Below are 60,948 nucleotides of genomic sequence, written 5' to 3' on the forward strand. Positions count from 1 at the left end.
TGTGGTTCACAGAGCCATGAATACAAGACAATAGGATGAACAGCCACAGGCCACAGCAACCAGTTCATTAGAAGTCATTTAAATGACATGACACAGGCCTTGTGCAAAGACTGTGCAAGGCGGTCCTGGCAGCTTTTACGAGACAATTAATACACCTAGGGCACTGCGCTTATGAGGTGACAAGCAGACTCCCTGCCAGACTAACCGGTTGCCCCTGACGTTGGTCCCTCGCAATCTGGCGGCCGCGGGTCACTCCGTCAGTCAAGACAGTGACTCAAAGGGCCCTACGGACCGAGGTGAGTCAAGAGCAGGAAGGGCAGAGCCCCGGCCCACGCCAACAGCCCAGGCACGGCTCTCCGCCGCCGGGCCAGGTCTGGGTCCTCGCCGGCCCAAGGTGGACAGACGTGCGGGCTGGGCGGTCAGAGGCTGCAGGCCCCGCGGGAACGCCAAGTCCGCCCGCGGCGACCAGGGGGTCACCTCCCCCGGGGCACAACTACGCGAACTCGCGGCTTAGGCCTCCCCGGGCCTCTGAAACGCCGTCTAGGAAGCGGGGCCCCCACCCCGCTCGCCGCGCTCGCCCCCTCCGGGCCGCCCCCCGCCCCTGGCCCGCCAGGGCTCCCTCAAGCGGGCGCTGGGGCGCAGCGGGCCATGGCCGACCGAGCCCAGCTCCCGAGGGCCCGGGCGGGCCAGGCCCGCGGAGGAGCCCCGAGGGAGGGGCGGCAGGGCGCGGACGCTCACCGGCCGCGGACACTCACCGGCCGCGGGTCAGGTCTGCCGCCCGTCAGCGCCGAGTCCGCGCGTCACTCACCGTCTATCTCTGCGCCGCGGCCGCCGCAGCCAAGCAGGCCGCCCGACGTGCGCACGCAGCGGAGGCGGGGCCTGCGGAGGACACACCCCTGCGGCGGGCAAGTGGCTGCAATCCTAGAACGCTGGTCGGCTGCGGAAGTCGAAAGTGCTTGCGACTGAATGATCCATTCATTAGAGGGGGTGTTTATGAGGACTTCTCGGGGCTACACGCTTTTCTTGCCCTTTGTCACATCTGCTTCAGGCTCATCTAACACTGGGCTCCACCTGTCCCTTCTGTTTCAGCCACACTGGTTTCCCGTCATTTCTTAACCACGCGACTGGCTGCAAATTAAAAGGCTGGTATTGTCCGGTACTGGCAAAGGTGTGGGGAATGAGCGGTATTTGCGGGAGTTATTGGGAAAGGGGGGACAGTTTGGCAAAAGATCTGTTAAAATTCAGAATAGGCATTCTCTTTGATCCAGTACTTCCACTTTTGGGTAGCTGTTCTAGAGAAACACAAGAACCCCAAGAGACACAAACAAGGAAGGTCATTGCAACAGCATTTCGGTGAAAACCTTGAAACAACCTTAACGTCTATCAAAAGACGATGGGGTTGGGGTTGACAGGGGCACATCTATTCAACAGAGTTGTGCCGAATAAAAAGGAAGGGCAGGGAATTCCCTGGCGGTCCAGTAGTTAGGACTCGCCGCTTTCACCCCTGGTCGGAGAACTAGGATTCCGCAAAAAAAAAAAAAAGGAAGGGCAGACATCAAGTAGAAGGGGGAAAAGCAAGTTGTAGGAAAATACAAAAATACATTCGAACCTAGAGATTGTCATAGTGAAGTAAGTCAGACAGAGAAAGACAAATATATGATATCTCTTACGTGTGGAATTTTTTTTTAAATGGTACAAATGAACTGATTTACAAAAGAGGGTCACAGATGTAGAAAACAAACTTACCGTTACCAGGAGGGAAAAGGCTGGGGGGGGGGGGATAAATTGGGAGATTGAGATTGACGTATACACACTATTATATATAAAATAGGTAACTAATAAGGACCTACTGTATAGCACAGGGAACTCTACTCAATACTCTGTAATGACCTATATGGGAAAATAATCTAATAAAAGAGTGGTTATATGTATATGTGTAACTGATTCACTTTACAGTACACCTGAAACTAACAACATTGTAAATCAACTATACTCCAATAAAAAATTTTTAAAATACATTTGATAGTATGTAAATTTAATCTTAAAAACAAATATTGAACTCTAAACAATGTGTGTGCTGAAGTGTTAAAGGGTAAAGAGTACTGATGGGGCTTCCCTGGTGGCGCAGTGGTTGGGAGTCCGCCTAACGATGCAGGGGACACGGGTTCGTGCCCCGGTCCTGGAAGATCCCACATGCCGCGGAGCAGCTGGGCCCGTGAGCCATGGCCGCTGAGCCTGCGCGTCTGGAGCCTGTGCTCCGCAACGGGAGAGGCCACAACAGTGAGAGGCCTGCGTACCGCAAAAAAAAAAGAGTACTGATGTCTGCAGCTCACTCGAAAAAACATAAAAAAATAAGATTCGTTGATGGCTAGATAGATATCTGATAAAGCAAATACAGCAAAATGTTAAGAATGAAAGTGGTGAGATTTCACTGAAGGTCCAGTGGTTAAGACTCTGCCCTTTGGACTTCCTTGGTGGTCCAATGGTTAAGAATCCGCCTGCCAATGCAGAGGACACAGGTTTGATCCCTGGTCCAGGAAGATCCCACATGACACGGAGCAACTAAGCCCAAGAGCCACAACTACTGAAGCCCTCAGGCTTAGAGCCCATGCTCCACAAGACAAGCCACCGCAATGAGAAGCCCTCACACCACAAGGAAGAGTAGCCACCGCTCACCGCAACTAGAGAAAGCCCTCGCGCAGCTACAAAGACCCAGCACAGCCAAAAATAAATAAATAAATTTATTTTAAAAACTAAATAAATTGTTGTTATTTAAAACAATAATTAAAAAATTTTTTAAAGACTCCATGCTTCCACTGCAAGGGGTGCGATTTCCATCCCAGGTCGGAGAATTAAGATCCCACATGCCACATGGCATGGCCAAAAAAAAAAAAAAGAATGAAAGTGGTATTAATATATAGCTGCTTACTATAGAGTTCTTTCAAGTTTTTTTTATGTTCACAAATTTTCATAATAAAATTCAGGGAAAAAATATATTCAATATGATACTGATGAAGTAAAAATTCACATTTTGAGACAAGAAAAATTCTGGGAATTCCTTGGCCGTCCAGTGGTTAGACTCTGCGCTTTCACTGCCGAGGGCCCGGGTTCAGTCCCTGGTCAGGGAACTAAGATCCCACAAGCTTCACAACTTGGTAAAAAAAAAAAAAAATTCTGTTTGGGCCTTCTCCCTCCCCTCTAGTGTGCATTGTGTATCTGCTTTATGCATTAACCAGCCCTCCCTAGTGGCAGAAATACCTGCTCAACCATAAATACCAATTTTTCCCCTTCTGAAGCCAGTCATGAAATTCCTGAGACAATAACATTCCTTTCTCAATCCTGTAAGGGGTCAGGATGCAGATATCTTGGGGAGATACTGGGTTGCACCTAATGGAAGTTCTTAGCTTAAATATTTATTTATGACTTTATTAATGTAACTAGCTGAATTACTTGTATTCTACGTTTACAAGATTAATGTTTCTTGCATTACCAAATGTGTGACTGAGCCTCAGATCAAATTAATGACGATTAAGCAACTTGAAACAATTGACCTTATATATAGTTCTATAAGATCAATGATTGTAATAGTGTAACTCTACATATGGGAAGAAGCAACAAGAGGGAACCATTTCCTTGACCATGACAGACTGTAAGACAGGTGGTCCAGAGGCTTTTGACTACTCTAAACAGGGCCTAGTCCAGTAATAGTACATTAAGTGGCCTATCAATGAAATCCTGACCTGAAAATGAGCATTCCTAGTTCCATGGGACAAACTGGTCACAAAATGCCTCCCAAAACTTGGTTGAAATTAAGACTGAAAAGGAGGAGATTGTAAAATAAAGAATGTTGCCCACCAGCCAGTTCTACAAGAATTGTCATTAGCCACTACAGGCACTGACCTACAACCCACCCTTAAAGAGCAAAGATCAGGATGAGGCACTTTGTGCTCTAGGAAAACTGACAGAAATGGCCCTCAGATATTTTCAGGAGAAATTTTTAAGAACCCAGTTTCCTGTATCTTCCTATACTTAGAAAAGCACTAAAACTATTAACTAAGATATCTGTTCCTCATGAATAGCAGTAGGCTTCTCCCAGGATGTGTGCTTGACTGCATGTAACCCTTCATCAAAATCACATATATTCTGGCCTCCTCCCTTACCTCTTTGGAACAGTTCTCAGAGCTCAGGTTGATGAGAATAAAATTTTCCATTTCTTTCTTAGATTGGCTATTTAATTTTTTTAGTCAACAATCCCTTTTATTTTTTATATTAAAAATTGTTTTCTGTTTTATTTTTTTAACTACAAAATGTTATCTTTCTACATGTTCATGTTTAGGCATGTAAATGCATCCAAAAGAGGGAAGGTTTACACACTAGAATAACAGAGGGATGTCAAGGCTCACTTGTGCTATATATCTGTACCATTTAAATTTTTTATGAGAATGAATAAATGCATTATGCTATCAAAATCAAATTTAAAAGAATGAATCTTGGGACATCCCTGGTGGTCCAGTGGTTAAGACTCCACACTCCCAATGCAGGGGGCCCAGGTTTGATCCCTGGGCAGGGAACTAGATCCCGCATGCTGCAACGAAGATCCCACATGCCAAAACTAAGACCTGGTGCAGCCAAATAAATAAATAATTATTTTTTTAAAACCCAAAAAACACAACAGGATTAACTTAAAAAAATAATAAAAGAATGAATCTTGGGACTTCCCTGACGGTCCAGTGGTTAAGACTCCATGCTTCCACTGCAGGGGGCATGTGTTCCATCTCTGGTCAGGGAACTAAGATCCTGCATGCCCATGCTGAGTGGCCAAAAAAAAAAAAAGAAAAAATATGAATGAATCTTAAAACTGCCCCCTGCCCCAAACACGCACATGTAAAATTGAATTAAATGGAGTGGCACTGATGGAAGGAGGGGTTGCTCTAGAGTTAAAAATGAGATAATGTGGGGCTAAGTCTGTGCCTGACATGTAGGAGAAGCCCAGAGAACGGTTCCCACTGTTATCATCATTAGTACATGTCGCTTGGCTGAGTGAGCTGCTGGCAAGTGCTTTGCTGGAAGTCCTTTGTCAGATATAAAGTCCCACAGGAGGTGCCGAGTCACGGCTGATCATATGCCAGTCAATAGCCAAATCTCTTCCCTCAGGCCTCAGGGAACCGCCTGAGGTGGGTAGCTGGAGCTTCAAGAAACAAGACCTTTGCCCAGGCTGCCTGTCTGCCCACCAACTTCGGGACAGCTCCCTGGCACCAGCACCACTGACCAGAATCCCAGGGCAGAGATGCTGTTCCCTGCCACTCATTGCCTGCAATGATTTCCAAGCTTCAGGTTCAGCAAGGCCAAAGGGCACTGGAGTTGCTCAGACCCCAGCGTGGCCCTGGGCTGCTACTCTCAAACCTAGGGACCAGGGCCAATCAACTTCATGGGCTTATGACTGGAGCAGTCATACTGGGTCCCAGGCTCAGAAGGACCTTGGGTTTGGTTTAATGCTCTGCTATCACTGTTCTTGGTAATTTTAAAACAAGGAGCCCCACATTTTCTTTTTTCACTGGGCCTTGCATATTATGCAGCTGGTCCCACTAGGGATCTCCTTGTTTGGATTTATTTCCTTAAAGTGGAGGCCTCGGAACATCGAGTTTTGTGGTTTAATCCATGCAGTTAAAGAAAAACCACATCTTTTATCAGAATAATATTCACTTGGGTTCCATTTAGTGAGTGTTTATTGAGTTCCTACTAAGTGCTGGACATTGTGCCAGGAGGGAGAGAGATAGAGACAAAAAAGACATGGGGCCAGCTCTTAAGAAGCCCTGGGTCTAATATGGTAAAGACAATGTTGCCAGTGGAATAGAGATGGGAGTGAAATAGTAGTTACCCTAGCCTAGGGGTCAGGGATGGCTTCTTGGAGGAAGTGGTGGTTATGTGGCGCATTAAGGAATGAGTAGGAGTCAGCCCTATCTAAGGTGGTGGGAGGAAGGTATTCCTGGCAAACTTTGCAGTCTGAGCTCAGAGACATACATAACAGGGTGTGGAGACAATGCAAGATTTAAACACTCTATTTAGACACCACCTTCACTTGTAAACACAAACATAAATGAGTATTTATTAAAATAAATGCATCTTACAACACATAAAGACCAATATTTTACATACATAAAATACACATTACCTGATGGATTATCTCCACTATTAGATTCGGGAAAACAGCACCAGTTTTACTTTGATTTCCCTGTGACTCCAGTTCCTAGTAGATGTTTAGACAACCAGTCAGTCAGCAAATATTTATTGAGCGACTACTTTGTGCCAGGTACTATTTTAAGTGCTGGGAACTCAGCAGTGAACACAGAGTGCTTACTGTCAGGAAGCTGACATTCCCTGAGGAGTCAGTACACATTTTGGAATGAATGAAAGGAAAAAAATGAATGCTTTTATCCAGTCAGCAATAAATTTCCGAAGAGGAGTGAGAGGGCCATTTTTGAGTTTTAGTTGAACACAAAGAAATCTCTTTTCTGGGGACTTCCCTGGCGGTCCCCGCTTCCATTGCAGAGGCACGGTTCAATGCCTGGTCGTGGAACTAGGATCCCACATGACGCTGTCTGCGGCCAAAAAAGAAAAAAAAAAAAAAAAAAGAGAGCTCTCTTTCCTGTTAAATAGAATTCAAAACGGGCAAGTAGTAGCAACCTCAAATGTGAGTCAGGCATACAAGAACTCAAACAGAGCCTTGGGTATTAAGACTCACAGATATAGATTTATTTGTCTTTGGGTAACACCCGTATATCAAAGTTCAGATGCTCATGCAAGATAAAATTTTATTTATTTATTATGTGTTTATGTATTTATTTTTGCTTCGCAGTCATCACCCCCAGCATCCGGCTAAGAAGCCCTCGGCGTGTACATTTCTGTTAGATCCGATTTACACAAATTCGGTTTACGCAGGCCTGGGGCTGGCGGGTCCTGACGTGCCGCTGAGTCTAGTCGGAGCTGGGACGAACCATCTGTGTCCGCGGAGGGGGGTGGCGGGTCAGCTCCGCGCAGAGTCAGGGCCCAGACGGCTGGGATTCGGAAGCAGGCCAGCCTGGGGTCCCCTCACGCAGGGTGGCCGGGAAGGGGTGACTTTGCCAGGTTGCAGCTGGAGCTGGGGGCGGGGGGCGGCGCCGCTCGCAGGCTTCCATCCTTCCCCTCGGTGGTGGACTCGGCTGCAAAACCGGGGGTCCGTATTTCCCGGACCGTTTCCCACCTAGGCCGCGGCTAGGAGGTACAGCCGACCTGGGGGACCCGGGCGGCGGGTGCAGGTAGGACCCGGGAGGGTCGGGCCCGAGGGGGCGGGGGTCGCGGGGTCCCGACCTCTCCCGGCCGGACCGCCCCCGTGGTCCTACCCGGCGCGCGCGGGGTCGTTCCGGGCAGGCACCCCTGACCCCTTCACCGACTGTGCACCTCTCACGGCCCTCAGACCTCTCCGGACTGAATTTCCGGCTCCCGGCCTCATGGCAGACAAGAAACTGGTGGTCGTGTTTGGAGCCACAGGTAAGCGAAACCCCAAACGGAGGCCCCGAGGCGCAGGACCCCTCACCAAAGCCAGCCCAGGGCAGGGGTCAGGCCGGTCCGACCCCGCAGAGCCTGGGCGCCCGACCCTCAGCTCCAGAAGACGTTCCCGGCGTCCTGGAGGGAGCGATGAGATGGCTGGGTCCCCTGACTCACGGTGGGGCCGTGGGGCAGGACCTGAGCGCAGATTCCCTTTGAATTTTTTAAAAAAATTCCTTAGCTTTGAATAACAGGTGATTGCACATAATATCAAAATTAAATCTCCCTCCCACCTCTGTCCCCGAAACCCCATCCATCACTGTTGTCAAGTTTCTTGAGTAGGGCTTCCCTGGTGGCGCAGTGGTTGAGGGTCCGCCTGCCGATGTAGGAGACACGGGTTCGTGCCCCGGTTCGGGAAGATCCCACATGCCGCGTGCCCCGGTCTGGGAAGATCCCACATTCCGCGGAGCGGCTGGGCTCGTGAGCCATGGCCGCTGAGCCTGCGCGTCCGGAGCCTGTGCTCCGCAACGGGAGAGGCCACAACAGTGAGAGGCCTGACTACCGCAAAAAAAAAAAAAAAAAAAAAAGTTTCTTGAGTATCCTTCCAAACAAATTAGGTATATAAAGATACTGTTTATTAAATGGGAGTGTTTTATTTTTACCCCACCTGTTTTTTTTACTGTATATATTTTAAAAATATATAACAGCTTTATTGAGGTATAAATCACATACCATACACTTCACGTGTTTAAAGTGTTCAATTCTAGTATATTCACAGAGCTCTGTGACCCTCACCACAATCAGTTTTAGAACATTTCATCACCCCCCCGCAAAAAAACCCATACCCACTAGCATTCACTCCCCATTTCCCCAGCCCCTGGAAACTGGCAGTCTATTGTCTAAAGATTTGCCCATTCTGGACATTTCATATAAATGAAATCATACAGTACATGGCCTTTTGTGTCTGGCGTCTTTCACTGAGCATCGTTTTCCAGGTTCATCCACATTGTAGCATGAATCTGTACTTCATTCCTTTTTATGGCTGAATAATATTCCATTATATGGATATACCACATTGTGTTTATCCATCATCCATTATGGACATTTGATTTGTTTCCACCTTTTGGTTATTGTGAATAATGCTGCTGTGAACCATCACATACAAGTTGTTGTGTGGACATATGTTTTTAATTTTCTTGGGACTATACCTAGGAGTGGAATTGCTGGATTATATGGTGACCGTGTTTAGCATTTTGAGGAACTGCCAGACTTTTTCAAAGCAACTGTACCACTTTACATTCCCACCAGTACTGTATGAGGGTAGTTGTAGTTCTTCAGTTTGCCTTTTCCACTCCAGGACATGTTGTGGTCACATAAGTCATGCATACAGATCTGCTACATTCTTTTTTTTTTTTTTTAATTTTATTTTTATTTTTATTTATTTTTGGCTGCGTTGGGTCTTTGTTGCTGAGTGCGGGCCTTCTCTAGTTGCAGCGGGCTACTCTCTGTTGCAGTGCACAGGCTTCTCATTGCAGTGGCTTCTCTTGTTGTGGAGCATGGGTTCTAGGCACACGGGCTTCAGTAGTTGTGGATCGCGGGCTCTAGAGCACAGGCTCAGTAGTTGTGGCACACGGGCTTAGTTGCTCTGCGGCATGTGGGATCTTCCTGGGCTAGGGCTCGAACCCGTGTCCCCTGCACTGGCAGGCAGATTCTTAGCCACTGTGCCACCAGGGAAGCCCTGCCACATTCTTTTTAATCACTTTTGTATGGATTTATCACTTATTTAGCCAGGTTCTTACCAAAGGACATCTAGGTTGTCTATAAACTTCCACTATGGATAATAATACTGCAGCCAATGTTCTTTTTTTTTTTGGTAAGGAGTGGATTTATTTATTTATTTATTTGCAGCCAATATTCTTATACATATATTTATGGATGATTTTTATTTTCTTTCTTTTGATGATTTTAATAATTTTCTCTCTCTCTTTTTTTTTTTTTTCTTTTTTGGCCGTGCCACGGAGCTTGTGGGATCTTAGTTTCCCGACCAGGGATCGAACCCAGGCCCGCAACAGTGAGAGTGCAGAGCCCTAGCCACTGGACCGCCAGGGAATTCCCCTCAGTCTTTTTTTTTTTTTTTTTAAGGTATAGGTGATACTTTATTTCTTAAGCTAAGTGGTGGGCTCACGGGTGTTAGTATCCCTTTTTTGTATGTGCTAAATATTTCATAATAGGGACTTCCCTGGTGGTCCAGTGGCTAAGACTCCACGCTCCCAATGCAGGGGGCCCGGGTTCGATCCCTGGTCAGGGAACTAGATCCCACATACATGCCACAACTAAAGAACCCGCATGCTGCAACTAAGACCTGGCGCAGCCAAAATAAATAAATATTTAAAAAATATTTCATAATACATTTAAAAATTTTTGTAAAAGGTGTAAGTGTGATGACTGCTAAAACATGGATGAACCTTGAAAACATAAGTGAGAGAAGCCAGACACAAAACACCACATATTGTGTGACTCCATTTATGTGAAGTGTCCAAAATAGGCAAATCTGTAGAGACAGAGAGTAGATTAGTGGTTGCCAAGGGCTGAAGGGGAAGGGAAAATGGGGAGTGACTGCTGATGGGTATGGACTTTCTTTTTTGGGGCAATGAAAATGTTCTAAAATTGACTGCAATGATGGTTGCACACTCTGAATGTACTAAAAGCTGCTGCACTGTACACTTTAAAAGGGTGAACGTGGGCTTCCCTGGTGGCGCAGTGGTTAAGAATCCGCCTGCCAATGCAGGGGACACGGGTTCGAGCCCTGGCCCAGGAAAATCCCACATGCTGCGGAGCAACTAAGCCCGTGTGCCACAACTACTGAGCCTGCACCCTAGAGCTGTGAGCCACAACTACTGAGCCCGTGCGCCACAACTACTGAAGCCCGTGCGCCTAGAGCCCATGCTATGCAACAATAGAAGCCACTGCAATGAGAAGCCCGTGCTCCACAAAAAAGAGTAGCCCCCACTCGCCGCAACTAGAGAAAGCCTGCGTGTAGCAACGAAGACCCAACACAGCCAAAAATAAATAAATAATTTGTTTTAAAATTGTATTAAAAAAAATAAAATTAAAATAAAAGGATGAATGTTACGGTATGTGAATTCTATCTCAATGAAGCTGTTAGTTACAAGATTGTGTGAGGCAAAACAGTGGGAATCACAGGTGAAAAGTGCCAGGTGTGTTGCTGTGGTGGAGGATTCCCTGCAGGGCCTCACCCATGGCAGGCTCCCAGGCTGGTCCCACCCTGCGGGTCTTTCTGACTCTCTGCAGGTGCCCAGGGGGGCTCAGTGGCCCGGACACTCCTGGAAGATGGGACATTCAGGGTCCGAGTGGTGACCCGGGACCCTGGGCAGAGGGCAGCGAAGAAGCTGAGGCTGCAAGGTGCAGAAGTAGTGCAGGGAGACCAGGATGATGAGGCCAGCATGGAGCTGGCCCTGATCGGGGCTCACGCCACCTTCATCGTGACCAACTACTGGGAGAACTGCAGCCAGGAGCAGGAGGTCAAGCAGGTAAGGGCAGGCGGGAGGGCGTGGGGAAGCCAGGGCAGGAGCAGGCCATCTTCAAAGGCGCTCCCAGGTCTCTACTTGCCCTTGCGGGGCAGCTCCAACTTGCCAGAGAAGGGCTGACCCCTGCCTGACCACTGACACTGCAGGCCTTTCCCCTCCTCTTCTATGCAGCCCTCCTAGACTTTGATGAGGGCAGAAGGTGGCCGCTTCCTCATCCGATGACTTCTTTTAGACATCATTCATGTACCATACTGTTCACCCTTTTGATTTTAAAGCTTTTATTTTATTACTATTTTTAAAGTATTTATTTATTTATTTTTGGCTGCGTCAGGTCTTAGTTGTGGCACGCGGCATATTTTGTTGCAGCACGTGGGCTTCTCTAGTTCTGGTTCACCGGCTCAGTAGTTGAGGCACGGGCTTAGTTGCTCCGCGACATGTGGGATCTTAGTTCCCCAACCAGGCATCGAACCCGCATCCCCTGCATTGGAAGGCTCATTCTTAACCACTGGATCACCAGGGAAGTCCCTGTTCCCCCTTTTAAAGTGTACAATTCAGTGGTTTTTAACATATTCACAAAGTTGTGCAGCCATTATCACTACCTAATTCCAGAACATTTCATTACCCCAAAAGAAACACCATACCTGGTAGCAGTCACTCCCCATTCCCCGCTTCCTCAGCCCCAGGCAACCACAATCTGCTTTGTGTCATCCAGTGACTTTTACACTTTCTAAAAAAATCTATTGACCCATAATTTTCTTAAAATCAAATGTAGGGACTTCCCTGGTGGTGCAGTGGTTAAGAATCTGCCTGCCAATGCAGGGAACATGGGTTTGATCCTTGGTCCAGGAAGATCCCACATGCCACAGAGCAACTAAGCCCGTGCACCACGACTACTGAGCCTGCACTCTAGAGCCCCCGAGCACAACTACTGAGCCCGTGTGCCACAATTACTGAAGCCCATGCGCCTAGAGCCCGTGCTCCACAACAAGAGGAGCCACCGCAATGAGAAGCCTGTGCACCACAATGAAGAGTAGCCCCCGCTCTCTGCAACTAGAGAAAGCCCACACACAGCAGCGAAGACCCAGTGCAGCCAAAAATAAATAAATAAAAGTAAACTTTTTAATTGTACAATTTAATGAAATTTGAAAATAAATAAATATACCCATGTAACTACCATTCTAATCAAAATATAATACATCTCCATCATTCCGAAAAGTCCTCCATGTCCCCTTTCAGATGTTTTCTGTTTCTCTTTATTCTGTTTTCCACCCAGCTTCTCTCTGGTTGGGTGGTTATTGAGTCTAGGTGGTGGGGGGAGGGATGTGAGACAAACATGCATCTTTTTAAAGTCTCTTGGAAGGTGGGGACACTTGCTGTGGGCCTGTCACGTAGCAGGCACTCAGGTACTTGTGGGAGGTATGACTGGTGCCACAGCAAAGGCACTGGGCTGAGACCCGTGCCTGTCGGCTTTCAGTCCTGCCTCATCCACAGCTCCCCACCGTTGCGGCTGTAGACATGACTTCCCTGCGCTGGTCTGTCTTTCCTCCTGTGTACAATAAAGGGAGACTGGACCGGACCACTGGTCTCCAAACTTGTTTTTAGCCCTGAGCCTTTCTTCAGTTACAGTCTTACATGGAAGCCCATCTCAGAGAGTGGACAGAGACAGCTTTTCTGGTGCACGCAGATCTCATCAACCTGACCTCCTGAGCCATAACAAATGACCCCAAGCCAGGTGGCTTAAAACAACAGGAATTTATTCTCTCCCCCTTCTGGAGGCCAGGAGTCCAACAGCAAGGTGTTGGCCCTGCCCTGTCTGGAGGCTCCAAGGGAGGTTCCAATTCTTGCCTCTTCCAGCGCCCAGTGGTACCAGCTCTCCGTGAGGCAACATCACTCCGGGCTCTGCCTCTGTTTACACAAGGCCTCTCCTCTTCTCTGTGTCTCCTCTTCCATCTCTCATAAGGACACTCGTCATTGGGTTGAGGGCCCACGAGGATAATCCAGGATGATCTTGTCTCAAGTTCCTTAACAAAAATACCTGCAGAAACTTTTTTCCAAATGATGTGGCATTCACAGGTTCTGGGGTTTGGGACATGGACATATCTTTTGGGAGGCCACCATCCAGCACACTACACAGCCTTGTGCAGCAGGTCGTGTTTCTGTCCCCATTTAACCAACAAGGCCAAAACAGTTAGACCCCTTGTCTTGGATGGCACAGCCAGTGTGCTGCAGAGCTGGTCTGGAGCCCAGGTGGTTTGTGTTGTGTGCTTAACTGCTGAGCCGTAGCACTTCCCTAGGGGATGGTTGGGGCTCTCCCAGGAAGACGGCCCAGCATGGGGACAAGATGCTTTCTGAGAGCAGGCAGAGGCAGAAGCCTCTGTGCGTACCCTCCCACATGGCACACGGTGGGCTGTGGTCCAGCACACTGGAAGGTGGAACGACCCAGATGATCTAGAGAAGGGGCGCTAAGGCTATGCGAGTGGTGAGAAGCTTGTAATCCCGTGGTAGAGCGTGTGGTGCCATGTGAGCCGCACATTGAAGAGGGAGCCTTATCAGAGGGCTCTTGGCACCGGGCACAGTGGCCTCTGGGGTGGGAGAGCCAGTGCCGTGATGGGGACACACATCCTCCCTCTGAGCTTTGTGGTTTCTCCTTCCCTGCCCACCAGGGAAAGCTGCTGGCCGATCTGGCGAAGCGCCTGGGCCTGCACTACGTGGTCTACAGTGGCCTGGAGAACATCAAGAAGCTGACAGCAGGGAGACTGGCAGCGGGACACTTTGACGGCAAAGGGGAGGTGGAGGAATATTTCCGGGACATTGGCGTCCCCATGACCAGTGTGCGGCTGCCCTGTTATTTCGAGAACCTCCTCTCCTGCTTCCTGCCCCAGAAAGCCCCAGATGGAAAGAGCTACTTGCTGAGTGAGTGCCCTCCCCACTTCCTCGGTTGTCTCCTCTCACCTTGTGGAGCCGTGGTGGCCCACTGGACTTGTCCTCAGAGGGCTCTGGGTCCAAGCTCTGGCTCGCTCACGTTAGGCTGTGACTGCGAGCAACGCATGTGACCATGCTGGGCCTCTGCGTCCTGTCCCGTGAGATGGGCATGACTCGGACTTCCCTGGGGCCATGGGAAAATCTGCCGAGTCTGAGGATGCAGTGCTTTGTTTGTCGGAGAGCTTTACGGAGAGAGTGTGCTTATCGTTACTGCCTCATAAATAAGGAGAGGATTTGGACGGTGAGGTCCAATGGTCGATTTCCCGAAATAGGAAAGCACTTTCTTCTCAACATCTGTTTGCAAATCTGTAAACAGCTTCGAGGGAACCATGTTTTCTGTTTCCTGTGTCCTGCCGGCGGGGCAGTGGGTTAATGCAGGTGGCTCAGCAGGCGGAGCAGGAGGGGTCTGAGCCCTCCCAGCCCCTCACCTCTGCGTGAACGCCGCTCACCCTCGCTTGGGTCTCACCTGCTGGTGAGCAGTCTTGTCCTTCTGTTGGCACACCGGTTTGCAAAGCCATAATCAGAGATTTGCAAAGCCATAATCAGATTCACCTGTGTTCTGTCTGTAAGTTGGAACAGGCTCCACCCCGGCAGGCTCCCTGGCCCATCTGAATGGGCAGCCACGGAAATTTTATAGGGCAGGGCCTGAGCGCTCCAGGTGCCTCATCAGGACACAGCTCTGCCTCTCCATCCCCAAGACCACACCTTGGCAGGTGGAGTCACTCGTTAATTTAACATGTTTATCAGCACCCGTCATGCTGCTCTGGGGTCAGCCCTGGCCTCAGCTGATCGAGGATTCCTGCCGGTGGAGATGGTGTTTGGAGCACCCCCCACCACAGGCGTCCCTATCAGGGATTCGGGTCTGACGAAGTGTACGGGGGCCTGAACCCTGGGAGCTCCTGTTCTCAGAGGTGCCTATCAAAGCCTTCCTCTCCTTCCCCTTGTTCCCGTCTCAGGCCTGAGAGGGGCGGCAGGCCCAGGGTTCTCCCCACCTTAGAAAGAGCACAGCCAGGCTCCCAGGGTTTGAATGGCCTGCCAGGTGGCACAGCTCGATCGTGTCCCATTTCCTGACTCATTTGTCCTGCTGACACCGGGGGTGTCTGCCTCGTGCCAGGTGCTGGCTTGTGCACACATCCAGTCGACTGGCCGGTAGGGACCGACCCCTCAGAGACGCGTGCCAGCACGTCCCTCTTTCCCTCCCAGGCTTGCCCATGGGTGACGTGCCCATGGACGGCATGTCTGTGTCCGACCTGGGCCCCGTGGTGCTCAGCCTGCTGAAGATGCCTGAAGACTACGTCGGCCAGAACATCGGGCTCAGCACCTGCAGGCACACGGTGGGGGAGTACGCTGCCCTGCTCTCCAGGCATACCAGGAAGACCGTGCGAGATGCCAAGGTGGAGGGCCCAGGCTCGGGACTTGGCAGCCGCGGTCAGAGGGGCTTTGTGGGCAGAAGGGAAGGGGCATCTAGGGCTGCCCTAGCGCTCTGAGCAGCGTAAAGCCAAATTCATTCTCACTGTGAACGTTTATATTGTGCTGTTCTTAGGAGCCAGGTGTGGCCACTGAGTGAAACTTCTGGTTTTGTCAGTTGATCAAGTGGTAAGGAAGGGTTCCAGGAAGAGGGGACAGTAGGGGCCAAAGCAAGGAGGGAAAACGCAGGGTGTTTTGGGCTCCTCTCGGGGAGGGGAAGGAGGCCGGAGTAGGCCCCATCCTGGTCCCCTTTTCTTGGCCTGGCACAGTCCCCTCCTCCCCTTGCCTACTCTCTCTTCCTGTCCAGAACCCCAGGTGCCTTGTTTCTTGTTTCTCATTATGAAAATCTCGGCTACTCCAAGTCATTAAATGACAAAAACCACCTGTAGAGCGCCCTCAGACCCAAGCAGAGTAATGATGGGGGAGAGGCTAGGGCAGGACGGGCCAGTCAGACCTTGGACTCAGATCTTGCTCCCAGCCCTTAACACCCACCCGTGTGTGACTGGAGGCCCAGCCCCTGACCCCTCTCTGCCTCAGTTTCCTCATCTGTAAAGTGGGTGTGTGGAGAGTATCCCCCTCCTCGGGCTGCTGTGAGGATTGAATGGAACAATTGCTGTAAACGCTCCCTTGGCACAATGAACGCACTAGAAAACATGCACTAAATGGTTGCATATTACTCTCTAAACAAAGAAAGCCTGAGGCAGTCATGGAGGATTTGGAAGCTGAGGAGTTAAGATTCAGTTCGGTCAGGAAAGGGGAACACCTTTGGTTTTTTGAGCAAGAAGTGACGTAAGCATAGTTCTGATTTGGAAAGGACTGAGAAGTTTTCATCTCGTCATCTTGGAAGAACAGGATTTAAATTGCCCTAGAACAGTGGTTTTTGACGTTTCATCTTTCTAATAGACTGGTTTTCAGGTGAACTTAGCGGGGACCAGGGTAGGAACCGAGGTGTCAACAGCGTGGTCAGGGTACTGCAGATGCCGATCGACCCTAAGAGACTCCCCTCTGCTTCCAGATAAGCCCCGAGGACTACGAGAAGCTTGGCTTCCCCGGCGCCCAGGACCTGGCCAATATGTTCCGTTTCTATGCCCTGAAACCTGACCGCAACATCGAACTGAGCCTGAGGCTCAACCCCAAGGCCAGGACGCTGGACCAGTGGCTGGAGCAGCACAAAGGGGACTTTGCAGGACTGTGACCCTGCCCACCTCTCAACCCCATCTGTGGGGACGGGAGGTATAGTCACAGTGATCCTTTCTTGTGTTACAAGAAAGTTTATTTTTTAAATAAAGGCCATTGTTCTCACAGATGGCTTCCAAAAGAAAAGTGGTTTCAGGGACTGGGGTTGGGGCGGCAGCTGCCTGAGGACATGAAAGTTCCAACAGGAAGCATAAAGTGGTGGGGGGCCCAGTCAAGTGGGGGGGGCTGAGAGGACCCCCCTACCCCCGCCGCCAGCCAGGAGCAACATTTGACACCCCTGCACACACGCCGTTCCTCTCCAGAACGTGAGTGCAGCCACCCACGTGTTCCTTCTTTGAGTTTTAGGGCAGGAAGACCGGCCCCTTCTCCCTCTCTATTTTCCTGTCTCCTGGGCCCCCGGGTGCAGAGGCCTCGAGATGTGGGTGATCGCAAAACAGGCTGGAAAGAAACCCTTGAAGGAACGTGGCAGTTCTGTGGACCCCAGGTCATATAAGACTTGGACACTGCTGAGAAAAGGTGACACCACCCGCAGCAAAGGCTGGGAAGGGAAACCAGGGAAATAACCACCCAGCCCTACTTGGTGGGTTGAGCTCCCCAGGCATTTGGACCGTTTCCCTCTCCTGCTCGCTTTAGAGAAGAGAAATGAAGGCCCAGAGGACACAGCCGGCGGACTGACCAGGGTCTCCGTGGACTTGTGAAACCTCCACCAGCATCTGTACTACCCTGCCTCAGCCTCAGGACCCGCAGAGGCATTGAAAGGGGAGCAGGGCAGCCAAACTCATTCGATCTGTTCATTAACTGAGTCACTGAAAAAGCACTTCTTTGACAACCTACCAGTGTAAGCTGGGCCCTAAATACAATGTTCACCAGAAAAGTATGTGCCCTGCCTTGAGCCTGGTTTAGCAAGAGAGCCAGATACAAATCTGCAGAATGACTGCAGATTGACATAGGGCTGCAGAGAGCAGGAGGAATGAGGAACACTGGAGGAGGGGCCCACTTTAGTGGGACAGGGACAGCTTGCAGTCTGAGGGGAGCAGCCTCCCAGGCAGGGTAGGAGGAAAAGGACATGATGACATGGGCTTCCAAGCCCACCCATATCAGCAAGAGAACATGAGAGGTCATCTGTGTCCAGCCCTGTGATGCCCAAGTCCCCCAGGCCCCTGCGTGGGAAACTCACCTGCTGGGGCTGTGACTCACCGTGCCAAGATCCTGGAGCAGCCCTTGGCCAGTACCAAGCCTGGGTAGAGCCCACTGTGCCAGGTCCAGGTCCAGGGCGAACTGCAGGGAGCTGATGCCAGGCTCCAGCTGCTCCTCATCCACAAGCAGGCCATGGACATGTCGCCAAGCCTCTTGGGTCTGTTTGCTCACCCGGTGCCCCCTGGCCAGGCTGTTGTCAAGGCAACGTGAGGGCATTTGTGCAAAGCAGTGTCTGGGCTCACATGGTCAGGCCTGTGAGCCTCCAATGCCTTCCCTTGTCCACACTCCAAACATTTCAGCAAATGCTCACACCATCTACCTCTCCTCCTCTCGATCCCCAGAGGCTCAGGGACCTGGAGATACTCTTTTGTATTTTTAAATACCTCACCTCACACTCCAGCTCCACCTCGGGTTGCAAAGTTGTCTGGAGACACGTCTCAGGATCCAGCTGTGGGAATAAGCCAAATCCAGTCTAGGCCTTGAGTGGGGCTTGATTCTACAGATATTGCCCCGCCACCTTCTGACCATCTGAGGGGAGGACGCCTCAGTACAGCAATGAAGATGTCTCGCTAGAAAGAAAATCCACTTTTCCCTTTCAAAGTCTAGGCTTCTGTTTTCAGAAGACAGGCCACGAGTGGGACTTCGGTTGGCTTCTCCAGGAAGAAAACCTAAGCTATCACGAGAGAAACCATCTAGCTCCCCACCGCCATACCCCGGGGTCTAGGATCCTTCCAGGCCCATACTGAGTCCACAGAAGGCACTTGACAAACTTCTGTTCAATGAAGGACAAGTTTGGAAATCGGCAGGAAGTCACTGAGCCCCTTTCTCACCCAACAGGTATTCCCAGCCTCTTCACCCAACCCAGCAGTGCCCTCACACCTCAACCTGCTCAGCCCAGAACCCAGAGTGGGGCAGAGCTATATGCTCGGGGCCCACTCCAGCCACGACAGCACTTGGGCTTTTGTGAGACAGCCCGGACTAACACTGCAACACAAAAATATACCTTAATATTCCTCTGAAAATAATGGAGGGAAAAAAAAATCTAGTGAGGGAGGTGGTGACCTGTAGGGACCTAAGTAGGCCACACTGCACGTCTCTCAAATAGCAGGCTGCCAAAGAAAAAGCTATATGCCGAACCCTAGAACATTCGTCAGATCAGCACCCTCCCCTCTCTGGGATCTGGGCTGGAGAGGGTCAGCGCCTGTCAGAGCGCCACCCGTCGCTTGGCGCACGTGACTCCAAGGACTAGGACAGCCACCTCCAGCCGCCCCAGGAAGGCCAGCAGAGACGTGGGGTGGCCTGACTGGCAGGTGACCACCAGTAACCCCCTGCTGGGCCACCTGCAGAAAGCTGTCTGAACTCTTTCAAAGAAGAAATGACGACAATTTAGGTTTTAAATATCTCTTTGTAGTAGATAATCTTATTTACATTGATACAGAATCATTTTACATTCCTAGAGCAGACACTAGTAGATGCTTTATTTTAGTAAATTATGAAGGAAAACAAAAAGGGAACTAATCAGAAGTGTTCTCCATTAACCTGTCTTACCACAGCAGGGGGATCTGGAAACACAATGGAACCCACACATCCTACGAGCCAAGGCTGGGGAAACAGTGTTTTGCTCTGGCTGGATGGTGGAGAACCTTCAACTGCTGAGACTGTGCTCTCCTTTTCTAAACAAACGTTTATCAGGAAAAGACGATGATTCTTAGCACTGAATAATTTAAACACACTTCTGAAACAGAGGTCAACTGTGAGTGGTGAGAACCAAGGCCCTGGCAGGCAGCAGGGCAGGGCTCCGGGTTAAGAGGCCGTTAGTCGGCCCCAGGCCACGGCTGGCTGTGGTCCAGCAGAAGGGCAGGAGCTCCACTCACACCCGGCTTAGAACAACAGAACTCAACTGTCAGGGGACAAGGGGCCACCTCAAGTGGGGTGGGAGGAAGGACTATCCATCCTGACAGAGATCATGGCCCATGTGATCAAGAGTAGCATCTCCAGGGACTGTCTTCATATGTGTCACCCCGGGCCCCCAAGGCCCCCATGTTTCAGCTGCTTGGTACCTTTCGGAATTAAAACAAACTCTAGCAGGGGATGCCCCTGCTGAGGGGTGGATGACACAAGTGGGGCGTGCATGCCCCAGGTTCCTGGAAAAGACAACCCTGTCAGGAAAGACTCATTCTGGAACCTCCCAGAGGTTTGCTGAGAGGGAAATTACTCACTTCACAACTCGGTGCAGCTTAAGGCTTCATTTTTAAGCTATAAGCACGGCCTTTAATTCTTTAACCACATTTGATTCCAAATCAGAGTTTTAGCTCTGCAAGAAATGTCCAGCTGTCTGACTCTGCTGGAGCCAGAAGAGGCCAAGTTACCTACCCACAGATAGGAAATTACCAGCCCTGAGACCTGCCATGCCTTACTGCCCAGGGGCTGTCCACCATGACCCTTCCATGGAGAGGTGCATTGTCACATGATTTTGCTGTTTCCAAGGTGGTCCAGAGGGCCTCTGCAGGCAGGGGCTCGGTGCTGCTGTGTGGAATCCTCCTGCATCTGAGATGCCCTGGCCACAAGGAGGGGCTGCTGCTCCCGGCCTAGTTTCCGGTGGACCGTTTTCCTGAGCCAAGACACAAACAGTTACATTTCACTGGCATCGCAGGAAGAACACGCCCTGTTGGTGAGCTTCTGTCATCCCTGAGAAGGAGCTGCACCAGGAGCCCCAGCCACCAGGGACCAGCACAATTAAAAAGTGAGCCCCGAGACACCACAGTGAGCAAGCAGGACTCCTGGCAGTGCCCCCCACCTCAGCCCTAACCAAGGTTGACACCTCCCCGCACCTCCCAGGCACGACAGGGCGGGGACTGGGGAGATCTGAGTTCTAGGCCTGGCTCTGCTATGACTTGCCCTCTGTGACCGTGGGCAACCTGGTCCTCACCACAGCAGGACGCAGAGCCCCCAGGAGCTGGTGGAAGGAGGGCTGGGAGGCAGCAACCTCTCCAGGAAGTGGAGCCGCAGAAGCGGCTACTATCTGTGGTTCGGCCCTGCACTACCGGCTGACTCCCCACGGGCTGAGGCTTGGCTCTGAGGGGAGCCAGACACACCACACCTGAGACTGGAACCTCTTCAACTGGGTGTGGGGGGACGATACTGGTTAAAGTGACAGAAAACAGATTAGTTCACAGAGGGGAACGAAAAGGGGAGGAACCTCAGGGGTTTTCCTACCTCGGCTGGGATATCAGGAGGTAAACATTTTCTTAAGTTTGGAAAGGAGTCCCTCCTTGTCCTCCCCAGCCTCAGGCCTAGCCTTGCCTCCTGCGGAGCTATCCATGGTGCTGCCACCTGGGCACAAACAGCAGAGAGAACTGGGGTCAAGGGCGCACACCTCCATGTGTCCCATCCCAGGTCCCGCCTGGCTACCCAGGGCTCGCCACTGAAGGAGCCACCAAGCGCCACCCGGAGAGGGGGCTGCACCCCGATTGGCCAGGGCTGCCCTGCCTGTCAGATGACTCAGCACTTCGGAGCATCCCAACTGCTCCTCGAGTCACTGGCCCTTGAAAGGAAGACAAGAAATAGAAAGGGACAAAAAGGAGCTGTCTCTACCTTAACAACCGTAATAGAAATAGAGCCAAGTGCCAGATGTCTTCTGGGCCAGGCCACACGGCATCCACATTAGCTCGTTCAATCCTTAGGCTAACCTTACAGGTAAATTCCACAGATGAAAAAACCAAAAACCAGAGGCACAAAGGGGTTAGGTGGCATGCCCAAGGTCACAGAGCCGGTAAGCAGGCAGGAGGCCCGAGATGAGACGCAAGCAGTCAGACGCCAAAGTCCAGGCTCTCACTCACCGGCTCTGAGAAGTGAAGAACATGCACCAAGACCAACCGACCAGCTTCCACAGCCTGTCGGTGCACACAAACCGTCTCTGGGACACCTGGGGATCCCAGGACATGCACACTTCTCATCTGTGACAATGGCAGCCAAGGACCCTGTCTGTCACTGGGCAAGCATCTGGCTCCAAATGATCCAGATAAAGGGAGGCTGACCTGCTGTTTCTTGAGGGCCCACTGAGAGCAGCTCTGCTGCACTAACACATCGTTTTAAAGACCTGCCAGCCACGAGGCAGAGGGCCAACTTGTTATAAGCTGGACTGTACTCAATATTTTTCATTGGGCTAGGAGAATTAGCACATCTCAACATGCTAGGAGATGTACATCAAGTACAGCGCGTAGAGGGTACAAAATGGTCACGTCTCCAAGATCTCAGTCTTTGTTGGTGAGAGGCCCAAAGCTCTGGGCCACAGGCCCCCAGCAGGGGTGGGGCAGGTTGTCCTGGGTACAGCCCCCTGGGCCGTCCTCTGGACCTGATGTGCTCTCCTAAGTCAGGAATGTCCTCAGAGAGATAGCGGTGGCCCCAAACAAGAATGTGCTGACAGAGGTCTGAGCAACCACAAAAGCCCGATGCTCAGGGCTCCCTAGGTGAGGACCCGGGCACTGCACAATCACGGCGGCAGGCCCCTGTGAGAGGCATCCATGGCCGCAGGTTACAAGGCCAGGTGTGCCCTCCTTCAGTCCTTCACGTCCCCTTTTCTTACATAAAGACTTAAGTAACAAAAAAGGACTCTCCTAACACAAAGGAATCCACAAACCAGAAATTTCCTGGGCCTCCTCGGACAAGGCAAGGCAAGGCAAAAGTATTGAATTTTGTTATGTCCTTGGTGAGGGGACAGCAAGTCTGTGTGTGTGTGCACGTGTGTGTGTGTCTCACACTATGAGTTACTGCTGCTGATGGAGTTTTTTTTTTTTTTTTTTTTTGCGGTACACGGGCCTCTCACTGTTGTGGCCTCTCCCACAGGGCCCGGACGCACAGGCCCAGCGGCCATGGCCCACGGGCCCAGCCGCTCCACGGCATGCGGGATCCTCCCGGACCGGGGCACGAACCCGCGTCCCCTGCATCGGCAGGCGGACCCTCAACCACTGCACCACCAGGGAAGCCCTGATGGAGCTTTTAACATGTGCCAGGTATTGTGCCAAATGCTTTATCCACATGATCTTATTTAGTCACAGAAGAACCCTATGAGGTAGATACTACTATTATCCCTAATTTATAGATGAGGCAACTGAGGCTCAGAAGTGAAGAAATTTGCCTAAGGCTTTATAGCTAAAAATGGCAGAGCTGGGACCTGAATCATTTGATAGCAGAACCCAAGCTCTTAACTATTAGTCACAATGGGGCACAGAAACACTCAGTGACCACCATCACCCCCACCCCCACTCTGCTGTCCCTGTAGTCATGCCCCGGGGCCACAGCGTTTGGCCAAAGTCTAGGAGAGCCAGAATAAATACCTAGTTAGCGGGTTAATGATTCAAAACCAAAAAATAAAACAGAACACAGACACACCTGGAAATTCTCACCCCCTGCCACCAGAACACATTCTTATCTCTCTCTATTTTAAATGTGGGCTCCTTCAGGAATAAGGCTTACTGACAGGGACATCAAAGGATTTAAACACTGAATTTAAAATTCTGAACCGCAAGTCAGGGATAAACTGTGAGCCTCTCTGCACACGGATGATGCAGTCTATACCTACATCACTTTTCTGGCCCATGGGAGGAGGGACGTGTCCTTATAGGATGTCCTGAGCACTCAGGTGCCTTCTGGTCTCATTACAGGATACAAGCTGGCACATGATTCCTGCACTTAGGATAAACAGGAAATGCCCACGATCCCTCCAGCTGCACAGGCACTGCATGAGCGTTTCCAGTCCGCACCTTCAGGAGGTGACCAGGGCGGAGGGGCTGCTCAGCCAACCTTAGGCAGAGGTCGGACCCGAGGCACAGGACTCCTCTATCAGACCACACGCAGCTTGCCCGAGCAGGGGTTACATTTCCATCCCTCAGAAGGAAAATGAATTCAGATAAACTCAGCTAACAGGCGCTGTGCACGTGCAGGGGATTCAAAGAGGACACGCTCCCAGCCTACAGGCAGCGATTCCCAGTCATAAGTGTTTGATGGCTCTTTACAAAATGAAGAATAACCAGGTAACATTCATTCTGGGAATGTGTACCACCTTTCTCCACAGTCACGAACCCCTAGTGTTATAAGCAAGGTCTAACACTTATCTGGGGGTTCAGTGCTTGCCCTGTCCTCCCCACTCACACTGTAAGCTGGATGGGGCAGGGACCCTGTCTCTCTGTGCATTGCTTATCACGTGGCAAATGCTCAATGACCATCTGTGAGAAGAAACAGAGAAGCCAACAGGACTCCAGGATGACTTCTGAGGACTGGACCCACCCTACAGGTAGAGGTGCGGGTCTACACTCACAGCCTGACTCCCTGAGCCGTCTACACGCACAGACTGAGCCAGTGGAGCACCCCTTGTTCCACTAAAATGTCTCTTCCCTCATCTTCCTCTTGGCTCCACCCTGCCTAGATAAAGGGGCTCTATAGTCAACTGTCAGCTTGTCAGAGAAGAGAACGCAGTGGGATCCCCAAATAATGAGCTATAGAACAGGCTCCTACACGACAGCTAAGTGTACGTATGTGGGTTGTCACAGGAATTAATGATGATCCAGAAACACAAACAATGAGCCACACTGTCTCTAAACCCAAAAGGCCACGTGGTACCTCAGAGCACCCCAGGCGCCCGAGAGCACTAAGGGTCCCAAGCTCACTACGGTCTTCTGCTTCACAGGCTGGGAATGAAGCCAGGGTCAGACATTAAGGTTTTCAGCAGGGGCTTTAGGGAACAAAAGTAAACAAGGGATACTAAACCCACCAAAAACTTTAGGTCAGTTTCCTACATAACTGTAACTATTCCAAATGCCTTCCCGTAATGAAAGCAACGACACCCAGGAATCCGTTTGTATTTGCAGTGACAGTCTCCGATGACTATCTCACTTAGAGGCTATTAAGAAATGACACTTTAGCCCAAGAACCACTGATGACTGCAAGCAACTGCTTCTAGTAAAACTTTAATAAAAGAGATTCAGGCTCTACTTAAATAAATAGGAATCACCTTAAGGAAGTTGACAGGAGGGGAATTTTGTACACTGGTGTGTTTTCACACGTGGACTGCAAAGGTAACTTTCTTCACAGTGTTAACAAGAGGCTTAACCACACCCAGGTAGCAGACTGACTGACAATGCATTCTTTGAAGCCATTACTAAGATTCTTAAGTGCCTTTTTTTTTTTTTTCTTAAATGCCTTTTAAAGAATTATGTCTGGCAGCCAAATTTCCCACTGGAATACAATTCTGAAATGACAACAGAAGTGGAAAAAATAATAATTCGGCATACTCATTTTACTTTATAAACACTTTTCACAAATGCATCCAATGCCTGTGTTAAAGTTATGCTATACTCAGCAAAATTATGTCAATAAACATTTAAAGGAAGAACTGGCAAAGTGCCTGGCACACAGGAGCGTCCCAATAAATCCTGGCTGAACAAGGGGACAGGGAATGAGCTAACGGGACAAAGAACCATGAAAGTAATGACAGTTCTAAGAACACTCATAAGCTGACTACATGATCAACTCCCAATTTAAGCTCTCAGAAAGAGACTGAAGACAACAACTGGTGACAACTAATACCTGACATTCAAATATAGTGAACAAGGCCCAGGTGGACCTCAAGTTCCCAATGTGGGAGGGGGCACAGCTGAGAACTGGCTGCAGAACAAATCTCACATGCTCCATGACTGCAGAAATATTTGGGACTCAGGAAGAAGCTAGAGGTGCCTAAGTAGAGTGACATGGAACAACTATTCCCACTTCCTTTTAGTTCAAGGGATATTAACAGAAAATATGAAAAAAGTCTATGAACCAAACCACTAAAATAAGTGCCCCCTTGGTGCCTAGTTGGCCATAGACAAGATTTGTGGCAGCTGCTTTTTCACGGAGGACTTGGTCCCCTGGACTTAACAGGAACTCAGGGGACCTCCCTGGCAGTCCAGGGGTTGAGACTCCACGCTTCCAATGCAGGGGGTGCAGGTTCGATCCCTGGTCTGGTAACTCAGAACCCACATGCCACGTGGCACAGCCAAAAAAACACAAAAAAACAAAAAACAGGAGCTCAGCCAAGTCCACGCAAAGGCTATTGCTGCTGGGACCCCCACCCCTATCCCGGGGCTGCAAGACCAAGCCCCCACTCCCCGCTCCGATCACCTGCTCTGAATGACCATACACTGATCTAATGCCATTCAAGCTCTGAGAAGGTGAGAGGCAGATCCAGGACCCAGACAAAAACAAAATGATGCAACGAGGAAGCAACATGTAGGGCAGCTGAAGCCAATTCACCCTTGGCACAGCCTGTCCTGGCCCCAGCAGAGGCCCAACCGACAGAGAACAGCGTTCTCTCAGCAGAGCAGCCCCATCCCATGGGAGGAGGGCTGTGCCTGAGGTTCCCGTGGCCAAAGCTTCTGCCTGTGGGCATTTTGGTATCAAATCACCAATATTTAACTCCACTCTACAGAGGGCCTATGATGTTTAAGCTCAGGGTAAATAAGGTGTTTTGTTTTTCATTGCCCTAGGAATTCAGAATTTAAGCCTGCTATGAACAGGCAGATTTGGGGTAATGTGACCACGGTCCTTCATTGCTGTAGTAGTTGTTTACAGGACACTCTGAAATCCTGGAGAAGCTTTCTGGGAGAGGAATGCATTAAGCCTCCCAACCCATCTTCTCCTTTAGTGGTTACAAGGTGATCTCAGGTAGGGATGTGCCCAAGGTCACAAGGCAAGTGGCAGAACCAAGGATAGAACTCAGGAGAGCAGCCCTCTGAGACACACAGCTGCTACCTGGCAGGAAGCATCGTAGAACTTGCTAACCTCGGCAAGCAGCACAGGTGCAGAGGAAGGGGGAACAGCTTTACTCTGGAGCGCGGCTGCCCCTGCCGTTCCTAGCCCTCAGCTCCCCTCTTTCTACTCTGCTCTGCCCAAGTGGAAACCCCAACACGCTTCTGAACCGTCCACCCTCCGAGGGGCTGGGGGCTCCCACAGGTCGCTGGGCCACCTTACCAGTGCTTGTGTTGGTGACGCCGTTCACTGTCCCCTCCACATCGGTCTCATCCTCAGCGTAGCTCAGAATCAGGCTCTGCTGCCGGCCTGTCAGTCTCCTGTGGACCGAGCACAGTCAGTGTCAGAGTACTTCCTCTGGGCAGCTCTTTAAAGGACGTGGACGCGGCCATGCCCCATGCAGCATGTGGGAAATGCAAGACCCGCAACCCAGGCACAGGACACACCCTGAATCCAAGAGCCCACGCCCTCAAAGCTTCTGTAAAATAAACCTCCTGAACTACCCTAACTTGTTCTAAACAACTGCCGCTGTGGCTATGCTAAATAGTTTACAGAGGGGAACAAAATGGAAATGATCTAATTAAAGAGAGGGCTGGAAACCCAGTCCTCCCAAGTGGAGTCTGGCATGCCCTGCTCCGGATGCCCACAGCTCCCTGCTTGGACTTTTCTCCCAGACACCGCAGACATCACCCACCACTATCTGGTTATAGGTCTCTCCCACCAGATGGCAGGCAACCTGAGAACAATAATAACAAAATCAACAGCAGGAGCAATAGCTAAGCATTCCCTATGGGTTATTCCTTTAATCTTCCAGCAACTCAACGAGGTCGAGCTTTTGTATTACGTCCACTTTCAGAAGAAGCGCCCGGGCAGGACACACTTGACTTAGAGGGAGAAGTAACCTGCCTAAGCCTCAGCGCTTATGGCAGCAGAGTCACACAGGTCGGGCAGTCGGGCTCAGCGCTGAACCACCATGCCGCTCAGCACCAACTCAGCAGGTGAGAAGCCCTCAAGCGGCTCCTGCCCAGTGCTGAAAGCTGCAGAGATTGGGCGGGCCTCGCCACAGCTGAGCAGCGCTTACTTTGGAACTCTGATCTTGATGTGAATGTAGTGATCTCCATAGCCGTAGCTGTTAATCCGGGGGATGCCTTTCCCGCTCATGCGAATCTTCTGGTCTGACTGAGTCCCAGGGGGAATCTATAAAGAAAGAAAGGAATCTCTGGTTTTCCTTGGTTTCCAGTTGCCCAAATGAAAACATTTCACTACGTGAAGACAATCTTATTCCCAAAAAGAACTCCATTCAGGTTTCTAGACCAAACCCACTAGACACCACATGGAAACTGGCTAAGCCAGGTCCATGCCGAGCAGAGCCTGTGACGGCCTTGAGGGCAGGGAGTCTGGGGCGGCGAGCCCAGAGCAGGAGTGAGGGAGCATGGGGAGCGAGACCTGGGAGGAGGCAGAGCCAACTGGGGCACCACTGAGGCTGCTCCCCGGCCCAGCAGCAGTGGACATGGCCTGGGAGCTCCCTTCCCTGCCAAGTCACACCCAAGGCACAGCCAACACTCCTCCTTCCCCCCCACACCCAGCTTGTCTCCTCGAATCCCCGACAGGCTGGCTGTTCCCAGGTTCCAGCCACTTCTCAGCCATTTCCCGTTTCAGAAAAAAAGAACAAGGAAATACAAGGGTGGCGAGGCCACGCTTGTCCTCTTACCATCACGTTGATGGTCTCGTACAGGCCCTGCGCTCTGGCAGTGCCTCCCAGAATGGCCTGAGCTATGGAAATGAAGAGGTCGGAGTGGATGTCTGCACCGTCCCTCCGGAACACGGGGCTTTTCTGCACCTACAGCCAAGCACGAGAGGGGGTTACGCTCAGAGAAGTTGTTCTGGAGAGCGGGCAACAGACGCATCTCAGCAGCTCAGAGCACAGCGTCAGGGAGAGAATGTACTTTCACCAAAGCAACCACGCTCCCAGGCTCTGGGAGTTACAAGGCAGGTTCCTACTTCATTGCAATGCAAGAGTGTCATCTCAGATCAAGCTGTTCAATTGTTGAGGGAAGTAAAAAAGTAAAATCAGCTTCTGAACATTAAAAAAATAAAAATCTTTCTTTATTGGAAAGTATAAAGAAACACAGACTAATACAATCTACAAAGGCGAAAACGGTTTACTTTCCAAAGAGTCATTTGGTACAAACTACCTTCAAGTCAGACTGACAACACTGGAATTATTCTGATTTTATAAGCACTATTTTTTGTGTGTCAAAGACGTTCTTTGCCTTCCAGTGATTTCTTCTTTTTTTCTTCTCTATTATCAGCTGCGAACAATCTGAATTCTCTACCAAGCCTTCCTTATAGATTGGCTTCCAGCCCGCTGCCTTTGTCTTCGATTTCTCAGTCTAGAAGATTCACCCTTTACATTATTTTTTTCTTTGTTTTAAATTATAAAATATTTCACAGATACGTAAACCAGCAAAGTAAATAACACACGGTGTTTCCACAACCCAGCTTAGGTAACAGGACATTAGGACACAGGTGACTTCTCCCCACCTCCAGCTCACCCCTCCAGAGTAACCAGGCCAATTTAGTAGGTATCATTCCTACAAGCATCTGTTTACTTTTCCTACATGTTTACATGTCCCTAAACAATACATAACACCACCTCACATGGTTTAAAGTTTTACACAGATGACCTCCTTCCCTCGCCCTGCAACCTGCTCTCTCCCTGTTCGTAACTGAGAAGTGCCAGGACATCTCATGCTGACATGTGTAGCGCGAGCCTCCTGCTCTGAGGTGCCCTGGGCCCACAGTGCAGACCACTCACCATTCTCCTCTCCAAGGACAGCAGACTGTTGTCACTGTCTCGCTGTTGTTAACGAGGCTGTCACACACCCTGCCTCTGCGAACTGTACCTCCTTGGGTACACGTCTGGTGGAATCGCTGGCAGAAGGCGCCACCTTCTCTCATGTTTCCCTCACCTCAGAAAAGTGGGTTTGCCCTGCACATTGTACGTAAAACTGTAGCTGTGGCACTGTTTGTCCCTATGAACAATTTGATACATAAATAAAAAATACAAGATGTTTTCTGTATTTTTATGAGTCCAACTTGTAAACACCTCGAGGAAACTTTGTTCTCTCCACATTTAGCACAAAAGCTTGATGCAACACACGTTTAATCACCCTGCCAAAGTGGCCACTGCTCATCTTGGAAACTCAGATGGCCAGACACTCTGTGAAGCTCCTACCTCTCCTATGAGAAGCCTGGGCCGTACCCTCTCCAGGAGAGCAAGGGCCTGACAGAAGCTGTGCAAACAGAGAACCTACCCTGAATGTGATGAAAATTTCTCTTTTTCCTACAGGCATCCTCACAGTCTGGCCATCCTCGACTCCTGTAAGTAAAAACAAAAGTTCAAAAGAGAACGATTATTTTGAGACCTCCCAAGGCATTTTCTATGCTAGATCCATTTACAACCCACCAACTCACTCATTTCTGTTTCCTGTTAACAAGGAATAACACAACTACCGAAGATAGCAACAAGTATAACTTAAAACAAGAATAACTTTCCAAAGGTGCAACATACAATAATTGATAACTGAACAAAAGCCCCTTCTATTCATTTCTTCGGTTTACTGCCAGGTCCACCTAGTATCTCAGTGAGTTTAGAGTCTAATCGGGGAGACAGCTATTAGCCAAATAACAATACTAACAAATGTATCACTACAAACAGAGACGTGTTCTTAGAAAGAAAAGATCACAACTCCAGACAAAGGAACATCTAAGGAACAGGGAGGGTTCCAGAAGGCTCCCCTGGGGAAGTGACACTTGAGCTGGGAGCTCCGGGAGAAGAGAGTTAACCTACTGAAAAGAAGGTGGACAGTGAGCTTCAGTCACGGGGAATGGCATATGCAAAGGCTCTGTTCTGGGAGGCAGGGGCTATGTGAAAGTCAGGAAGCTGCAGGGCAGGTAATGAGGGGGAGACTAAAAAGAGCGGAGGCTGAGACCAGCAGGGGCTGGAAGGGGAGGCCATTTCTCGGTCCCTGAGAGTCACTGCAGTGTCTTCAACAGGATGAGAGACATGATCAGACCACACAGTGGAAACACTACCCTAGGAACAGGAGCCAGTTAGGGAGAGCAGGCACAAGCTGGCCCTGGGGGCAGGAGGAGGGGGTGGTGTTGCCTGCTGGGCTGTCAGTGGGGACGACATTGGCCTTGGGACAGAAGATGGAGGAGATGGGGGAGTCCTTCACAGAGAAGCAGAGTGGTCACGTCGGGTTCCATCTCCCCACATGACATGGGTGCAGATTTTAAGGATAACTGGTGCAGTGGAAAACGCAAGGAGGCCCTGGTTCCTCCTCGAGTTTGGGCTCCAGAAACAAGGACACGATGGCCCCGGCTCCCAGCCCCTGTGCGTGGAGGAGCCCCAGACCCACCGGCAGGCACAGGGATCACCACCTTCTTCTTCTGCTTGGCTTCTCCTGCTCCTCTGCACACCACACAAGGAGAGGTGATGATGGAGCCCCGGCCACCACACCTCCGACATGTGGAGCGCATCACGAAAGGGCCTGTATTTATGGTTTCCTGATAAAAAGAAGAAAAATGGGAGCCTTAGACACCGGTAAACCCTGACAGCGAGGTCCTGGGACCACAATGTGCACGAGAAACATTTCACCAAAGATTCACGTGTTGCGTGCACATGCGCTATAACATACTGCCTAAAGACACAGGTGCAGGAGCTCAAACTGTTAATCTGACTTAGAGCGCACCAACTTCTGAATCCCAAACCACAAACCTGATTATATGAGGCTGAAAAATGAGATGCTGCCTCTCTACAGAAGTTCCCGAAACTCCTGGGAGCTGAGCAAATATGCTTTAAAAAGAGTACCCCCCCCCATTACAAAAGGGACAGCTGGGAAAGCAGAGAAAGAAAGAGGAAAGTGACGACTGGATGCAACCCCCACCCAGAGCTGCCATTGCCCACTCCAAGGGAGAAGCAGCACTGGCCTCTCTGTCTCCCAGGGCTCCCCACTGTCCCCAGCCCCCATCACAGGTACCCTGGGAGCAAGGAGGCAAGCAGCTCCTCTCACAGGTACTGGTGCTGCTCATGCTCCCACCCAGGGGGTCTCTTCTTCCCCACCCCCCCAGCCCCTCCCACCCCAATCCTCCAGGAGCCTCCCCGGCTCCCAGCCCCTCGCACAGATGGTGGGGCCTTACAATTTGTGGCCACTCCCATCAGCTCCTCACTGGGCACTGGAAATCGGTTACCTTTTTATTTAACCTAACATCCTTGGGGGGGTTTTTTCTTGGTAAATTATCAAATACCTGTTGTTATAGCAAATCAAAGGATACAAACATATATTAAAAAAATTATTAATCTTCCCCCTCATCGTGATTCCCAAGGTGACCAGCTCTTGGTAGCTCAGTTTGAGGTGTTCTTTCCCACAACTCGCTCACTCACTCTCTCTTTCTCTCCATAAAAAACTTTTTAAGTAAAAATTTTATAATGACAATATATTATACTATCGTTCTGCAACTTGCTTTCCCTTTCATCTTCATGATACATCATGAACATTCCTCCAGACCAATATATATAGATTTCAATTTCCATTTTAATATTTAATTTTTGTTTCGGTGAAGAAAAAAATCTCTTCACATAGATCCTTCTGTTCTGATGTCTTAATTCTTTTTTCTAAGACAGATTCCCAAAGGTGGACTTGCTAGGACAAATATTTATTAAATTTAAAATTTTATGTGCTAGGTACTTCCCTGGTGGTCCAGTGGCTAAGACTCCCAATGCAGGGGGCCCAGGTTCGATCCTTGGTCAGCGAAATAGATCCCGCACGCCGCAACTAAGAGTATGCATACCGCAACTAAAAATCCCGCATGCCACAACTAAGACCCGACGCAGCCAAATAAATAAATAAATAAAAAGAATTTTTAAAAAATACAATTTTATGTGCTATATTTATTTGAAAAGGTCCTATGTGCGTATGGTACAAAATTCTAAAGTAGGGACTTCCCTGGTGGTGCAGGGGTTAAGAATCCCCCTGCCAATGCAGGTTCAAGCCCTGGTCCGGGAAGATCCCACATGCCGCAGAGCAACTAAGCCCGTGCGCCACAACTACTGAAGCCCATGCGCCTACAGCCCATGCTCTGCAACAAGAGAAGCCACTGCAATGAGAAGCCCATGCACCACAAACAGAAATAGCCCCCGCTCACCGCAACTAGAGAAAGCCCATGTGCAGCAACGAAGACCCAACATAGCCAAAAATAAATAAATCTATTTTTTAAAAAATTCTAAAGTAAAAAATGAAGGTACGGTGAAAAGTTAAATGTCCCCCTCACCCCTGGCCCCTAACCATTCCAAGTACCTTCCATAGATGCACAGCTGTAGTGATATACTTGTGTATCCTACTTTTAAGACACACATTTCAAGCCATCCATCTGTGCATTACAAGTTTTCAATAAGCCCAGGTAGCATACCGTGCACACAGTTCTGTGGCTTTTGCTATTTTGTTTTTAACAATTTAATAATCTCAGAGAGCACTCCTCATCAGTGTATTTTTCAGACAACTCACTCCTGGTGGTCACTGAGGCTGTCCAGTCCTTTCTTATTACACACAGGCTCCAAGGGACACCCTGTACATGTGCTATTTTCCAGGTGTGATCTATAGGCTACATCCCCACAGAGAGAGGCATATGTGCAGGTGAACAGCCACTGCAGCTGTGGCCAGGGTGGTTTCCACATCCACCATCAGTGCACATGAGTGCCACGTCCCACAAGCCTGTCAGCAGGGCCTGAACCCATCTCTGAAATGTGTGGCGAACTTCAGGCATCTCCTTGGCTCCACCTGCACTTCCCTGATCGCCAGCAAGAAACATTTGCTGGTCACTTGCATTTCCTCTTCTCACCTTGACCTGTTTTTCTAATGAGCTGTTAGTCTTTTTCTCATTATTCTGAAAGAGCCCTTTACATATTAGGAATACTAATCCTTTAGCTATGTCTTGCAAATTTTTTCCCCCAATCTCAAACATTATATTTTGAGAGAAATACACTTCAGCTTGTCTTATCTCAATGTTCACCTAAGAAATGTGAAAAAAGAAAGTCATAGCAATTCATGGCCTTGGAGAAAGGACCTTAGAAGTGAGAGGGAATTAGGATCAATAAAAAGTATCTGTAGGGAATTCCCTGGCAGTCCAGTGGTTAGGACATGGAGTTTTCACTGCCGAGGGCCCAGGTTCAATCCCTGGTTGGGGAACTAAGATCCCATAAGCTGCCTGGCGTAGCCAAAAATGAAATAAAATAAAAAATAAAATAAAAAGTATCTGTAACAAGTGGCAGCAACTCAACTCACAAAACTGTAACCACAGGAATCCTCATCCTCTCCAAGAGCGCCCTCTAGAGGAATGTAAGTACAACTTCACTTTCTCAGACTAAGCTGTAGGAGTATTTACAGGTAATTCTGGGCACACCCCTCAGTGGACTATTATTTAGCCATCAAAAAGAATGTTTAAAAATATTCAAAGATATGGAAAAATGCTTTCATTATAATAAATGAAAAAAGGGAAAAATTGCATGTATGATTCTGAACGTTGAAAATTATATACAAATACGCAAAAATATATTCAAAGACAAATACAACTAAAATCATTGGCAAAGGACTAATTCAATTAATTTATAAAGGGCTTCTACAAATGAATAAGAAAAAGACCAATTACTCAATACAAAGAAGGACAAAAGATGGAATACATGCAAAAAACAATGGCTCTCAAATCTTAGAAAAGATATCCTACTTCACACGTAATAGATACCTGTATATTCAAAAAATGAATATGAGGAATGACACTATTCAAAGGTATCCGTTGTCTATAACATGAAAAAAATAAGAACCACCTAGGCATCCAGCAACAAGGGCCTGCCTAAACAAATGGTGATGTGTCCATATGAAGGAATACCGTGGCCATAAGAAGACTGAGGCAGGGACTTCCCTGGTGGCGCAGTGGAATGATGGGGACACATCAAACGAATACAGGAGCCAGCCAGAAGACACAGGCCAAGTCAGGGACAGTTTGAGCATCAAAGTAAGTAATACTAACGACAGCTCAGTGAATAAAATAAGAATCCATGAGTTCATACTGATATGAATGAAAGAATGAATAAATAAATGGAGAAGAGAAAGCTCTTCCTTTCAGTAGAATGAAAATAAACAAAGAAGGGATGTTGCAATCAGAAAAGCACCATTTAGGGAGATTGGGATTGACATATATACACTAATATGTATAAAAAAGATAATAAGAATGTGCTGTATAAAAAAATAAAATAAAATTCAAAATTCCAAAAAAACCCTTAAAAAACAAAAAAGAAAATCACCATTTAGCAACAGTCACAATAATCCCTGATTTAGGCAAGACTGATCCATGGACGCTGTAACTATTGGGTATAAGTTTGATGAGGAACAGGATATTTATATAGTGTCAAGGTACCTCACAACTTCCTTGTTAATTTCAATGGGAAAAATAATAAACTTCATAATGAAGAAACCCGGTGGACACTACCTTAACTGATTGTGAACAAATGTAACATCACCACTAATGAGACAAACTGACACCTCATGACTCCTGACATGATCCATGAAAAGGGCACTACATGTCTGGTGTTTCTGCAAAAAATGCATAATCTGAATTTTATCAGGATAAAACATCAGATGACCTAAATGAGGGACATCCTACAAAGCAGGTCTGTAATCCTAAAAAATGTCAGTTGTCATAAAAGAAAGACTGAGAAGTCATTCCCGATTAAAGGAGACAAAAGATATGACAACCAGATACTATGCAAGATCACAGACTGGATACTGGGCTTGTGGAAACAAAGAACATTATAAGGACAACTGAAAAAATCTGAATTGTACAGATAATGGTATCATATCAACATGAAACTTCCTGATTTTGACAACTTACTGTGGTTACGTAAAAGAATATTCTTGCTCTTAGCAAATATATACCATAGGGACTTCCCTGGTGGTCCACTGGTTAAGACTCCACACTCCCAATGCAGGGGGCCCAGGTTCGAACACTGGTTGGGGAACTACGATCCCACAAACCACAACTAAGTTCGTGTGCTGCAACTACTGAGCCTGTGCACTCTAGAGCCCAAACGCTACAACTAGAGAAGCCCATGTGCCACAACAAAGAGCCCACGCAGCCAAAATATATATATATATATATATATATACACACATACACACACACACACACACACACACATATGTACACACCACAAATGACAAAGCAAATGGGACAAAATGTTAACAACTGGTGAAGCTGGGTAGAAGGAGTAAGGGAGTGGTTCTTCATACTATTCTATAAGTTTGAGTTATACCTGAAACTTACCAAAAAGAAAAAAATGATCACACTTCAAGCAAAATTTAAGTCCCCCTCCCCTACCCCAGGTTCAAATTACCAAAATACCCCACAATGTATTTTCAGAGAAGACAGCAGAGTTTCATTGCTTCTTCTGTATTGTTGATTAGGACAGAGCACTCCTGGGAAAATGCAGAAGATTCTAGATAAAACAGTCCCACCTAGTTATGAGCTCTCAAAGCCCTAGGTCCATTGGAGCACAGAAAAGAGGAGTGGTGGAGGGGAGCAGGAAGGGGGCAAGAGGTGGGAGGCCAGGGCCTCGGCCTCACACTCACCATGCCAGAGCCACCGCAGTAGTGGCAGTGCTGCATCTTGGTGCCAGGCTCGTTCCCTTTGCCATCACACCGCTCACAGGTATCAGTGATGTTCACGGTGAACTCCTTGTTGACACCCTTGGCAGCTTGATTGAATGTCAACTCCATGATGTACTAAAGATATCAAGGGACCGCCTGTTATCTCTCTTAAAGTAAGGGAGAGCACTGCCCAGCAGTTTACAGTTACTTTTTCTTTTAAAGACTTTATTTTTTAAAGCAGTTTTAGGTTTACAAAATTGAGAAGAAGGTATAGAGATTTCCCACATACCCTTTGCCCCCACACATGCACAGCATTCCCTGTTATCAACATCACTCACCAGAACGGTATTTATTTTATCAAGGATAAACCTACATTGACACAACATAATCATCCAAAGCCCACAGTTTACATTAGGGTTCACTCTTGGTTTTGGATATTCTATGGGTCTGAACAAATGTATAATAACATGTATCCTCATCATAGTATCATGCAAAGTATTTTCACTGCCCTAAAAATCCTATGCTCCACCAATTCATCTGTTCCCCTAGTTACTTTACTTTTTAACTTACTTGTACTTTATCAAGCAAGAATAGATGGGACTCAACTGATTCTGCCCTAGTCCTCAGAATTTTTAAGAGATAATATTTAAGTGAAAATGTGCTTTTCAACAAACTGAAAATGCTCACAGAAAATATTTGTACATGGTCCTTACTAACAACTCAAACGATCCACAATCATAACTCATATCATAAAACAACTCCCCTCTCTCTTCAATTCTGATAATGTCTGAAACAAGACATAAATATGGAAGAGGCAGGACTGGCAGTACCTCCCTATGGATTGAGCTCTCCTAGAATAATGAGGCAGGCTCTAGATAAAATATTCACACTCTAACTATGGACTCTGAGAGCCTTAGGTGTTGCCGGATTAAGCAACTGTAAGAATATAGTAAAACTGTATGTACACATTATTATATGATTTTTCAAATACTGGAACCATTTCCTACCAAGATGGCTGCCTCCAAATCATCCCATTTAAGCTGCTTTAGCTTTTTCTTTGAGAAAAAGAATTGGTAAAATCCGTTTGCATCACACTTGGCAGCTAAAATTTGAATGATTCTTCAAAATGAGATGCTTACCTCCTGGGGCTGATGGAACACACTCTGGAAGTCTCCAAAAGAGGAGGATGAGAACTCCCCAAAGATCTTCCTGAAGAGCTCCTCAGGGTCAACAGTGGGGCCTCCTCTCCAGTAGCTCTGCCCAGAGCTGCCGGCCCCAGGATCGAAGCCAGCAGAGCCATAGGTGTCATACTGCTTCCTCTTCACTTCATCACTCAGGACCTACCGTGAACGGCACAGCAGTCAGGTGTTCCTGAGTCTCCCAAGGTCCACGGACACACACACCAAGCACAGACAGTGGTATTGAATCAACATAAAATTTCCTAATCTTGACAGCTGTACTGAAGTTATGGAAAAGAATGTTCTTGTTCTTAGCGAATACACACAGAAGTACTTAGGGATAGAGAGACACCACGTCTGCGACTTATTCTCGATTGGTCGGGGGGACGCACACTTGCGCACGCGCACGCACACGCGCGCACACACACACACACACAAACACACACACAGAGCAGACGCAAGATATCCTACATATCCTGAACCCCTTCAGCACGGCCGAAGTCCAGGAAGGAGGTCCGCTTTCACTTAATTCTGCAATGCTCAGTGGCTGTTTCACGTCCGCTTCGTCCCCCTGATTACATTCTACATTCCTCTAGGGCAGTGGTGGTCTACTTTTACAACACCCACCATCCCCACCAGACAGTGATGCCCTAAGTTGGGGGTGGGAGGGGTCATCAAATAGGCACAGAACTGTTTACTCTGACAAGGAGTTCCGAGACCCAGCTACAAGTCCGAGTGGAGGGAGCTCTGTTAACACAGATTATTGGATCCTGTTCTTTGATGAGATTCCAAGTTAGATCTAATGTGAAAATTTTGGATCTGGGAATTTTTTTTTTTCCTTCAACGAGGTGATCTCGTGAGGAACACAGCCTTCCCACTGGACCTTCTGACACAGCGGTTGCCCTGGGCAGCGAGCTCTGATGCACACACACAGCGGAATGACAGTGACTGCACACACCGGTGGGCTGCATTACCTCATAGGCCTCTGCCAGCTGGGAGAACTTCTCCTTGGCTTTGGGATCATCCTTATTCGTGTCTGGGTGATATTTCTTGGCGAGCTAAGGGAGGAAATGGTAAATTACTATGGACACAAGATGATTACTAAAACTGAACCCCAGATACCAGTTACATCTCACCTCCTTTGTAGCAGTTGTCTGAGACTTTACAACCAATAGCAATTCTTAAAACAAGGTTTAAGACTTTAAAATAAACCATCTCTAACTAGATGATCTAGTTAGATCTGGCACAGATCTATGTGGCACATGGGCTTCTCTGGAAATGATGATCATTTCAGTGTATGCAAATGTTGAGTCATTATGTTGTACACCTGAAACTAACATGTCAATTATACCTTAATAAAAACAAACTAAAAGCAAAGCACAGCCAGAATTAAGAACATACACATTGTGTTCAGCTTTCAAATTTGATCAAGTTTATTACAAAATGACAAACTGAATTTTGAGAAAGAGAAATAAATAAATAAAACTATCTCTTCAAATCTGAGGTGTGTACACATTTTTCAACCACAACAAATCTCTAACAAAAAAACCCACTAATTCTTTAGAACTTGAGCACCTTTGTGAAAGATGCAAAAGAGTGTATCTGGTAGACTACCATCTATATAAAAAGAGAGAAAAATAACTGGATAGATGAATAGCTGTATCTGTTGTATAAATTAGTTAGAACATACACTAAGCTGAAAACACTGACTGCTCCAGGAGGGATGTGGACGAATGGGAAGGAGGAAGACTTCTCACTGTTCACTCCTTTGTACTTTTCGATTTCTGAACCAGGGGAATATATTACCTACTAAAAACACAGATTTAAATATTAAAAAACAAAACAAGATCTCCCTTGGCTGTCCAGAGCACACAGGCGAGCTGAGCAGCTCTAAATGAAGGTTTCTTCCTGGCCATGCTTAGCAGTGCTGTGTGACACCTTTGTAGGTGTTCACTATGTTTGCTGCAGCTACCGATGCCTTCCAAGTCTGGGTCACCCTGATGGAGGGTGAGGAGGGCACAGAATCCTAAAGCTGAAAGCGACTCAGGAGACGTCTGGCTCCACCACTGCCGGCAACTGGCTGCTCACTTTGCTGCTGGACATGCTGGTCCTCACACCAGCATGTGGAAGGACGTCAGAGGCTGAGTGCTCAGCCAGAAGGGGGCCCTCAAGGTAGGGCAGTAGATCACGGTGGGCCACAAGGCTAGTTCCAGGCCAGGGCAAGATATGCTGATATACTCAGGAGATCAGCACAAGGAAAAGAGAGGCCTTTTGCAGTCAGAAAGACCTGTGTTTTAGTCTTATGTATGCCACTTATTGACTGTGTGGCCTCAGCTGCATGTCATAACCTCGCCAAGTCTTTTGCCATGAGGATTAAATGATGTAACACATGAAAAGCTTTTATCAATGTCTGACCCCAGTTATTGCTCCATAAAGCCTACTTTCTAAATTTCCGGTTTTAAATTACACAGCTAGGGCTTCCCTGGTGGCGCAGTGGTTGACAGTCTGCCTGCCGATGCAAGGGACACGGGTTCATGTCCCGGTCCGGGAAGACCCCACATGCTGCGGAGCGGCTGGGCCCGTGAGCCATGGCCGCTGAGCCTGCACGTCTGGAGCCTGTGCTCTGCAGCGGGAGAGGCCACAACAGTGAGAGGCCCGCGTACCGCCAAAAAAAAAAAAAAAAAGAATGTAAATTACACAGCTTTACCTGATCTATTTACTTCCACACCTAAAAACTTGGATGGTTCCCTACTCTCTCTTAAATTAAATCTCTAGTAATTGCTAAGGGCCTCACATGCCCCCTTAAGTTGGCACCAGGCTCCATCTCTCCAATCTTCTCCCACCCTTGTATCAGGTACCTTACCTTCCAGCTCAAGAGACACATTATTCACTATCCCAAGACAGGATCTCTGCTTCCTATCCCCAAGTCTTTCCTCATTCCCTAACAACCCAGTAAATAAAAAGATATCTCAATTTAAAAATGGGCAAAGGATCTAATACACATACAGCAAATGGCCAAAAATCACATGAAAAGGTGCTTAACATCATTAGCCACCACGGAAAAGCAAATCAAAACCACAGTGAGATACCACTTCACACTCACTAGGGTGGCTTGAATCAAAAAGACAGATAAGAAAAAAAAAAAAAAAAAAAAGACAGATAAGTGTTTGTGAGGATGTGGAGAAATTTGAACCTTCACACACCACTGGTGAAAATCTAAAACAGTGCAGCCTGCTTGAAATAGTCTGGCACCAGAAATAAACCCACACACCTATGGCCAATTAATCTATGACAAAGGAGGCAAGAATATACAATAAGTTGTATATACAATATACAATAAGTTGTGCTGGGAAAACTGGACAGCTACGTGTAAAAGAATGAAATTAGAACATTCTTTAACACCATACACAAAAATAAACTCAAAATGGATTGAAGTCCTAAATGTAAGACTGGACACTGTAAAACTAGAGGAAAACATAGGCAGAACACTTTTTGACATAAATCGCAGCAATATCATTTTGGAACCGTCTCCTAGAGTAATGGAAATAAAAACAAAAATGGGGCTTCCCTGGTGGCGCGGTGGTTGAGAGGGAGAGGCCACAACAGTGAGAGGCCCGCGTACCGCAAAAAAAAATGAAAAAAAAATCTACAAATGGGAAATAATTAAACTTAAAAGCTTTTGAACAGCAAAGGAAACTAAACAAAATGAAAAGACAACCTACAGAATGGGAGAAAATATTTGCAAACGATGCAACTGACAAGGGATTAATTTCCAAAACATACAAACAGCTCATACAACTCAATATCAAAAAAACAAACAACCCAATCAAAAAATGGGCAGAAGATCCAAATAAACATTTCTCCAAAGAAGTCATACAGATGGCCAACAGGCACATGAAAAAATGCTCAACGTTGCTAATTATTAGAGAAATGAAAATCAACACTACAATAAGGTATCACCTCACACTGGTCAGAATAGCCATCATCAAAAAGTCTACAAAAAATAAATGCTAGAGAAGGTGTGGAGAAAAAGGAACCCTCCTACACAGCTGGTGGGAATGTAAATTGGTACAACCACTATGGACAACAGTATGGAGGTTTCTTAAAAAACTAAAAACAGAGTTACCATATGATCCAGGGATCCCACTCCTGGGCATATATCCAGAGAAAACTATAATTCAAAAAGATACATAAACCCCAACGTCTACTGCAGCACTATTTACAATAGCCAGGTGATGGAAGCAACCTAAGTGTCCATCGACAGATGAATGGATAAAGAAGATATGGCTCATATATATATAATGGAATATTAGTCATAAAAAGAGAATGAAATAATGCCATTTGCAGCAACATGGATAGACTTAGAGATTATCATACTAGGCAAAGTAAGTCAGACAGAGAAAGACAAATATCACATGATACCACCTGTATGTGGAATCTAAAAAAAAAGATACAAATGAACTTATTTACAAAACAGAAGTAGACTCACAGACATAGAAAACAAACTTATGGTTACCAAAGGGGAAAGGGGAGAGGGAGGGATAAATTAGGAGTTTGAGATTAACATATACACACTACTATATATAAAATATATAACTAATAAGGACCTACTGTATAGCACAGGGAACTATACTCAATATTTTGTAATAACCTGTAAGGGAAAAGAATCTGAAAAAGAATATATATATATATTTATGTATAACTGAATCACTTTGCTGTACACCTGAAACTAACAACAGTGTAAATCAACTATATTTCAATAAAAGAAAAAAAAGAAATAGCCTGGCTGTTCCTCAAAATGTTAAACATGGCAATCGGAATTGCTATGAATTGACCCAGCAAGTCTGCTCCTAGGTATATGTATATGCCCCAGAGAAATGAAAGTATAAGTCTACACAAAACTTACAGAGGAATGTTCATAGCAGCATTACTCATAATAACAAAAAGGTGGAAACAATCCAAATATCCATCAAATGATGAATAGATAAATAAAACACAGTATATCCATGCAATGGAATATTATTTGACCACTAAAAGGAATGAAGTACTGCTGCATGTTAAAACATGGATGAACCTGGAAAACATTATTCTAAAGTAAAAGAAACCATGGGACTTCCATGGCAGTCCAGTGGTTAAGACTCCGCGCTTCCACTGCAGGGGGTGCAGGTTAGATCCCTGATCAGGGAACTAAGATCCCACATGCCACATGGCGTGGCCAGAAAAATAAAAAATAAAGTAAAACAAACCAGTCACAAAAGTCCACATATCACATGATTTCACTTCTATGAGGTGTCCAGAATAGGTAAATCTATAGAGACAGAAAGTAGGTTAGCAATTTCAAGGGCAGAGGAGAATGGGGAATAAGGGCTTATGGTGTGGGGTTTCTTTTTGAGGTATGAAAATGTTTTAAAATTGATTGTAGTGATGGTTATACAACTCTGAATATACTAAAAACCAGTGAACTGCACCCTTAAAAAAAAAAAAAAGTAAGAGAAGAAAGTAGGGACTGAACCCAGGCCACGGCAGTGAAAGTGCCAAATCCTAACCACCAGACCACCAGGGAACTCCCAGTAATTTTTAAAATTTAAATTGTATTTAATTTATTAATTTTATTAAATTTTAATCTTCTTGAAGAGATGGGAACATATGTATATGTATAACTGATTCACTTTGTTATAAAGCAGAAACTAACACACCACTGTAAAGCAATTATACTCCATTAAAGATGTTAAAAAATTTTTTAATCTTCTTTATTCTGATATGGCTTTCCTATGTTTATGGTGTTAAAGTGCTCTTTCTTTCATCAAATGACATTAATAGATTGTACTTGATTATTTTTAACACCTATATTAGGCAAAATACAAAAGCTAGCATTCCTACATCGGCGCCCTTGGTCTTTTATTTTTTTTTTATTTTGATTGTGTTCATCAGAGCAAAAGCCTGGAAACCACAGGTCTAGATAACTCACATGCCACTTTACCAATCAGCCCAATACATTCCGGGATATGCATGATGGGTTAAAAAAATGAAATAATTCTAAACCCATAAACTTTTATCTAAACGCAAAGAATGAGTACCTAAAACTTAGAGCAGCACACCTACTGACTCAGAAGATACAGAAGAGATTTAAGTACAAAAACAGCCCTGGAAAAAGATTTTTTTTTTTTTTTTTTTGCGGTACGCAGGCCCCTCACCGCCGCGGCCTCTCCCATTGCAGAGCACAGGCTCCGGACGCGCAGGCTCAGCGGCCATGGCTCACGGGACCAGCCACTCCACGGCATGCGGGATCCCCCCGGACCAGGACACGAACCCGCGTCCCCCACATCGGCAGGCGGACCCCCAACCACTGCGCCACCAGGGAAGCCCAAGATTTTTTTTTTTTTTTTTAATCTCTGGTTCTGACTCTCCTTTTTTCTACAGCATTAACCAGTGTGGCCTCATGCACTTGAGGAACATGGTCCAGCAGAGCCCATCTTTACCATCTCATTCCACACTCTCGGCTGCACACAACCGACAGGTACGGGCACACACACTGCACCCGTCAGGGTCACACTACATCCACAGCATCCCTTCTGCAGTCTCGTCTGTAAAATCTTCCATACAGACCTGGTAATAAGCTTTCTTGATCTCCTTCTGGCTGGCACTTCGGGGCACTCCTAATATCTGGTAATAATCCTCTTTGGCCAAAGGGGCGCTCGTGTGGAAGGAGGCAGTACAAAGAAAAGGGTAACTTTTTACTCCTAAAAAAGAAAAAAGGAAAGAAAATCACTCTGGGAATGTACTCAACAAAAGGAAATTGTGAGCAAACAACCAGCCAGGCTATACCTGTGAAGGAGCAAAGAGGTCACAGCTTTAGGGCCTCTTCTCCTCCTCCAAGCCCACTGGGGACCAAACTCACTGCACTTCAAAAACAGCTAAAGCCACTATAAACGGAGTCTACAAAAAACAGAGTGCTGGGTGGGGCTGATTCTGCTGGATTACACTAGGGCTGTAGCCTCATTATACCTCTAAAGGAACCACCCCCAGATGGGGGCTGCACCTGGGGATGACTGAAAAGGAACAAAGCTCTCCTGTTACACGGCTGGCTGAGCACCCACCATATGCCAAGTGTTCACATAGGCCTTGTCTCACTTAAAGCTTAACAACTCCCAGGTTCTTTCCCTCCACCATGCAACCTTGGATATCTGCTTATGGGGTGGTTTTCAGAGTGTGGTCCCTGGACCAGCAGCATCATCAGCTTGCTGGAAATGTAAATTCTCAGGCCCCACCCAAACCTGAATCCAAAACTCTGGAGGTGGGGTCCAGCAAGCTGTGTCTAACAAGCCCTCCAGCTGATGATTCTGTGGCACACTCAATTTGAGAACCACTGTGCTAAATAAATGGTTCTTGGTCTTTAGAGTCACAGATCTCTTTGAAAGCATCGACCCCTCCCCTAAAAACAATACATATATATAGACACACAAGGTTAAATGGCCCTGTGCCAGAACCTCTGTTTACCCCAGAGCAGACAACCCAAAAGGGATCAAAGCACATGGTAGCCCCGCCTCCATGCCCTGCCCTCCTTTCAGGCCTCCTGCATCAGAAGCTGGGAGGAAAGGCTGACAGACACATCTACTCAACTGCCCTCTGTATGGAGCAGCGAGCTAACTGGACTGTCACCAAGTGAAGGGGGGAGAGCTGCTCTACAACCTGCCTCCTAACCCCCAACCTATCCTGTGACAACTGAAGATGGGGAGGGCAGGGCTGGGAGCAGAAGGGGCCAAGTTATTGCAAAAGAGAGGGCAGGGCCACAAAAGAGAATGAGGATCATGAGGCAGCTCCAGGTTTTTAAGTCAGAGGTTCCCCTGCCAAGGAGAAGCTTCTAGATTCACCACTCATTCATTCAGCAAACACGCCTGCCAGGCACTGGGCTCCTCCCAGGGGACACAGCACGATCTTAATACTGTACTAGGCAATGAGGATACAAGTCTAAGCCAGTGCCCTCGAGGAGCTTACCGCGCAGCAGGGGTGTGTGGGAGGCAGTGTGTGAAGTGATACTAGCACACAGGGACACAGAGTGAGAATACACAAAAGGGTCACCTAGCCAGAGTCTCTCAGCCTCCACACTGTTGACAACAGGATCAGGTTCCTCGTGGGAGGGGGAGGTGGGGGGGCTGTTATGGGCTGAATTGGGTCCTCCCTCCCAAATTCACATGTTGAAGTCCTAACCCCCAGCACTGCAGAACATGACTGTATTTGGAGATGGGGGTCTTTAAAGACAACCCTACCAAAACATTGATCTTGGAATTTTATAGCTTCCCGAACTGTGAAAAAATAATTTTCTATTTTTTTAAGCCACTTAGTCTGTGGTAATTAGTTGTGGCAGCCCTATGTTATCTATTTATAGCCTAACATACCTATGTATTTATTGTAGGATGTGTTAGCAGCATCCCTGGCCAACTAGTTATCAGTAGCACCCCCCAACCCCAAACTGGTAACTAAAACTGCAGATGTTGCCAGATGTCTCCTGGAGGGTAAAATCATCCCCAGGTGAGAACCAGTAAACCCAATCTCAGAAATTCAGAGGTCTTCTAAGGCACCTGCTGTTAAGCTGCAAAAATTAGCTCAGCTAAGGAGGGCTGGAATCCATCCAGATTTATGCCTGTAGTCCTGGCACTGTTTGCAATAGCATCCCCTTTTGCTTTCAAAAGTGCTCCATTCAGCAACTACATCATATGATCACCTTTGGTTTGGAGAAAGTCCTTGTGTAACTGCAGGTTCCATGATATAACTAGAGATTCGAGTGTGTGTGTGTGTGTGTGTGTGTTTGGTGGTGGTGGTGGTGGTGGTGGTGGTGGTGGTGGTAGAGGGGTGGTTACAGATGTTGATGAGGATGATAATTAATAGGGCCTAGGAATAAACAGAAGGGCCTTTGAGTATGCTAAGGAGTCTGGATTTTATCCTGAGGGCAATAGGGAGCCACTGCAAGCATTAAACAGAGAACTGATCAGATTTGCATGAGAAAGAGCTCTCAAACAACAACAACAAGGATTGGGAGACAACTTAAAATTCATGTATGCACAAAAGACAACCCAGGGTGTGGAGCATATCCAGGAAGGGGGCAAGAAAAAGGAAAATCAGGAGAATAAGTAGGAATGGTCAGAACGAATGATAAAATCAGAAGCAGAAAGTAAATCCGTATTTTCAGTATCCTCCATACTTGTTTTCTGTTGCTGCACCCTAGATTTCCTGGAATATGAAAAGTAGACAGTGTGGGAGAGGCAGAGACCACTGCTGTCTTTACCTGGTCAGATTTGAGAAAAACAGCAGAGCTAGTTTCTCAGTGCTCCCATACTCAATCCCCGCTTCACTCCAGGACCGAGGGGTTACCTTGACTTATCCTGTCTGTTTCCCCCACCCCTTCCAATCCAGAAGGCAGAGGCTGGTAGTGGCAAAGGTTCTGGAAGCTGCAGCTTCTACATCATGAGAAGAGAACTCAGGCTTGGGTTAGAACGGGAGACAGTAATGTGCACAACTGCATATAAAGACAAGTACATTTAACTAGCACAAGTTTGATGACTTGACATTATCCCAAAGGCATCAATGATTAGCAATGATTAGCAAGAGTTCACTTAATAGACACATTTTCCCCCGAGATATGACCAATAAATGTCTTGCCCATTTTAGAACAACCCAGAACAGGATTAGCTTCCAAGTCATTCCAAGAATGGCCAACCTTCCACTCTGGGAGAAGATGTGAAATAACTACCTTCCATTCTGGAAGAAAAAGTCAGATTTAAAGTGTTGTTTTTAGGGACCTCCCTGGTGGCGCAGTGGTTAAGAATCCGCCTGCCAATGCAGGGGACACGGGTTCAATCCCTGGTCCAGAAAGATCCCACATGCCACAGAGCAACTAAGCCCGTGCACCACAACTACTGAGCCTGCACTCTATAGCCCACAAACCACAACTACTGAGCCCGCATGACACAACTACTGAAGCCCATGAGCCTAGAGCCCATGCTCCACAACAAGAGAAACCACTGCAATGAGAAGCCTGCGCACCATAACGAAGAGTAATCGCCGCTCGCTGCAACTAGAGAAAGCCTGCGCACAGCAACGAAGACCCAATGCAGCCAAATATAAATAAATAAATAAATTTTTTAAATAAAGTGTTGTTTTTACATCAACTAACTGTACTGCTGGATTTGAGATGAGATCACACACCAACGTTTGGGAGCTGAGATGATGACCTTAGATGTGGTAACAGTGCACCTTGAAGGATGCCACCTCTCACAGGTGTTCAACACCTGTTACAAAACATGCCCATTGTGGGCGCTGGGCTCACTTGGGGAAAAGGACAGCTGACTGCAGTTCCTTAGTAATCACCCCATGCCAGGCTCAGTACTTAGTGCTTGTCTGTCTCTCACACATACACATACACAATTATCAAAAAATGTTCCCAAACCTGGACAAATGTGATATGAACTAATTTAGCTTAATAGGTATCTAAGGAATTAGTAATTGAGCACAAAGATGTAGTCAAATTCTATTCACAACAACCTTGACATTAGAAAACGTTGGCAAAACCTAAGAACGACCACTTTTGCTCATACTGAGAAATACAGCATGACATCAATCCAAATAATCCTGAGGAAACCTGGGCAGACTACTGCTCCATCCATCCATGAGGAAATATAGGTAGCAGGAACAGAATTTAAAAATGTGACCATTCTGGGGCTTCCCTGGTGGCACAGTGGTTGAGAGTCCGCCTGCCGACGCAGGGGACATGGGTTCGTGCCCCGGTCCAGAAGGATCCCACATGCCGCGGAGCAGCTGGGCCCGTGAGCCATGGCCGCTGAGCCTGCGCATCCGGAGCCTGTGCTCTGCAACGGGAGAGGCCACAACAGTGAGAAGCCCGCCTATCGCAAAAAAAAAAAAAAAAAAAAAAAGGGACCATTCTGACCAAAACCACATCCAATCTCTTTGTTCTCTGCTGTATCCCCTGTACCTAGAACAGTACCTAGCATATGACAAGTCCTCAATAAATACCTGTAAATAAAAAAATTTTCAATTAAGGAATGAGAGGCACAAAAGGATTAATTAAATAATCCACCCAGGTCGCACACACATTACTGGAGTAGTGTTCACTGTACAAGGTAATAACAATTACTGATACTTTAATTACTGGCTTTTATGTAAGCATTAAAAATTGGATCTCAATAGGAAATTATCTTGTGTAAATTACCTTGCCAGGATCCTCTAATTAATCATCTTGGTAAGTTTATAGTTTAAATATCATTTGCACAAATTCTAGGGAACACAAACATCTAGCACAATCCAGGCACATCGTTGGTTGTTCACTGTTTCCTCCTTCCTTCCTTATCTCACTATAAGGGAAGTCACCCAACACACAGCATAAGAAACCATCATAGCTAAACACTTAAAAGGATTAATATATACTAATTCAACATCACCTCCAGCAATTAAGAAAGCTGCAGGTTTTGAATCAAGGCTCAACTACTTTCTAGCTTTGCGACATTCTTCAAGTTAACATCTAAGCCTCAATTTTTTAATCTATAAAATAGAATTAATAGCAGTGTTTATTACATGGAAATGATCCATGCCTGGTGCATAGTAAGTGCTCAATATATATTAGTTTGCATCAATGACCAACATAAGAACTTCTTTAATTTATTTTTGAATTTTATTTATTTTTTATACAGCAGGCTCTTATTAGTTATCTACTTTATTCATATTAGTGTATATATGTCAATCAAAAGGGACTTCTAAAAAACAGTATGTCCTTCAATTTACACCATGTGGTGGAGAGCGTGAGCTATGGAAGAACAGCTCTGGATTTGGGACAACTCTCCTTATCTAACTTTATGACCTTGGGCGGGTCAACTCCTCTGCTAGAACCTCAGTTCCCCACTCTTTAAAATGGGGATGATGGGGCTTCCCTGGTGGCGCAGTGGTTGAGAGTCCGCCTGCTGATGCAGGGGACACGGGTTCGTGCCCCGGTCCGGGAAGATCCCACATGCCGCGGAACGGCTGGGCCCGTGAGCCATGGCCGCTGAGCCTGCGCGTCCGGAGCCTGTGCTCCGCAACGGGAGAGGCCACAACAGTGAGAGGCCCGCCTACCGCAAAACAAAAACAAAAACAAAATAAAATGGGGATGATGAGCCCCACCTTATAGGGTTGTTGTTACCATCAAGTAAGAAGAAGCACAAAGTGCCCAGCTAGCCCATGAGCAGGTACTCACCGAATGGCAGTTACCTCTTCCCTTCCATTACAGGCTAGAAGGTAGAGGGAACGGAAAGGAATTGGGCAGGAGAGCAGCGGCAGGCCGGAAACAGGCCTCCAGAAATGTTTACAGAGAGGTGAAGGTTCACGGCTTCGGGGCGTTTCATCCCCGCACGCCGGAGGCTCCACGCAGCTCTCCCTCTTTTACCACCTCTGAGTAGCCATTTGGGTCTCTCTGCCTCACTGCTGGCCCATCTCCCCCAATTGATTCTGCATGTAGATCAGAAGACACGCTCCACGCCGCTACCGCCGTAGTCGGAGCGAAGCGAGTCACTCCTTTCCAAGCCTTGGAGCCCCTCACTCAGGCGCTGGAGCCTGCACTCACCAGTGAGGCTGACACCCGGTCTCAATGTCAGCAGCGCCCCGGGACCGCGAGCTCCCAGGGAAGGCGCAAAGGCTGGGACGCTCAGACTGCGGCCCAGCGACGCCCCCACCACGCCCCCCATGGGCGGCCGAGCCCCCCTCCGCGCTGCAGCCGGCAGCCGCGGAGTCCCCACGGCCACCAGCAACCAGCGTGTAGAGCACCGCGCCGCCATCTTGGCCCGGGGACACTGCGCCTGCGCCACCCGGCTCAAGGCGGCCTCACGCGGACTACGCACGCGCGCAGAGCCGGCACTTCTGGGGGCGGGGCCCGCTGCGTTCACTCGCGGGGAGAGTGAGGGAGACACAAGCACACACCCGGGCGCACGCGCGCGCGTCCGCACCCAATGCGCTTTCTTCGTAGCAGACGCCGAAATGATGTTTGCTCTAAAAACTGCTAATAGGTAACTTGCCTTGAAGAGCCTAGTCATTCTGTGTTGGACGATCAATACTGTACCTTATCTGTATAAGGGCGTGGTTGAGTGCAGCCTAATGTAACTGGTCTGAGGGGCCCGGCAAGGGGCGGGACTACAAACCCCGGCGTGCAATGCGGCCGTCAGTAGCGCAGATCTCAGCATGCAGCGCGCGGCTTCCTTCCTCCTGACCCTGAGTCTTAGGTCTCCTTGCTTGAGGCTTACTCAACCGGCGTCGGCGCAAGCGGCTGCGGTCTCTGCCCTACTCCCAGATCCAGGCCTCAAGCTCACTCTCCCTCTGGATGATTCCCCACGAAAAGAACTTTGATCGCTCAGCTCTCTCCTAAGCGTATTTGTCTTTTCCAAACCGGTAGTGAACTTGGCGGTCGCTGAATGTGAGCCGAGCTACCCGAAAACGAATTTAATAAACGTTTTGGGCACCTATTAGGTGTCCCGCGCGTTCTAGAATGTCGAGGATGCAATGATGAATGACATACCACCCCTACTTTGGAGGACCTCACGATGAGTCGAGAGACAGGCTCCTTGGCAACTAAGATAATGTGATCAGTGCTATTGTAGGTATAAACAGTGTTACAGGCACACAGGTGAGGAGTTTCTCAAATAGGTCGGGGGCATTGGGGTGTCAGGGAAGGCATCTGAGAGGTAACATTCGAGTTGGACTTTGGTGAAAAGTGTGTCAGGTAGCGGTGGAGGGGAAGAGTATTCTAAGCAGCAAGAACTTCAAAAGCAGATGTGAAAGTGCTTGCCCCGTACGCTCTAAACTTGGGGTGTGTGACTGGAGATGAGGCTGGAAAGATAAACCTGGCCTGGTAAGTCCTGTAGAGGGGTTTCTGCTTTCACATTCCCACCGCCACCACCCCTAACAATAGAAAGGTAACCTGAGGGCTCATGGATGAATTTAAGATGGTCTGTGCTCCTTGCCCCTTCCCCCATTATACATGAAATTTTTGTGTATGTGGATATAAATCTGGGGAAATATCCATAGCTTTCATCAATCAAATTCTCCACAGGCTCTGAAATTGAAAGAAGGTTAAAAACCACTGGTCCAGTGAAGAAGAGTTATGAGGCTGTTGTAAACTGCAAGAAATAGTTGAGAGTTTGCGCTAGGAAATGTAGAAGACTGAGGTGAGCAAGGGACGTTCTAGAGAAACAGGAAAAGGCTGTCCATGGGATGGGAAGTGGGGAAAAGAGTTTGTTTAATATTTAAATGTCTCCAGCATAGTGCTTAAGCTTATGGGCTGTGGAGTCAGACTGCCTGGGACTGAATCCCAGCTCAGCTGTGTGTCCTTGGACAACTTACTTTACCTCTCTGTGCCTCAGTTTCCTTTCTCTTGTTTTTTTGGCTGCGCCATGCGGCACACAAAATCTTAGTTTCCTGACCAGGTATCAAACCTGTGCCCGCTGCAGTGGAAATGTGGAGTCTTAACCATTGGACCAGACCACCAGGGAAGTCCCTCAGTTCCCTTTCTCTAAAATGGGGCATAATAGTAACTACCTCAAAGGATCATCTGAGGACAGAGTGAGATAATCCATGTAAAGCCTTCATACTGTACTTGGCACATAGTAAGTGCTCAATATATGTCAGTCCTATGTGCCAGGCTCTATGCTAAGCACTGGAACTCCAAGGAGAATGCAGACAGTTACTTGCCCAAAGGGATCCCAAAACCTAAGGGGAGGGGGGAGGGTGCTGGATGAGAAGTATAGCTTTCAGGAATAAAAGCTGAGAACAAGAGCCAAAGGGATTTTAATTTACCACCTCAGAGTGAGTTAGGAACTAGAGGAGGGCTCACTAATATGAAAACTTTGTCAGCTTTGTAACTTCCTCACTTTTTTGTATTTTAGTACCAGCCCCTCCCCCCATCTACTTCCCCACAGTGATTAACAGTGAAGATCCTCCACACCGAAAGTGGGTGTGTGTTCTTGTTTTTGGGGATAGCAGGAAGGCTGATTGTTGGGGAGGCCATAGGGAATGGAGTGGTGAGGGTGACTACTAAAGGAGGGGAAAAAGGCCCAGGAGAGAACACGGAAGCCTCTGGCAAGACTCCCTGGTGAGAGCAGCCTAGGGCTATGCCTGCTTTCTCTCACTGCTAGTCACCATAGAAAAACAAGAGATGATACAGTTACTAAACGAGTAGATTACAAAGCTTTGGAAATCTCCACAGCAGTGGTCCTTGGTCTGTGCTTCCTGAATCATCTTGAGTCGATGGTTGTTTGGAGACAATGAATATGCTTTTTTTATGTTCTCCAAACAATAGTCATGCCAAGCTAAAAATCCCAGGAAAGAAGCAGTTTTGGGGGAAAAAGATAATGAGTTATTATTACTTGGACTGAACACCCCTGAGATATTGATGGGACCAATTTCAGGCAATTGGTGGCTATGCAGAGATTGGAAAACTTTGGCTGTGCTAAGAACAGTCTCCAGCTCACAAAGAACTTTCTCATGTTTTCTATCTTGATACAATCACAACCCTGTGGGTTAGTAGGGCAGAGGCTATTCCCATTTTTACAAATGGACCCCTCACCCTCACCACAAAATAACACCAAAATAAGCTCTGAAAAGTGAAAAGACTTGTCCAAGTTCACACAGCTGGTGAGTGGGTGAACTAAGATCTTTTAACAGCAAAACTAGAGCCCTTCTCTTTAAACCATGAGCCTTGGTAAATTGTGATCAGTAGATCCCAGTCATATAACCCTGGATAGTTTACAAAGCACTTCCTCATGCAGAATTTCATTTGCTTTTTACAACAAAAGGAGAGGGGCAGGGCAAGTATTTATTACCACCCTCACCTACAGATGATTTCACCATCACCCAAGGACTTCAGCTGTGACCGAACACAAATGCATCCATCCCAGGCTGTGGCTAAAAACTGGGATGAGCACACAGGCGACACCTACCCACACTTTCAGGCAAAATATGTCCTGGGTCTCCTTCCCCGCTTCCCCCCCCCCACCCCGGCCCCTTCTCTGGTCTAAAGCCAAAAACTTCAGCTTTAAGGAGAAACAAATGTTTTGCAAAAGGCAGACAAGTTTCGCAAGCATCTTCCTGTCTACACTTCTCATTTTACTATTCTACTGCTCCCTTTCTGGCTCTCCTGAGGTGGGGAGATCTGGGAGCACTAGCAGAGAATTTAAGTGTGGTCCTCCAGCATGCTGGGCTGAAGGCAAAGGGAGACTAGAAGGTCTACCCTGTGATTTCCAGTGGACATTGGGCTTCTGAGGTACTATGGGACTGCCCAAGTCCACGGCTACATGATGGGACCGCTGCTCCTTCTCCATATGAGTGAGGAGCCCTTCCCAGGAGGGCAGAAGGGCCTAAGCCTTCAGAGGCAATACAAGCAAGGTCACAATTTCTCTAGTTGTGGCATTTCCTTTCCTCCCCAAGAGAGTATGGGACAATTCCGAGGGAGTGTGGAATGTGGGACCCAGATGTTCCCAGGCATGACCTCTGCAGTGGGTGCAGTTTCCTGCAGTAGAAGATGAACTATATCCTTGCCTGGCTCACCTGGGTATTCCCCCCAACAGGACTTTCAGGCTAATGATTTCCTAAAAGCCCCTTTAAAAAAAACACAAGTTGTCTCAGCTCCCAGCTAAATACTCTTCTGCCCAAGCTAGGCTTAAACTTAAGCAATGTTTCACAAACCTGAGAAATGAAAGGAACTCCTAAAGAAAAAAAAGAACCACAGATGCTGAGAATAAAGCTGTGGATCTCCTGGTGATCAGTAGACTCCAAAGTGAAAAACATCACCTTAGTAAATGACAGTCTTTTCTATGGAAATGTCCTTTAGTTGTGAATTATCACCACAAAAATTAAATTTTGTGTTTCTGTTAAAATATTTTGGGGACTTCCCTGGCAGTCCAGTGGTTAAGACCCCGTGCTTCCATTGCAGGGGGCACAGGTTAGATCCCTGGTTGGGGGAACTAAGATCCTGCATACCACGCGGCATGGCCAAAAAATATATATATAAATAGTTTGCAAGTTATTGTAAAAAAAAAAAAAGCAGAACAAATCACTAGATGTAGTAAAACTTCAGAGCCCCGAGACTACATGGGTACACCTCCATAAACAACAAAATAATAATACAAGGTGCACTGTCATGTTTTTCTCCATTTTTGAAATGTATTTTGTTGCTTAATTGTTCATTTCCTGTGCTGAAATAATTACACGTGCCTTTGTGTATTTTAATAAACAACCATTTCAGGGGCAGATAACTAGATCTAAATAATTTGTCATTGGCACTGAAGCTGGCCTCATGCCTCCCTCTCTTGCAAAAATTCTAATTTATGGAAACAACTGACTTTACAGAAGATTGAGGGAACACCATGTCAGAAAATTACTCTCTTTGGAATCACAGCTGAAAATAAAGATGCATCCTAAGGCTCTTTAATGCTTTTGTGTGGTCTTTTTTGCTTTCTTCTTGCTCGTCCCTTTTCTTTCTGCTGATGTCTCTTCCTTTGGTTACACGAAGTGTTTTGAGTTTTCTAGAATGAGGACCTCACTATAATGGACTCCCAAATTTTTGTTCATTATTAATTACTCTTGGAAATAGGACCTGTGAAATTGAAATCATCCTGCCAGTCACCAAGCTAACCAGACATCCGCCCTATTGAAATCTAATCCACGTTTTGATAGGCTGCCTTTTAAGGTAGAGGGGTGTCTTCCTGTGTCCTTATAGACAGACAGTGAAATGGGGTTTCTAGGAGTGCAAAGAGACAAAGCTGTCAATTCATAGGCCTGAGGGGCTGGAAGAAATCTTGGAGGCTGTCAGTTCAACTTTGCAATCCATGAAGTAATTTATTCTGCTCAAGTCTGCAGCAGCCTTAGAGCTCTGAACTCTACTAAAATTATTCTCCAGTGATCACTCAGCCAGAATGGACCTGGGAACACGTGAGATGGTCATTCTCTGGGCCTTGATGATGTCCCTCTGGCCCTTCCGTCTCCCCTGCTGTGGAGCTCAGGTTCATCACTATGGCAATGGAAAAGTTGACATTCTTCTACTCTGATTCCACCAGCCCCCAGTTTGTGGCAATAGTCACATGACCCAGCACAGCCAGGGGCATGGCCTCTTTCTCTCCTGGGAGAGAAGGTCAGGGGATCACAAACCCAGGTGCCAGGACCAGACAGGTAAAGCACAAGAGTGGAGTGGCCGTGCATAAGACCACAGGGGCTGGGACTTCCCTGGTGGCATAGTGGTTAAGAATCCACCTGCCAGGGGCTTCCCTAGTGGCGCAGTAGTTGAGAGTCCACCTGCCGATGCAGGGGACGCGGGTTCGTGCCCCGGTCCGGGAAGATCCCACATGCCGCGGGGTGGCTGGGCCCGTGAGCTGTGGCCGCTGAGCCTGCGCGTCCGGAGCCTGTGCTCCGCAGCAGGAGAGGCCACGGCAGTGAGAGGCCCACATATCGCAAAAAAAAAAAAAAAAAAAAAAAAAAAGAATCCACCTGCCAATGCGGGGGACACAGGTTTGAGCCCTGGTTCAGGAAGAACCCACATGCCGTGGAACAACTAAGCCTGTGTGCCACAACTACTGAGCCTGTGCTCTAGGGCCCGCGAGCCACAACTACTGAAGCCCGGGCGCCTAGAGCCTGTGCTCCGCAACTAGAGAAGCCACGACAGTGAGAACCCCACACACCCCAATCGAGAGTAGCCCCAGCTTGCTGCAACTAGAGAAAACCCGTGGGCAGCAACGAAGATCCAGCGCAGCCAAAAGTAATCAACTAAAGATCCCACATGCCAAATGGAGATCTTGCATGCGGCAGTGAAGATCCCATGTGCCTCAACTAAGACCCTACGCAGCCAAATAAATAAATAAATATTTTTTAAAAAGTGGCAGTTGCTGTCAGCTCCAGCACATTTTAGCCACATAGGGATGTGGACCTAGTGTTGCCAGATCTTTCAGTTTTTCAAGAGATCTGAAATCCAAACTTTTTTGAAGCTTCCCAATTTTTAAAACACCATGTGAACCACTAAAACATATCTGTAGACCAGATTTAGCCCATGGCATATCCATTTGTTACCTCTGGGGGTTAAAGGCTTTCTCGCTTTCTGACTGTGCCCATTTAGGCCCATCTGACATAATGGTACATTTAAGAAAACACAAGTAATTCAGGGATAACAATGAAGTGACATCAAGCAAATCTGGGAGGTTTACAATGAACTTTTGCAGTAGGTGTATAGTTGATTTATATTTTTTTTATTGTGGGAAAATGCACATAATAAAATTTAACATCTTAACTATTTTAAGGGCACAGTTCAGTGGTATTAAATATATGTATAATTTTGTGCAACCATCACCACCATCCGTCTCCAAACTCTTTTCATCCTGTAAGACTGAAACTCTATACCCATTAAACTCCCCACTTCCTCCTCCCCCAGCCCCTGGCAACCACCATTCTACTTTCCATCTCTATGATTTTGAGTACTATAAGTACCACATAAATGGAATCGTACAGTATTTATCTTTTTGTTCTCAAGTTTCATCTATGCCTAATGAAAACTGCATCTTGCAGATTTTCTTTCCTTTTTCTTTTTGGCTGTGCCATGAGGCTTGTGGAATTTTAGTTCCCCAACCAGGGATCCAACCCCGGCCCTCAGCAGGGAAAGTGAAGAGTCCCAGCCACTGGACTGCCACAGAATTCCCAATTGTCTTTTTTTTAAATTTATCTTATTTATTTATTTTTGGCCGCGTTGGGTCTTCATTGCTGCACACGGGCTTTCTCTAGTTGCGGCAAGTGGGGGTTACTCTTTGTTGCGGTGCATGGGCTTCTCATTGCGGTGGCTTCTCTTGTTGCAGAGCACAGGCTCTAGGTGCGAGGGCTTCAGCAGTTGTGGCACTTGGGCTCAGTAGTTGTGGCTTATGGGCTCTAGAGTGCAGGCTCAGTAGTTGTGGTGCACGGGCTTAGTTGTTTCGAGGCATGTGGGATCTTCCCAGACCAGGGCTCAAACCTGTGTCCCCTGCATTGGCAGGAGGATTCTTAACCACTGTGCCACCAGGGAAGCCCCCCAATTGTCTTTCTTTTTAAAAGCTAATTACTTTAAACAATATTCCAATGAATGTATATACCACATTTTGATTATCCACTCATCCATCAATGTACATTTGGATTCTTCCATGTTTTAGCTATTGTGAATAATGCTGCTATGAACGTAGGTGTGCAAATATTTCTTTGTGACTCTGTTTTCAATTCTTTTGGGTATGTACCCAAAAGTGAAATTCTTGGATCATGTGGCCGTTTTATTTTAATTTTTTAAGGAACTGTCATAAAGTTTTTCACAGTGTCTACACCATTTTACATTCCCAATGTACCAAGCACGTACAAGGGTTCCAATTACTCTAAATCCTCTTCAAGGCTTCTTACTTTCTGTTTTTCTGGATTTTGTTTCTCGTTTTGTTTTGTTTTTGATAGTAGCTATCCTACTGGGTGTGAAGTGTTAACTTATTGTAGTCTTGATTTGCATTTCTCTGATGAGTAGTGATGTTGAGCATCTTTTCATGTGCTAATTGGCCATGTGTATATCTTCTTTGGAGCAATATCTATCAAGTCCTTTGCTCATTCTTAGGTAGGTTAGGGCTTCCCAGGTGGCGCAGTGGTTGAGAGTCCACCTGCCGATGCGGGGGTAGCGAGTTCATTCCCCGGTCTGGGAAGATGCCGCGGAGCGGCTGGGTCCCTGAGCCATGGCCGCTGAGCCTGCGCATCCGGAACCTGTACTCTGCAACGGGAGAGGCCACAGCAGTGAGAGGCCCGCGTACCGGAAATAAATAAAGTTAGGTAGGTTTTTTCTTTAAAACTTTTTTTTTTTTTTTTTTTTTTTTTTGCAGTACGCGGGCCTCTCACTGTTGTGGCCTCTCCCGTTGCAGAGCACAGGCTCCGGACGTGCTGGCTCACGGGCCCAGCCGCTTCGCAGCATGTGGGAGCTTCCCGGACCGGGGCACGAACCCATGTCCCCTGCATCAGCAGGTGGACTCTCAACCACTGCGCCACCAGGGGAGCCCAAAACTTTTTAAAAATATCAATTTATTTTCCTTATTTTTTTGGCTGTGTCAGGTGTTAGTTGCAGCACACGGGATCTTCGTCGAGATTATGGAGCGTGGTCTCTGCTGTGTTCAGGCTTCTCTCTAGTTGTGGTATGCGGGGTTTTCTCCTCTAGTTGTAGTGGGATGGCTCCAGGGCACGTGGGCCCTGCAGTTTGCCGCACGTGAGCTCTCTTGTTGAGGGGTGTGAGCTCAATAGTGTGGCACGCAGGCTTAGTTGCCCCGCGGCATGTGGGATCTTAGTTCCCCAGTCAGGGATCAAACCCTTGTCCCCTGAATTGGAAGGCAGATTCTTTACCACTGGACCACCAGGGAAGTCCCTAGGTAGGTTTTTTGTTGTCGTTAAGTTTTAGGAGTTCTTTATATATTCTGGATATTAATCCCTTATCAGATCTATGATTTGCAGATATTTTCTCCCACCCTGTGGGTTGCCTTTCACTCTGCTGACAGTATCTCTCTCTTTTTTAAAAAAATAAATTTATTTATTTTTGGCTGCGTTGGGTCTTCATTGCTGCGCGCGGGCTTTCTCTAGTTGCGGTGAGCAGAAGATACTCTTCATTGCGGTGCGCGGGCTTCTCATTGCGATGGCTTCTTTTTTTTTATTTTTTTTTTTTTAATTTTTTTTTAATTTTTTTGCCATACGCGGGCCTCTCACTGTTGTGGCCTCTCCCCTTGCGGAGCACAGGCTCCGGACGCGCAGGCTCAGCGGCCATGGCTCACGGGCCCAGCCGCTCCGCGGCATGTGGGATCTTCCCGGACCGGGGCAAACCCGCGTCCCCTGCATCGGCAGGCGGACTCTCAACCACTGCGCCACCAGGGAAGCCCGCGATGGCTTCTCTTGTTGTAGAGCACGGGCTCTAGGCGTGCGCACTTCAGTAATTGTGGCTCACGGGCTCTAGAGCACAGGCTCAGTAGTTGTGGAGCACGGGCTTAGTTGCTCCGCGGCATGTGGGATCTTCCCGGACCAGGGCTCAAACCCGTGTCCCTTGCATTGGCAGGCAGATTCTTAACCACTGCCTGTCAGGAAGCCCCTGACAGTGTCTTTTGATGCACAAATTAAAAAAATTCTTATGAAGTCCAATCTATTTTTTCTTTTTTGCCTGTACCTTTGGTGTCATATCCAAAAATTCATTGCCAAATCCGATGTTGTGAAGCTTTTGCTTTTTTCTTACGAATGAAGCAATTTATTAACCCAGCATCATTTGTTCTAACGCTTCTTGTTGGCAGCTGCCACCTGTCCAGCGATTCCGTCCAGATCTCTCTGTCCGTGAGGTGTTAGTTTGAAGCCCCCATCTTGGTCCTTTTCCACCATTTTCAGCCCATCCAGGGCTTGGAGGACCCGACGGGCCACGCTCTTGGAGCCTCTGCTGAAGTGGCTGGGCATGACACCATGTCTCTGATGCCCCTCATAGATCTTGGTCATGGAACCAACCCCAGCGCCGCCCTGGAAGTACAGGTGCCATGCTGTGGAAGCAGCTTGTGTGTAGAACCAGTTCTCATCGTAGGGAGAGAGCTCTCTATGCTTGACCAGCTTGACAGTGTCCACCCATTCAGGGACTTTTAGCTTCCCGGACTTTTTTTTTTGCAGTACGCGGGCCTCTCACTGCTGTGGCCTCTCCCGCTGCAGAGCACAGGCTCCGGACGCGCAGGCTCAGCGGCCATGGCTCACGGGCCCAGCCGCTCCGCGGCATGTGGGATCTTCCCGTACCAGGGCACGAACCCGTGTCCCCTGCATCGGGAGATGGACTCTCAACCACTGCGCCACCAGGGAAGCCCTTCCCGGACTTTTTGAGGAAGGCTGCCAGAGCTCTGACGAACTCCTGCTGGTTCACGTCTTTTACAGTATCTCCAGGCATCGTGCAGCCTCCAAGCTGCCAGCCAGGGGAAAGGTTGTTGTGAAGCTTTTTCCCCATGTTTTCTTCTAAGAATTTTATAGTTTTAGGTCTACAGTTGATTTATATTTGAACCATAATACATAATGTCTGAATGTCCCCGTACTGGAAAGTTATGTCAAATACAGTTGATGCAAATAGGGGTTACTGCATACTGTAGAATTAACCAAACAACCAACAGTAAGTAAAGGATGATAATAAACTTTTAGTAGGACTTCCCTGGTGGTCCAGTGGGTAAGACTCTGTGCTCCCAACGGAGGGGGCCTGGGTTCGATCCTTGGTCAGGGAATTAGATCCCGCACAAATGCTGCAACTAAGAAGTCCACACACCGCAACTAAAGATTCCTCGTGCCGCAACTAAGACCCATTGC

The 60,948-nt window shown here is 47.6% G+C and overlaps 3 protein-coding genes across 5 annotated transcripts; 1 reads left to right on the forward strand and 2 right to left on the reverse strand.

The window, feature by feature from the left end:
* The first annotated feature begins 7,212 nt into the window (after positions 1 to 7,212).
* Positions 7,213 to 16,844, forward strand: NMRAL1 (NmrA like redox sensor 1). The gene is made up of 6 exons (XM_065893162.1): positions 7,213 to 7,258; positions 7,454 to 7,527; positions 10,837 to 11,075; positions 13,736 to 13,985; positions 15,258 to 15,448; positions 16,537 to 16,844. The coding sequence occupies exons 2-6, from the start codon at positions 7,488 to 7,490 to the stop codon at positions 16,714 to 16,716; spliced, it is 900 nt and encodes a 299-aa protein (XP_065749234.1). The 5' UTR covers positions 7,213 to 7,258; positions 7,454 to 7,487; the 3' UTR covers positions 16,717 to 16,844.
* Positions 16,845 to 19,369: 2,525 nt separating this feature from the next.
* DNAJA3 (DnaJ heat shock protein family (Hsp40) member A3) lies at positions 19,370 to 50,400 on the reverse strand. Of its 3 annotated transcripts, none has more exons than XM_065892058.1 (11): positions 50,189 to 50,400; positions 44,188 to 44,321; positions 38,556 to 38,639; positions 37,543 to 37,743; positions 36,386 to 36,538; positions 31,124 to 31,271; positions 30,017 to 30,081; positions 28,411 to 28,539; positions 27,781 to 27,896; positions 26,922 to 27,019; positions 19,370 to 20,526 (listed from the first exon to the last, which is right to left on the reverse strand). In XM_065892058.1, the coding sequence occupies exons 1-11, from the start codon at positions 50,397 to 50,399 to the stop codon at positions 20,504 to 20,506; spliced, it is 1,362 nt and encodes a 453-aa protein (XP_065748130.1). In that variant the 5' UTR covers position 50,400; the 3' UTR covers positions 19,370 to 20,503. The 3 variants fall into 3 exon arrangements, with proteins under 3 accessions (XP_065748130.1, XP_065748131.1, XP_065748129.1); XM_065892057.1 differs by lacking the exon at positions 19,370 to 20,526 and adding an exon at positions 21,145 to 21,248 and having other exon boundaries at positions 50,189 to 50,399; XM_065892059.1 differs by lacking the exons at positions 38,556 to 38,639; positions 44,188 to 44,321 and having other exon boundaries at positions 20,504 to 20,526; positions 37,543 to 37,612; positions 50,189 to 50,283.
* A 9,492-nt stretch (positions 50,401 to 59,892) lies between these two features.
* On the reverse strand, positions 59,893 to 60,541 carry LOC136135237 (small ribosomal subunit protein eS19-like). Its single transcript, XM_065893136.1, has 3 exons — positions 60,471 to 60,541; position 60,433; positions 59,893 to 60,258 (listed from the first exon to the last, which is right to left on the reverse strand). Exons 1-3 carry the CDS (start codon positions 60,539 to 60,541, stop codon positions 59,893 to 59,895), a joined length of 438 nt encoding a protein of 145 aa, XP_065749208.1.
* Between the last annotated feature and the right edge of the window lie 407 nt (positions 60,542 to 60,948).

Source organism: Phocoena phocoena, chromosome 15, assembly GCF_963924675.1.
Source record: "Phocoena phocoena chromosome 15, mPhoPho1.1, whole genome shotgun sequence".
Taxonomy (NCBI): Eukaryota; Metazoa; Chordata; class Mammalia; order Artiodactyla; family Phocoenidae; genus Phocoena; species Phocoena phocoena.

Coding starts and splice junctions, on each gene's coding strand:
- NMRAL1 (XM_065893162.1), top strand. CDS start 7,488: ATGGCAGACAAGAAACTGGTGGTCGTGTTTGGAGCCACAG. Junction 11,076..13,735: donor AGGAGCAGGAGGTCAAGCAG/GTAAGGGCAGGC, acceptor CCTGCCCACCAG/GGAAAGCTGCTGGCCGATCT. Junction 13,986..15,257: donor TGGAAAGAGCTACTTGCTGA/GTGAGTGCCCTC, acceptor TTTCCCTCCCAG/GCTTGCCCATGGGTGACGTG.
- DNAJA3 (XM_065892057.1), bottom strand. CDS start 50,399: ATGGCGGCGCGGTGCTCTACACGCTGGTTGCTGGTGGCCGTGGGGACT. Junction 44,322..50,188: donor ACCGGGTGTCAGCCTCACTG/GTGAGTGCAGGC, acceptor TTTCTTTTTTAG/GAGTAAAAAGTTACCCTTTT. Junction 36,539..37,542: donor TGTTCCATCAGCCCCAGGAG/GTAAGCATCTCA, acceptor TGATATCTTTAG/TACATCATGGAGTTGACATT.
- LOC136135237 (XM_065893136.1), bottom strand. CDS start 60,541: ATGCCTGGAGATACTGTAAAAGACGTGAACCAGCAGGAGTTCGTCAGA.